General features: G+C 37.6%; 1 protein-coding gene across 2 annotated transcripts; it reads right to left on the minus strand.

Moving 5' to 3' along the window:
- Positions 1–5,167: 5,167 nt before the first annotated feature.
- On the minus strand, positions 5,168–31,794 carry slc6a6b (solute carrier family 6 member 6b). Of its 2 annotated transcripts, none has more exons than XM_073844135.1 (14): positions 31,639–31,794; positions 22,487–22,716; positions 21,495–21,629; positions 20,046–20,280; positions 18,978–19,110; positions 18,067–18,201; positions 17,348–17,451; positions 17,107–17,231; positions 15,099–15,211; positions 14,106–14,243; positions 13,288–13,390; positions 10,950–11,050; positions 8,920–9,090; positions 5,168–8,842 (listed from the first exon to the last, which is right to left on the minus strand). In XM_073844135.1, the coding sequence occupies exons 2-14, from the start codon at positions 22,713–22,715 to the stop codon at positions 8,687–8,689; spliced, it is 1,878 nt and encodes a 625-aa protein (XP_073700236.1). In that variant the 5' UTR covers position 22,716; positions 31,639–31,794; the 3' UTR covers positions 5,168–8,686. The 2 variants fall into 2 exon arrangements, with proteins under 2 accessions (XP_073700236.1, XP_073700235.1); XM_073844134.1 differs by lacking the exon at positions 31,639–31,794 and adding an exon at positions 24,552–24,668.
- Positions 31,795–72,089: the final 40,295 nt, after the last annotated feature.

Consider the following 72,089-nt stretch of genomic DNA (forward strand, 5'->3'; position numbering starts at 1 on the left):
ACATTATTCTACTGGTGAGTTGTCAAGCAGTCATTGATTTAGAAATGCTGTTTTCTTCTCTAAATGTGTTTTTCAGCACCTGAGAAACAGAGAGGGCTATTTTTGAAAGTGAATTGTGGGTGTTAAGCTGTACAACACAAGCATACAGGATCAGTTATGCTCACTATGTGAATTATACAACTTTCAATAGATTCTAAAAGTAATTTTGTGGCGCTCGTGTTGCATAACTAACATTGTGAACATTGTCAACCTTTAGTGAAACGTCAAATATTTTTGTGATTCGTACTTATACAGTTGCAATCAAAATTATTCACCCCCCCCCCCCAGAGACTGCAGTACTTTACAAATGTTTTTTTTGCTCTTTCTGAAGATCCAGGACTAAATTGCAACAGTTTTCTGGCATATTAAAAAGTGATAATGTCAATATATAATTTAATGTTTTTGAGTTATAGGATTTTTTAATAACACAGCTATGTCAAAATTATTCAACCCCTATTCAACATTGCTGTTTTGAGACAGTTATTTTTATGGTCAGGAACAAAATTGTCTTAAAAAATTGCCTTAAGCCTTTACAAACTTATTCAAAATGGGGTGTTACACATAGTATACTCTTAGCCCATGCATGTGCTGATAGGGAGTAGCAAATATGGTAAAGTCAACAAAGCTCACACAAAATCAATAGAGAAGAAATAGTTTGCTATATTAGAAAGTCTAAAACTACATGAAGATTTCTAAGACATTACAAGTCCCTAGAGACACAGTTGGCAGCCGTATTCCTTAGATTAAAGTGTGTTGAACCAGAAAACCTTTGAGGCTGTTGAACAAAAAAGCACAATATCATAAAATGTTTGATCAGATCAACTGAGAAAAACTTGCAATGCACAGCCAAAGACTTGCAAGATGACCCAACGAAAGGACGAAAAATATTTCAATGCTGTGTACAAGAGGAACACTAGACAAGTGTAGTCTTCATGTTGAGGAATCTTGCTGAATACCATTCTTGACCAAGAAGAAAAAAAGGCTGCCTTGAACATGCTAAAGTTCATTTGGATAGACCTGTGGAGTTCTGGAAGATTGTTTTATGGAGTGATGTGTCCAAACTGGAACTTTTTGGGCGTATGGATCAGCAGTATGTCTGGTGCAAAAATGACAAAGCTTATAAGCAGAAGAACACCATCTCCATCGTCAAACATGGAGGTGGGCCAGTCCTGTTATGGGGTTGTTTTACTGTAGCAGGAAGTGGAAAACATGACCATACAAAGGATATCATTGATTTATGAAAGTATAAGACCGTTTTGGCAAACATTGTGATGCCTTTTGTGCAAAGTCTAAAGCTAATAATCAATGGACTTTCCTGCAGGACAAAGTATACGTTCAAATCTACTTAAGCTTGGTTTAGGAATCTGTCATAGAATGTTATAAGTGGCCTGTTCAGTTTCCAGATTTAATTCTCATTGAAAATACATGGTTGAATTTGAAGCAAGCAGTGGCAAAGTAAAAACCAAAGATTATCAGTGATCTGAAAGCTTTTTCAGGGGAGGAATGGCCCAAGATTGCAGCAGAAAGGTGACAGAAGCATCTAAGCACTTCCAGGCAGTGTTTATTGGTGGTTTTAAAGAATAAAAGATTCTACACCAAATTTACTTTCAGAGGTTGAATAATTTTGAACATGAATGTTTAGAGCCAATTCGATTTTTCTTTCATTATTCATCAACTTACGTTCTCAGAATTACTCAAATGTGTATTAATAAACTTTCTTTAATAGTTTACTCATGCCTTTGTTGAATTGTTTTCACAAAATGTTGTTCTCTGCAGCAAAATGTCTTGCAGGTCAAGGGGGTTGAATAATTTTGATTGCAACTGTAAATATATAAGAAGACTGTTCATATGTGAGAAATTCTGATAGCACTTGTGTTGATGTTATACCTGATGTTGAACTGAACAGAGTGTACTTGAGAAGCATGCTGTTGCTATGGTGACCACATGACCGACATGACTTCAGTTCATGAGTGTCTCTGTGGTGCCAGGTAAAAATAAGCTTTCTGACTTTTGCATTGACTTTCATGGATGAGCTACGTTTGTTATTTTACTGTCAGAAATAGAGGTGTTTGTTTATGGAAGATTGAAGAAAAAAAAGTATGAAAAGTATTTTTATATGTTGGATGAGCGGTGAGAATGGATAAATGGATGGATGAATAGATAGATATTTGGATGGATATTCAGCTGGCTGGATATTCAGATGGATACATTTTCAGATGGATGGATATTTAGATGATAGATAGATATTTGGATGGATGGATAAATGGATAAATAATCAGATGGACAGATGGATGGATAGATATTCTGATGGATGGATGGATGTGTCCATTTTCGGATAAATAAATATTTGGATTGATAAATGGATGAATGCATAATTAGATGATGGATACAAATTCGGATAGATGAACAGATAGATATTCAGATTGATGGATAAAATACAGATGTACAGAATGTATGTATGGATGGATATATATTCGAATAAAAGGATGGGTAAATATTCATATGAATAAATACTTGGAATAATGGATGGATAGATATTCAGATAGATGGATAAAAAATAGATATTTGAATAAATATCCAGAGGTATAGATATAAAGATAGATAGATGGATAAATATTCAGATGGATGGATGGATAAATATTCAGATAGATGGATATTTGGAGGGATATATGGATAAATGTTCAGATGGTTAGGTGAATGGGTGGATAGATCAATATTCAGATGATGGATGGATATTCAGCTGAATGTATATTCAAATGGATGGATAAATATTCATAGATATGTTGATGGAGATTGGATTGATTGATGGATGAATGCATATTTAAATGATGGATAAAAATTCAGATGTACAGAATGGATGGATATTCGGATGGATAAATGTTCAGATGGCTAGGTGAATGGATGGATAGATAGATCAATATTCAGATGATGGATGGATTGATATTCAGATGGATGATAGCTGTTTGGATGGATAGATATTCAGACGAATGGATATTCAAATGGATGGATGAATATTCATAGATATGTTGAGGGAGATTGGATTGATTGATGGATGAATGCATATTTAAATGATGGATAAAAATTCAGATGTACAGAATGGATGGATAGATGGATAAATATTCATATGGATGGATGGATGGATGGATATTCGGATGGATAAATTTTCAGATGGCGATGGCTGGGTGAATGGATGGATAGATCAATATTCAGATGGATGGATGGATATTTATATAACTAACAGATATTCAGGTGGATGGGTAAATATTAAGATGGACAGATGTTTGCATGGATGGATAGATGGGTAAATATTCTGATGGATAAATATTTGGATTAATGGATGTATAGATGGATGGATATTCCATATTTGGATAAATATTCAGTTGGATAGATATTCAGATGGATAGATATTTGGATGGATGGATAAATATTTATAGATATATAGATGAATTTATATTTGAATCAACATTTGGATAGACAGATTGGATATTCATGTGGATATATCGCTATTTAAACGGATAGATTTTTGGATGGATGGATGAATATTCAGATAGATGGATATTTGTTTGGATGAATTTATGTATAGAATGATGGATAGATATACAGATTAATATATATTCAAATGGATGGAAAGATATTCATAGATATATGGATGGATATATGTTTGGATGGTCAGATGGATATTCATTTGGATAGATATTTGGATGGATGGAAATTTATATGACTGATAGATGTTCAGGTGGCTGGATGGATATTCTGATGGATAGATAGATGTTTGGATGGATGTATATTCAGATGAATGGACAGATATTCAGATTAATGATATTCAAATGGATGGATAAATATTCATGGATATATATTTAAATGGGCAGATGGATATTATGTTTGACAGATATTTGGATGGATGGATTGATGGGTGAATATTTATATGACTGATAGATATTCAGGTGGATGGGTAAATGTTCAGATGGACAGATAGATGTTTGGATAGATGGATAGATATATAGATGGACAGATGGTAAATATTCTGTGATGGATAAATATTTGGTTTAATGGATGGATATATGGATGGATATTTGAATAAATATATTCAGATGGACAGAAATATGAATTGTAGATGGATAAATATTGAGATGATAGATTTTTGGATGGATGGATGAATATGTATTTCAATCAATATTTGGATGGACAGATTGGATATTTGGACATATATTTTCAGATGGATGGATGATATTCAGATGATGGATAGATAGCTAAATATTCTGACAGAAAAATATTTGGATGGATGGATGGATGGATATTTGAATAAATACTCAGATGGACAGATATGTGGATGGTAGATGAATAAATATTTGGATGAATGGATAAATATATTGGATGGAAATATATTTGGATGGATGTCAGATAGATAGATGGAAGGATGAACATATGGATAGATGGATGGATAAATATGCATACATGTATGGATGGATATATATTTGGATGGATATTCAAATGAATGGATCAATGGATAAATATTCAGATGGATATTAGATGAATGGATATTCAGATGAATGGATGGATACATATTCAGATAGATCTCTCTGCAGTGTTTTTACCAAATATAGTTTGAGCGTCACTGTGGCAGATGAGTTTGACTGAGGCATTTTTGTGGGTGTTGATGTTCTGGCATTTTAACAGGATTGCCACAGGATATTAATCCTGTTTAACATGATGAAAAAAAAAAATCTGTAATTTCAGAGGAATGATTAGAATCACGAGGCGAAACAACTGAAACGATGCCATCCAGAAAAGCCCAGATGAATCTGTCTTTGTTGTCTTGAGATCATTTGTTCCTCTACGAACAAAGTACACAGTCCCATAACAATTAATCATTCCTTCCATTCACCAGCAGTATGCCTGTGTTCTGCATTTTTGTTTGTAGGTAATAGTAAGCAGCCAAAACTTCAATATTTACCGTGGAGAAAGATGCTGAGGTCAGGAAAAACAAAAACAAAACACACACACGGAGAGTTTATACTCTAAATGTAAGCCAAACAAAACATTACCTCATTTTATATAGCTTAACAGAACCAAACACTGGAGAGATCCTAAAATGGCAAAATTAACATTCAACAAAATGTTCACCACAATCAGAAGTTTTTTTTTTTAAAGATAAATGTTTATTAAGAGATAAAAACTTTTTCCATTTTTTTTTTTCTTTTTTTTTTTTTTCTTTTTTTGGGTATACTGTAAAATCTTTATCGATACACTTGCTTTTTTTACTTACAGATATCCTCGAAATAAAAAAATAAAACATTTCTAATCATTACTTTAAAAAGGTTCTCTCTTGCATTTATAAACACTGCCCCCTCTAGCTGTTCTTCAAAAATGGAAGGGTTTAAAGAGACGCGCAACAGCGGGAAACCAGTCTCTGTTATTAAAACACCCTGAGACTGCACAATAATCTCTGTATTGCTATAAAAAAAATTGTGCCTCTTTCAACATTTACATTTACATTTCTGCAATATAGCATCCCAAAGGTACCAAAGTAGAAGCTGTTGAGATCAATTGAGCACCTCCCTTTGCGATTGGCTAGAGTTTTAACTTGGCCAAGTCAAAAAATAAATTCAGTTCCAATAAATTTAATCAATAACATTGGCAAAATCCTTAGATTTCAACTTTACTTTCTAATTAAAAAAAAGAAAAAAAAAAGTACAAATCGTCACAGTAAGATCTGCATTGAGTTTTTGGTGTTAATTCGGCATACCGTGTACGGCAGCTTAAATTGGCCCCTGTTCATTGTTTCTGAAATATTACAACAGCTTAAAAATCATACGTAATTCCACACTTCCAAGTACCAACTTTCTGAAAGACAAGTGAAGACAGGAACAATGCATATCGTTCTAAAAAGTATTGCACATTACAGTTCGCAGCAAGCTTTTTTTTTGTCGATTAACAGTTGTGGATGATCTATTGGTAGTTGCTGAACAGAACAGTCAAATACAGTGATATTTCTGAATACAAAAGGCAAATGTGATTGGAAATAAAAACGAACAGATCTGATACAAATGAAAAACAAACGTACGAAACTATCCTGAATCTACGTGGGTTTTAAAATCAGGCAGCTTCACATTTCGACATCCCAAAATAAAAACGTGTTTGGTGATCGTAATTCAACGAGGGCAACTTTAAGCGCAAACTCAAAATTTCCAAAATTAAAATTTTCCGTTAATTGCGCAAATAGAATAGACATGCCCATTTGCTATTGCAAATAAAACTCAAACTCAAACCGTTTGAGGAAACCGTTTGCCTTAAACCATTTCAGTTTTAAAACCAATAAATATGAGTATTATAAAGTCATCTACCTTAAGTTAAATTAACTTAACTCAATGTAGATGAGTTTCTTGTACTCAAATTTATTGGTTTTAAAACTTAAACCATTTGAGGAAACTGATTGCCTTAAACCATTTGAGTTACTGTAACTTGTCGGTTTTACAGTGATACAAAAGTCGCTCACTGTAAACGCATCTTTTAAAAAAAGAGGGACGAGATGGCTAAGAATTAGTGTGACGCATATTTCCGAAGTTGTGCGCCATTTCCAACTCACAACGTCGGCAAGTTTAAAAAACAGTTAGACTTAGTGACAGTTTGCGCAAAAAATAAAGTTCTGTTATTTACTAACGCTCACGTTGTTCCTTTCTGTTGTAGAACATACACTCAAAAAAATAAGTCATTGGATGAACTCAATTTAATTGAGGGCAGGATTTCCATCCAATAAATATGTGTGACCCCAACTCATAAAAAACAAATTCATGCAATGAAATGTAATTGAGTTGGGCCAACTCAATTTGATCAAATATAGTTTCAATGAAATTGATACGTTTATGAAGTAATTATTTTATGCTTGTTGAACTCAATCTAAAACATTTAACTGGAAAACAAATGACTAGGCAGAAATTCTTCTACACTCAAAAAATGATACATTGGATTTACTTAACTTTAGGCATTAACCAACTTATTAGGCATTAGCCATAAGATAGCTTTGTTACATCCATGGCATACCCTAAGTAGTTGTTTATTTTATTATTAAAACAACTTTAACTTATGTTATCAGGTCCTCAACCCAAGCACATGCTCTATGCATTCACCACAATGGTAACCCCCAAAAACACTACATACCAGAAACTGTTTTAAATACAAACATAAAAGAACATTAAACATTAACAAGTCTCCCAATTTTATCATTTTATAAAAAAAATGCATAAAATAAAATTTTATTTCAACATTTACTCTCCTTATCCAGCCGTGTGCAAAGCATGATGGGAAGGGGAAATCCACTTCCTAGTTACACAAGTAAAATAATTTATGTACTCTCAACTCTACTTAATTGAAATACGTTCTTTCAAAATGAAAATATTGAGTTGAACCAAAACGAAACTGTTTCAAATCAGTTTAACACAATGCAATTGTTTAAATGGGAAACCTAACACAATGGTGTTAAATGAAAAAGATTTTTTTTAATTAACTGTACAGTGCGGCAGAATCATTTTTTTGAGTGTATTAGAAGATTATTTAAGGGATGTTTCAATGCTTTTACTGTATAATGAGGGTACATTTACACGTCAAATTGTGCTAAAAATGGAAGTTCTTCAATTGCGTTTTTCACATAGAGACGACAACATTGTCAAAAAGACTAAAAACGACTAAAAATTTTGTATTTTGCATGCCAAGCCAGTAGTTGGCGATGCTAAACACATAAAGGTTTGTGTTTTCAAGCCCCAAAACGTCGTTGTCATCTTAACAAACGCTGAAATGCGTAAAAACTTTCCGTTTTTAGTTGATACCGATGCTGCGTAAACGTTCCAGTGTTTTGGACCCCATTGACTTTCATTGTAAGGATAAAAACCGTTGAATCATTCTTCATCCGTGTTCCACAGAAAAACGAAAGTCGTACATGTTTGGAACAACATGAGAGTGGGTAAATGACGATTTTCATTTATTTTTTGCTCAAATTATCCATTTTAATGGTGCAATGATATGGAGAATGTAGTGTCCTTAGTGGTATAGTGCATTGAAAACAAGCAGTGGTAACGGCTCGATTCGTCCGGACAACGCAATCTCCAGTCTAAACAGTTTGTTGGGACACACTTAAAGCTCTACAATAATGCATAACGACCACTATCCCAGAAAAGACGACCATTTCACGTTGGGCGACAACGAGGGTGTTTTTTTTTTTTAGATCTTTGTACACCAACGTTACTTTTTTTTACAGAGCCCTTTGTGTTTTTTGAATTTTCGATTCTCTAAAAAATAAACACAGCTTAGTTTGATTTCGATATGTACAAAGTTACAAAAATAGAACGGGCATGATTCTACGTTCAGGATACTGCTTTTTGCAATCTGTTCTCTGTCTAATAACAGCGACAAAATAATAGTAATATAATAGTATTATGATAAAAATATTAAAAATACAGACAGAAAAATGTAACTTCCTCTGTAGAAAAAAAAAACAAAAACAAGGACTCCTAGTGCAGATGCGTAGCAATGTAAACCTGGTCCTACGACTATGTCAAAAGTTACAGAGTATATTTTTTTAATATATGTATATAGAATCACATATATATATGAAATGGAAAAGCAGGTCATTAAATCCTCTCACAGAGAGCGTTCACATCATAGTTTCTACGATGGTGTGGGTGGGCTTCGTCAAGCCTCCGTTCCAGTTGGGGTCCAGCGGCTGCGCCAGCTCATTGCATTTGGGCTGGTAGTCTTTAGGGCAAGAACTGGCTCCTCCCCTCACTGGTGCCGCCACTGCTTTGATCCTCTGGAGGGAAACGTAAAGTGGCGTTATAACTTGTTCATTGGCGGAAAGATTTTTTGTCGTTGGTACGGCTGACTCACCTCGATGAGGGGTCCATCTGATTGAATGATTTTGATCACAACCACCATTGGGATGCAGATCATGGACGCGAGGGCGAGGGTCCAGCCGACTCCAATGGACCAATCCGGGTACTCGTAGACTTTGTTGTATCTCAAGGGTGTGTACTTGACCAATGAGAAGATAAAGCATCCCTGCAGCAGAAGACAAACGAGGGGGTCATCACAGCACACGCAATCCAATGTCCAATACACGAGTGCCATTATCCTTTACTATGCTTGACTTATAATTAATCAAATTGATTTATAATCTAATCAAAATGACAGATGAATGAAAATCGCTTTAGGATGGGAACTCCAGATCATATTAGATATAATAAATAGCATAATAATAATAGTAATAAAAATATTAAAAATAAATTAAAATAATTGAAATAAACCATGCTTATTTATATTTAATAATACATATTATTATTAATGCTAAATAAATATGCATACTTTTACAATTCATATATTATTTTATCATGTATTAAATAAATATAGTTATTTGATATTTATTAATAATAATAATAATAATAATAATAATAATGTTTTATTAAATATAAACAGTTTATTAAAATTATTTTAAAAAATGTAAAATATTTACTGATTGATTTATTTATTTATATATTTAAGAACAATCATATTTTTGCCATTTAATAATAACATTTAGTAGTAGCAGTAATACAGTTCTTTATCATATTAATATTATTATTATTATTATTATTAATATTAATAATTTATTATGTATAAATCTGGATTTCATTTAAATTTTTATATATGAAAAAAATAATACACATTATTATTATTATTATTATTATTACTGTTGTTGTTGGATAAATATAATAAATATCATAGTTCATTCAATATTTATTTAATAATACTGTACATATTGTTTGTTAATAATGATACATGATGATAAAAACATTTGATTTATAATAATAATAATAATAATAATAATAATGTTTTATTAAATATAAACAAACATCAGTTTATTAAAATGATTTTAATAAACACATACTTTTGCTATTTATTTATTTATTTGTTTAATATCACAATCACATTTTTGTATATTGCATATTTAATAATAAAATGCAGTAGTTGTGGTAATAAAACAGTTATTATTTATATTATAAATGTTGATTTATTATTGATTAAAAACAAATAAATAGCATTATTTTAATTTAGTTTATAATTTAATCAATACTACATACTTTTACAGTTTATTTATTACCACGGCTATTTTGTTTTGTTTGTTAATAATGATTCATGATGATGATAAAAAATACCCATTTGTTTTACAATAATATTAGTAATAATAATGCATTGATTAAATAATAAATATAATTGTTTATCATTACTTAATGTAGTTATTGACAATTTAATCAATGTGTACTATTTAATATCAACGCTTAATAACATTCATGTGTCATTTTAATAAAACCGAATAATAATAATGATAATAATAATAACAATGCGATTCACCCTTTATAGAGGTAAAAACTAAGTTCCCAAAATGACTAAACAAGTTAATCCACTGCAAGAGAGCCATTTAATTTAAAGGAATATGAATCTCCTCAGTCTTCACAAGCTATATGGCTTTACACACGGAATGGGATTTTTTTCCTTATAGTCCTATGATGATACACAAAAAAACGACATTCATGATCTCATGGAAACTAATCCTGCACTTGTCCTTAGATCCTTCCATTCATTTTGTTGGCCAGGCAGATGGTCACCCCATCTGGAGCTCTCTTACAGTGAGATGGGAGCAGGATTTTGCAGCAAATCCAAAGCGGAAAAGCAGCATTTACATGTTTAGCCATGGGGGAGGGTAGACAAGCACCAAATCTCAAATTGAACTGTTTAAAATAGTCTTTCATAGGACCTCAATGTGTCATTTTAGGAAGTTCTTTTTAGGAAGTTTTTTATAAACACAGTGTATCTACAAATACGCAAACTACTAATTTAACCTGTTTTAGGGACTCTTTTTTTTTTCACCAAAAAGGACTTACCACACACAGAAAAGGTGTGACTACAGTCCAGCTCCACTTCATCCAGGGATTTGGTCTGTAACCAATCATCTCTTCAATCGCATCATAGAAATTATCAGCGCCTGAGAAGAGAAGGAATGTGTTCAGGTATGAAATTTACAAACATTATGACATGTTACTACAGTGCAGATCGACCAGAACGTTGTTACTGCATTGTTTAAGATGAATTACATTAGCAGCTCATTCATTTGTTTGGGGTTGGCTGGGAAAAATGATTACGAACTGATGTGCTGTAACGTTTTTTTTTTTTTACTGTATTATGCAAACAGTGCAGTATGTTATCAGCAAAATCCCCCATGGCAAAGAATATCAGTGCTTTAACCTGAATCTACCTGCGTGCAAGGTTGAAGCCACCTCAGCAGCAGCTCAGTTAACAAAAGAAGTTGGCATGCACTGACATATTCATGACACATTTAGATTTAGAAATCAAGGTCATGACAGTTGGGAACAAAGACGTTATGTATGCTTTCAGAACTGGGTTAAATCGTACAGCAGAAACCCCGAATTGGGCACTAAATCATTCTAACTGACCCATAGTTTGTAGCAACAAAGAACCACACCTGAGAACATTTCACAATCATTCCTTTCATAACAAAAACATTTAAATGAAATCCTAAGTAAAAAGTTAATATAATTTTAAATAGGGGGTAATATGGTTGCAAGCAAGTAGGTTGCAAAAAAACCTCATATTTCCCATAGATAAAAAAAGTTTCTTAAAATGGCAGTAACAGGGTTGAATGACTTAGCAAAGAGTCAACAGAGTGACATGAGAACATGCTGTAAAAGGGTCCAAATACTTTTTACTTCTTTGGTATAACAATTTTAAAGATCATTAGTAATAGGCAGAAACTCATGGAGTAACAGGGTTGCACATTTAGCCTACATTCATCTGTTACTCAGCAGGGGATTTTAGTTGGGGGTCAAATGTTAAAAAACTCATATTTCCCATAGATTAAAAAAGGTGGATATTTTTTTGTCTTAAAATGGCAGTAACAGGGTTGAATGACTTAGCAAAGAGTCAACAGAGTGACATGAGAACATGCTGTAAAAGGGTCCAAATTCTTTTTAATTCTTTGGTATAACAGTTTTAAAGATCATTAGTAATAGGCAGAAAATCATGGAGTAACAGGGTTGCAGATTTAGCCTACATTCATCTGTTACTCAGCAGGGGAGAGCTAGTTAAGGGTCACATGTTGATTTGTAGTTCTTTAAAAACATATTTCTAATAGACAAAAGATATGTATTTGCTTGGTCTTTTTTTCTTAGAATTTAAATATGACTTAATTCGTCAAGCCATTACACCCTGTTACTAAAATTAATCTGTGACAAAACAGTAAACAGTAATGAAATTGTGCTGTAAATGAGTCCAAATGTCTTTTACTACTTTGGTATAACAGTTTTAAAGATTATTATTAGTAACAGTTACTTTTTGTTGTAAACAGGAAATCATGCAGTAACAGGGATGAACGCAAAATGCAAACTATCAAATCTTGCATTTTTACTGTTAAAAACATAAATGGCTTTATTGTTGTAAAGTATTGGCACATGTGTCAATATGTGTACATTGGTATAACAAATTTAAAGATTATTATTAGTAACAAGCAGAAAATCGTGGAGTAGCAGGGTTGCAGATTTAGCCTAAATTACTCTGTTACTTAGCAGGGGTGAGCTATAAACTCATATTTCCAGTAAACAAAGATACATATTTCCTTGATCTAGTTTTCTTAGATTAATTTTAGTAACAGGGTGGAATGGCTTAACATTCCACAGAATTTGGATTAAACATTCAAATTCTGTGACAAAACTAAGTAAGCAGTAATGAAATTATGCTGTAAATGAGTCCAAATGTCGTCGTCTTATTTTGTATAACTATTCTAAAGAGTATTATTAGTAATACGCAGAAAATCAAGCCGTAACAGGGTTGCAGATTTAGTCTAAATTACTCTGTTACTCAGAAGGGGTGAGCTGTTTAGGAGATCACATGCTGATTTGTAGTTCTTTATAAACTCACATTTCCAATAAACTTTTTTTCTAAGAATAATTTTAGTAACAGGGAGGAATGACTTAACGAATGAATATTGGCACATCAATTTGTACCCTATTTATGAATATCATGCAGTAACAGGGATGAACGCAAAATACAAACTACTAAGTCTTGCATTTTTATTGTTGAAAACATAAAAGTAACAGGGTTTATTGTTGTAAAGTATTGGCGCATCAGTTTGTACCCTATTTGTGAACAGTGCCTGCTCCAGTAAACCATTATGAATAGAAGTTGCATTTTACTACTTATACTCACCATAAACCCAGGCTACAGCAATACATTCAAAGAATGCAACCCATAAAAGGCACACGCCGCTGGCTGCATAGTAGTCAAAGAGTTGAAACACATACATGCCACCCTGAAAAACAGACACGAAAACTATTGGAAAAGCGAGTAGGCTCTGGTACATGCTGTAATTGCAAGGCCGAAACAATAGAGGACTGTTATGAGCGAGGGTTGGCTAAACACTTGACTAGTTTTCTTTTGGTAACACAATGCATTCAGGGGTGACATAAGACATTATGTCACGGAAAAAAATGGGACACTGTGTGGCTCAAGCCACAGAATAGCATTCCCAGTTTATCACTGTTACGGGGGCTTAGCAATCAGAGGCCGAGATTTGAAGGGGGCCAAAAGAATCTTAGATGTGCATTGTCGGACCAGGCCGGATCTCCTAGTATAGCAGTGCGATTCCTCTGTGGAATTCTCATTGCTCGAAGCAGGTCAGGACGTCCATAAAAAGACATGGAACTGGGAGCGATAAGGCACTGCAGGGAGTAGAGGCCTCTTCCTTATGGGACAGAACTTGGGCAGTATATCTGGCATGAGACTGGCGTTCTTGATTACAGGAACTGAGGGTTTGGTTGAGGGCCACATACTATCAAATGACAATGTCACTAAAATCCTAAAAGGAAAACATATGGTGCCTGACCATTCAACTGCATTTGATATGCTCTTTATTTAGCCAGGGGAAACCAGCTGGTTCAATTTGTTGGCAAAGTGGTAAAGACTAGAATTAGTATGAATTTGGATGGGAAATGCTTCATAAAGGTGTATTCGACTGTTGTACTTACTTCGGTGACCATGGTAAGTCCCAACAGGTAGCTCAAAAAACAGACTATAGCTATGAAGATTTCACGCCGGTAACCCTTCCTTAGGAAGGATGGATACAGATCCACTAGGGATGTGATCTGCCCTTCCACTTCGACAAACTGGGAAAACAAAAGAAACACCTTTAGCACAGACCGGTTTCTTGTTTGCTGACTCAAGCTGAAAAGGCAAATATTTAATATTTTGACAGGTTATTATACAGTATACAATGAAAATAAAGAAAGCTTACATAATACTTGTGACATGTTTTGTAATAATAAACCTATTGAATTTGTAGCTTTTCGTTCATGACTATTAGCTTTGAGGCTAGTACACAATAAATAACATTTTAGGAGATACACATTGAAAATGGCCAATTTTGTCAAATAAAAACAGTGAGTATGTCCCGCCCCTAATACAAATAACTGTCATCACTGGCTATTTTAGAAAAATGTGAAGTCCCAGTCCATGTTCTTGTTTTAATAGGAAATAGTTTAGCGCAGCAAAGGAAGTTCAGCCTCAGTTTTATTGGTCCATAAAGTTGTGACATACTGTAGTGAAATTTATCTATTACTGTAAATAGTACTGTACATAGAGCCACCTTTATTATTTTAGAAATTTATTAGTCCAAGCTCCACACCCTGGTTTAGTGGACACTCTGGATGTGGATGGACACTGATTTAGCAAAGTGTTCAATTTCACTCGGACCGGGAAATATGATAGTACAGGACTGCTGTATGGCCGATTAGCTGCCAACAAAGTTTTTTTTTTTTCTCCCTGTTTGTTAGTTACCATGTTTTCTTGTGCACTGTGGCTTGATTTGCTACACTGAAAAAAAATTCATTTGTATGTAAGCTAAGAAATTAGCTTTAGCCATCAACCATTTATTTTTAACGAAGTCCACAGACCTCATAAGTTCTTAGTAAACTAGCTATATTCAAGCTGTTTAGCAAAACAGTTTTTCATCTGATACTCACCTGACTGTCGAGGCCCAACAGCAGAAGCATGATGAAGAAAAGAACTGCCCAAAACGTAGGAAGTGGCATCATACTCACAGCTTTAGGGTAAGCAATGAAGGCCAAGCCAGGACCTATTGTGAAGAGAACAGAGGGGGGTGGGGAAGTGGAGAGAGTACAATTAGCAAGGCTAGCAATTTGCACACTTTGATCTATGCCGATGTGGTGCGTTTCGTCTACGGCACAGACCAAAAGGAGACATGAAAGAAAAATGGAGCGAGAATCTACATGACAAAGCGACCAAGCCAGGCAAAATTACTGCCATGGGTTCGTTACAAGTCCAAGGACTGCTTCAGTGCATCTTCTTCTGAAATTAGCATCTTGAGGTTAGCTTCGAAATCTAGAAAATGTTTCATGAGCGGTGTGATATTTCCGCTACAGGTTACATATTCAACACTACAAAGAACAACCACCAATCTCCACACCTTCATTTGCTAACATTACTAGAACATACAAATGTAGGATTCAATCTTTTCAACAGAGGTTAAATGCAAAAACAATGCACAAAGAATAAATCCACAGAACAAATTGAAACAATGACCAACATAGCATAATGTCCAAGCTCAATAAAATGCACTTTCCGCAGAGTCAGGTTGATGCATCTATAACTGACCGACCCAAATTGACTTCTTTTTTGCAAAAAGCTTCTTCTAGCTCCTTGGTTTTTATATGTTTAGAAATGTATCCAACCAAATCATCCTGAAAGACTCCCTGATAAGGATCCTGTGGCTCCATGCAGCCGCAATTGTGCTGATACACACAGAAGTTCAAGTAAAGTTTAGGTTTGTAAGTTTTATAAACAAAGTGATAAAGATGTATGTTTTGTGCACCTCGCTTGAGCCAGACATACTTAGACCAGAGACTCCACAGTGGAGGGCCAAAGCATGAACAGTGCAAAAGCCTAGACATTTGGAAAAACTGTGGAAAAAGCAGTTGTTACATCAACTGATCTCCTTCACCATGAGACTTACTGATGATGAACCTTAACCACAGATCTTAAGGCAGCATGAAAGACGAAGAGCCATTTTGAGAAACATCTAATATGCACTAGATGGTCAAAAGTATATAGACACCAGAACATCTCACCCAAATGCACTTATTGAACACCTGCTTTCATAACCATGAGCATTAACCGAAAGCTTCCAGTCTTCTGGGAAGGCATTCCAGTAGATATTGTAACAAGGATTTACTCCCATTCAGACACAAATAATGAGTGACTGAAGTCTGGCTCACAGTCAATGTTTTAGTATATCCAGAAGGTGCTCAATGGTGGTCAGATCTGAGCTTCTTCCGCAAGAGTCTCAGTAAACCATTCTGTCTTAAGAAGACTTCATTGCAGGCACCTTCTTGTAAGTAAAAGGTGTAACTGAAATAGCCAAACCCATTAAATAGACAAAAGTGTCAACATACTTTTGGCCATGTAGTGTGTCCAGGGTACAAAGAAGAACCAATAGGAACCGACTTGGTGACCTTAGTCAAATTGCATAGAGTTCTTGAGGACTGAAACCCAAATTCTCCAAAAGCCTGTTGTAAATTGACTCTATCCTGAACTTGGCACAAGATGCTTCTTGATTAGGGTCACAGTGGAAACTGTCTTGAACAGCAGTCAATGCTGTTTCACACAACAGTTGGTTCTTCGCCATTAGTGGACTAGGACTTAATGTTCCCAGTGGCTCCAAGAATGCGTTCTCCGTAAACTTCTACAGTCGATTCCAAGCGAATTCCACTTTCCACACGAGAGACCAGCTACATTTCTAACTCACTTTGGTTTTTATCTGATGAATGACAGTGAAGGTTCCAAATTTGAGGCTTTCCTTTAAGTCCTAGGTCCTGGAACTAGTTTTATTGGCTTCGAATTGTTTACACTCGCCGATTTTTGCCGCTGTTTTGGCTACAGGGTTGACCAAACGTTTTCATGTTGTTATTTGCAGCAGCAGTGCCCACCATCACTGCTGCTTGACCCTCGTACCTGACTCTGCCACATCGGCTATGTCCACCCCTTGCTCTTGTGCCATGAAGCCCAGGACGGAAAATATTGCGAAGCCAGACACAAAACTGGTAGCGCTGTTCAGGCCTCCCAGCAGCAAACAGTCCCTATGTCACACATATGTCATGGAGTTTGTTAATTAACACAAAGGTACCCTACGTTCCCACTTTTCCAGTTCACTGGACTAAGGCCCCCCTCCCGCCCCCGGGACGTTGAAACACACCTGTAGCAGTTGTATTTGTACTTGTTGTAGCTTCCCAGTGACGTCATGGCTCCAAGACAGATGGCGTAGGAGAAGAAAATTTGTGTCCCCGCATCGATCCACACCTAGACACAAGACGCCAAATAATTTTCTGACTGACAACATGAACATGAAACCCAAATATTTGCATGCGTTCAGCCTCTTGCAGGTCCTCCAGAACTGTATACATCATGAAGGACTAATATAAATTGTTTCAAGAACTACATGTCATGTTTAGATTTGTAGCTTTCTGACTGAGGCTATCATGAGCGTTATTTATGTTGACTCTTTTGCATATCTTGGGTTTCTCTCTGTAAACTGTACATCCGAAGTTTATTCTGGTTTAAAGTTGCAAAGGGTCAATGGTGTACATTATGTCGACAAGTGTAAACAGCACTTTTCCTGCTGAAAAGTCCATCTTAGATGGCTGATTTATATTGGTTAGTGCTGATTTAGTAGCAGGTCTACCTGGTGGACTAGCATGTCTGTCTGTTGCAACAAATTGATCAAGGAATCTTGCTGGTTTGGCTAGTTAAGCCCGATGGGGACCAGCATCAAAAACACAACATATGCTAGAAACCAACTATGTTGGTCTTTTCAGCAAGGTTGAAAGCAATAGAGACCAAAGTGGTGTGGAATCAAGTTTTGGCGGGTAGGTGATATTGTCAAGTCTTTTGAAGCAAATTACCATGAAATCTTACCTCTGGATCTCCAAGGCGAGTCACATTTGGATACAGATAAAATTTGATGCCCTCGGCTGCCCCAGGAAGAGTGACACCCCGTACAAGCAGGACAATTAACATGACAAATGGGAATGTTGCCGTGACGTACACAACCTAAGCAGAAAAGCCAAGAACACTGAGGTTAAATTTAATGCTATGTTTGTATGAAAACCTAAAGCAGAAAACTAAAGCAGAGCTTTTTCACATGGTCTTTTAAAAGATTTGTCATACTTTCCAGCATTCTGAGATAGCATTCTGTCAAAACCATTTCCAAAACTAACATGCAATTTACAGCTTAACTTCACTGACAGTTTTATATTGGCTTTAGTGGATACACTTTTTGGTCAGCTGTTTTCCTCCCACCATGTAATGTTTGGCTTGGCTAGAAATGTTTTGACCACAATGTGAAAACTACATCAAAACATTAATTATCTGCAAGTAATTTTAAAAATTTGTAGTTGCATTACAAATACACAGACTATTTGTTTTGTTTTTAGGGTAACATGAGTTTTTATTGCATAAAGAAATCTGCCTTAAAGCAGCTATTGCTAGCATTGCTATATAGCAATCTACTGTGACAGTGTCTTGGCAGGAGCCATGATAAGATTCACAACTGCATGCTCAAGGGGATTATGTGCCCAAGCCAAGAGGAGGTGTCTGTTGATTGATTTTACAGTATCTATTAGGAAGGTGGTGTGTTTTAGGATAGTTACTATTGCTGCTAATAATGAGGGAATGGCTGCTATGTTTATGTTGACAACACTAGCTAAGGTAGCATTCAAACCTCTCTAGCTACTTATAACTCCAATGACATTCTAAGGACTATTATTAGTAGTTCTTAAATTAACTGACTGAAGTTGAAAGAATTAATGTAATGCAACCAAGCTCACCTTCCCAGTGGACTTAACGCCTTTCCAGATGCAGAAGAAACAGATGACCCACACACCAAGCAGACACAGAGCCAGGTCCCATTTAATATGACCCACATGCTCGATACCATCCGAGATGCTGAGGACATTTCGCCTGTGGTGGACAGAATGTTTGCTGGTGAGACACTCTCAAGCCCTTCTGGGTGTTTAAGGAGCTACCATACAAATAATCAGAGAAGTTATTTAATCTGCTATGGCAGATGAGTGGTTATGTACAAATCAGAACAAGAAGCCAGTCATCATTGATCAGGTGTAGCCAACTCGCTCTAGGAGGTGCAGACTTCAGTTCCAACCCTGCACCAAACCTGCCTGTAATTTTCAAGTAACCTTGAACACATTGATTCATTAGCTCAGGAGTGTTTGATTAGGCTTTGAGCTAAACTCTGCAGAGGGTATTCCAGAAAGCAGGTTCTGAGGCATAGCCAGGTAAGCTTAAACTTTCATTTCCGGACATAACTTTCAACGTTTGTAAGCCATAGCAAAAGTAAGTACCTTCTGCTGAACAGGTTATCTTGTTGTTCACCATGAACATACTCTAGGTTTACTCAAACCTGACAGTCATGGTTTTGGAACCAGCACACCAAGAATTTAGGATATGTGGTACGTTATCCCTGCTTTCTGGAATACACATCTGCTGTAGAGTTATAATACGACCAATTAACAAACCCATCCCTGGTCTATGTTTTAAGCATTAGCACTATTGGGACTGCACCTCAGGACTCACTGTTCTAGGGTTTAGTCAAAATAGACCTGAACCAGCTAACCAAAGTCTGCAGGATTACTTTGGGATAAGATTACAGCCAGGAGTGTTGGATCAGAATTGAATCTAAACTTTGCAGGACTGTGGAACTCCTGGATACCCCTAATCCCCATAAGATATTTACAGTGAGAACATCACTAAGAGGGTACAGGACTCTCAGAGAACAACTGTACAGATAAATGAGGCAATGTCTTTGGTTCATAACCCTACAAGTCTAAATGCTGATAGCTAGATTTGGATGGCTTTGTACTTAAGTAATAAGTACTTACTCCCAGAACTCAGTGACGGGGGAAGTGAAGTTAGTGGCGTTTGCAGCTGCCCAGAGTGTCTTGTTCTTGCGGAGGGTATCCTCCACACAATTTTCTGTGTTCCATTTGTTGTTGCAGCTTGCCCAGGGAAGCTCTGGCTGAAAGCACTGGAACAGGTAGTACAAGCCCCAGGCCAGAATCACAATGTAGTAGATGTTCAGCAGAGAAACGATCACTATGGATGCATAGCCGATACCTGTACAAAGAGAGGAATAATTGCATTAAGCCAATGGCACACTGGACTGACTCAGCACATGGTAGTTGTGCAAAGTGTTTGCGATTTGTTATTACAACTTTAATGAATGCAATGAAAGAAGTTGTGCTCCAGTGGAGCATGAGAACAGATAAATAAATGACAAACTTCTATGCAACCTTCTTGTGCATTCTGTATAAACATGGAATAAACTTGTCCAGGGTTGGAGGTAAGTGATGCAAGACATTGGTTCAGAGTATGAACTGTGTAAATCAATGTTGGCCAGGTTGACTGGAAAGCAAAACAGACCAAAGCGGTCACCTCATTCACTGGCAGAGGGAGATGGGTAATTCAGCAGCTTGCATGTGACTGGTAAACTCTGTTTAAATGAGTAATGAACATGAGGTCGGAAGATATTTTTGTATAGATATAGATTTGATATATTTTTGTTATAAAAGAGATATTTTGGTGGAAATCTGTTGTTGTTGTTTTTTTTTTTTTTCAAAGCAGTCATTTAGTTTGGGTTTAAATCCATTTTGGGGGGTTTGCTCTCTGTGGGGCTTGAATCAGCAACATCCTAATCACTAGATCTAGCTTTAGCCACTACACCACACAAGCTGAAGAGATGTCTAGTTATCCAAGCTATTGTTCATAAGCAGCTGCCTTTCTTAGCCAATACATTAATTGACAGCTGCTGATGTGACCTTGTCTCTGATACTAGCCAGGCTGGAAATGAAACTACTACAAGTCCCTAGAGTAGTAAGAAGACAGGCTGCAATTAACAGACTGCTGACATTAAAATACACCAACAGTGACAGAGGCAATTCAACATGTGGCAAAGACATGTTTATCCATGTAGAAACAGTCTCTCGGGGGCTAAAAAGATAGGGTTAACCCTAACTGTTATTTTTGTAAATATTATTGTTATTTTTTTATTTTCTGGCATTAATAGAGATATGTATTTCCTATCAGACACCTAACATGAAACCTGTATGCCTCACACAGGCTATCTTCAGATACAGCTGGTGGTATCTGTGACACACCTCCCACTCTGTGTCCTTATCGAGAGGGTCAGAGTGGTTGGCATGGCCCCATTTGCCCCTGCTGGTAGATACCCTAACTACACCAATTGGCAGCCAAAAGCATCGTTCTCTGTTGTTGGCCATTATATTCCATTTTATTGTCTGGTAAAGGAAATACTAGATCAAGAAACTCACCTGTAAAAATGGGGCAAAGTTTCTCCCAACAGGTTATTCCACCCTCAGAGGTGAACTGACCGAGTGCCACCTCCAGGAAGAACACAGGCAGTCCTCCACCGAACAGGAAAATGAAGTATGGGATGAGAAAAGCACCTATGTGGAGCCAAGAGAAGATTCACTTAATTCGGTCAATTATTTTATCCTGTTAACTTTTGGATTAGTGTTTAACTCATATTCCTCAGAGACTCTTCCAGTACAGTGTCTCATTTTTTTGTACTTCTGTTTTTTTGTTTTTTTTTTGACAATTATATGCTGGTGACTGTTGAAAAATTCCAAAATAAAAATTCTAAGGGTTCTTTTGTAAATATAATATCTTTAATGTGTGTCTGATCCCCAAACTAGCTGTTGATCTGGAAGTGCATTAATAATTAAGCCTTAAAGAGACAGTTGAAAAAAAAATGCTTTACATTTTTCTGTGAAACATAAAAGATTGTTTATAATGTACAATCTTCTCGCTTCCATGTAACCACTGTGGATAGTGGTGTACACTGTGAAACTTCCAGTAAAAACACCATAAAAGTAGTCCATATGACTAAAATAAGTTGTTATTCACTCTCAAATCGTATTTCCGTGTACATTTTATTGAAAATGCATTGTGATCGGTCATGCGACATGAAAATACATGATGCATTTATGATGCATGACATGAGACAAGTTTTCATATGGCTTTGCAAAACTTTATGGTGCCTTTTTAATAAGTTTTTGAAGTTCAATCATTCTCTTGTGGAAAAGGAGCAGCTTCTAAACATCTCGGTGTCTCCTACATAACAAAGACTATCATTTTGGTTTGAAACAACATAAAAGATAACAGATTTTTTTTATTTATTTCTGGGTTAATTTATCCAAATAATGTCCTTTTGAGCAAATTCAAGATATGAGGTCAAGAAATGAAGTTTTTACGACTGTTACATTGGTGGTCAAAGTCCAAAAGTATCAATAAATATACTCACCTCCGCCATTCTTGTAGCAGAGGTAGGGGAATCGCCAAACGTTGCCTAACCCTACAAAGCCCCCGGCGACTGAGAGAAGAAAGTCAAGCTTGCTAGCCCACTTTTCCCTTTGGGGGTGGTTCCCCTCGGCTTCATCCTCCGGCCTCGTGCCTGGGCTCTTTCCCGGGGAGGGTTTCAGAATGTCTTTGTGGAAGTCCTTTAGACACTGAAGTTTCTCCTTCTGGGCCATGCTAAATTAAAAAAAAAAAAAAACAATGTGTTAAAACTCTTGACTGAACCCCAATGGACAAAGAGATCTTTTTTAGTTTTTTAAATCATTAATAATTAGGTCAAACATAAATTGTGCATTTAGAACAGCATGCTTTTTCAGGTGTGAGAAACGTTTACACGAGAAGATAAAATGATGGTTAACGTGATTAAAACTAACGGCACTTTTATGTGGTTTGAACACAGGAAATTGTCATGTACAACACAACTGCAAACAAGTATCATGATACTTGGTGCAATAACTTAGCTATGACTAATAGTACAATAAACCTAGTCTTAAAATGATTAGATTTATTGCTTTCTTTGTTGCATGTGAAGTGTGTCTGTAGTCAACATTAAATGATGCTAACAGAAAACCACATAGCTGTGAGTAAGAAAACACATCAGCATTTCACACCAACTAGTTTAAAGTCAGCATAAATCAAAATGGACCATCTTAATACATTTTCCTTGTCTTATTTTAAACCTATTAACATATATTCAGTCAATATAAATTCATACTTATACTATATACTGTAAAAAAAAATATATATATATATATATATATATATATATTGGCCTTCAGGGACCATTTTCACAATCCATTCACCTCCCAATGGATAAAATACCCGTTTTACTCAGGAATGCATCATATTATAGCCCACAAGGAAACCCAAATGCAATCATGCTCGAATTAAGTCAGATTTAATAAAAACAACTCAATTTATCCACTGCAGTTTTGATGTAGATCTGGTATGTGTTTATCTTGCCCATGTCCCTTTAAGTAACACAGTGTTTATGCTGTCAGGATTCTATTCAAGGATGAAGTAATTATGTCAGGCTTGGCGTCTTCTGTTTCAAAGCACAAGCCAAACTTGCCATGGAGCCCCTAAGACGAATCCCAGAGAGTAAGATACCAAAGTCAGCTCCAACATCCCTACCCGTTCCAGACTCCCTTACAGCTTGGCAACGCTTGAACAAACTGTAGCCCCACTGTGAGGCCGGTTTCTTCAACACAAGCCTGCTTTTTTCCCTGCTCTCAAGGAGACGGAAGAAGTGGGGGGAAAAATCTACGGTGTGTTTGACAATCAATAAATACACGTACATTCTCTTTACCCTAGCTTTACTAAACATACGACTTCATAAACATGCTAACTAATGTGGCGGCATGCCAGGACTGAGAATATAATTTGTAGCAGTTCTCTGAATACCAGTTCAAAGACGTTTGTATGTCTTAAGTTTTAATATAAATTGATCTTCCAGAGGTTTCTAAAGGTCTAATATGTTGAATGATTCTGTTTTTTAACACTAAATAGGGCTAAATATCATGATTCTCTGTTATATTTTCGATTTTAGCACAGGATCATCCACATGGCAATATAAGACCCTTAAAAAGGTCTAAAAAATCAGGAAATTATGTTCATCCTCTTTGGGTAGGTTAAATCTGTGTATTTCAAAGGCTTGGGAGCTCGCTACAACCCAAACACGTTCTGTTACATAACCAGAGAGAAATCCTCCTAGACACTTTCCATTTCTATTCAAAACACTGTGGTGACAAACTTTACTGGCAGAGAGTCAAAGAAAGCAAACAACTGGGTTAAAAAATGCAACTGCCTTGTTCAAGGGATTCAAAAAGCAAAGCCGTTTTTGCCCATAAGTTGGCAATAATTTAACTGACATTTCAGACATTTCTCAGTTTCTATTATCTGGCATGGCAAACACCATCAAAGTCTTTAACTTTATTTCTCAAATTTGGCCCCTTTCTCATTATCCACAAACACAAACATTCCTTCAAATCAACGCACTGTCTTTCACTTACATTTCCTTCATGGCTGAATCCAATTGGTCTATGTTGTTCTCTCAGCAGACACCATACCTCTGACCGCACAGCCCCAATCTCTCCAGGGCTCAGTGTAAGCCGAGGTGACACCACGATCCGCCCACAGACTAAGACAATTAAAAGCAATCAGTAGATTGGTCGTAGCTTCGGAGCAGCGGATAACCTGAGCGACGGTCGGCTCAATGGTAAATTTCCACTCCCCAGAAGCATCCGAGGTCTATCTGAAACTATTTATCTTTGCATGTGTGGCGTCCACTTGTGGCAACCCGAGCCGCAGACACGACAAACAAGAGCATGTGGATGGCAATCCACACCTCTGTTGCATTTCACTTGAACAGCTGATGGTTTCCAGGCTGTTGTCATGCCTCTTGCCATTAATAGCTTTTCCTTTCAAGACAAGTAACTTAGCTTAACATACTTTGATATGTAGTCAAAGCATAGTTGTGTACGTTTTGCAAACTGATTTGAAGACAGAGCACAATATTTGACTGACTGACGAGTCTGACTTAGATTCCGGTCAGTAGTGAAGCAAAGACAAGGCCCAGCGCATTTGCATAGGGCTAAATGTGGCGAGTAACAAAAGGCTATTGTACAACTTGTTTCCCTCAGCCTTTTGCATTTGGCAGCGCAGCCCTGATAAAGGGACAATGGCGATTTGTGCTCACAGGACCATTTCTATGAATTTTGGAACAGGCAATTTGTTCACAAAAACAGAACAAAGGATCTGCTGGCATTTTATGCCATTTTAACGCACGGTATTGGAATGCTGTGAAAATTGTGACACATGACAGCCTACTTTGGAATTCCAGACTAGGTCTGTTCGATTCCCAAGCAGAAACAATAGTCTTGAATCGCAATGAGCTAGTAGACACTCTCAAGTCTTCTTCAGTGGAAGGTGGAGCACCTTCACTCCTGAATCCACAATCACTTGTCTACAAGAAGCTCCCAATTGGAAGTGATTTTTTTCTTCCACATCTATAGGCCACATCGCCTGTGGCCATTAGGGATTTGTTAGGCCATCAACTTCAACTTTGTCATCTCAGCTGAGTGGCAGGAATGGCAGGATTGCTCCATGGTCCCAGCTATCGAGGGAGACTTCAGGTCTGGAGTCGGCACGAGGCACTTGGCTCATTACATAACCATCCCTATTTTAGAACCATGTACATTTCCTGAGTGCTCTCACATTAAATTCCTTCCTTTCTGCACTCGTTCCACCACATAAACGAAGTCCGGAGCGTTAAAAGCGCGCTCTTAGCCGTTTATGTAAACCTCACAATGTAGCAATGATGCATGAAACTGAAGTCATGAACATTAAAATCAAGTGTTGGCAGCAGACTTTGATCCACTTGTACATAATCTATGACGTGATGCATTGTGATCTCATGCACTGCCTAGCCTTAGTGAACCACTGGAAGTTAAGACGTTTGCATTTGCATCATGCTGCAGGGATATGGTCATGGTGGGATGGTTGACGAGGCAGTCCTACTATGGTCCTTAAAAACTTTTTGATGCAAAGGTCTTTTTGCAAGAACCTTTACTAAAATATAATGGCTGCAATGTATTTTGATATCTGATTTTTTTTTTTTTTTACAATGTGAGAAAGACAGTGACGACATCTTGGAATCTTGGAAAATAATTCAGAGTTAAGCAACAGTATAATTGAACAACCTAAGCTAGTGTTTAATAATTAAAGAATACACACTGTTGGCTCTGCATTGTTGCATTGAAGAAACAACATTGTTACATATTGACATTGTTACTACAAAAAGAAGGATTTTTTCGGTTTCAAAAGTACAGTATTGTTTATTATCGTAACAATTAATGTGGTCATAATGACTTTTGAGGTGTTCCGCAATCAAAATACAAGAAACTATTTATCCCCTGGAGGTTTATGCCATAAATCAAGTCAGTTGTTTTGACTTGTCAGTATACAGTAGCCAGACCAGATCGGATTTCTGTCATACATCTCCAGTGTCCACCAAGAACTTTTACCCTTGTATATTTACGATTCCACAAATGTCATGCTTATTCAAGTGGAATATTTGTCGCCAGACCAAAACAACAAGCAGGAAACTGAAGACACATCATTCACTAGGAAATAAATAAATAAATGTGACCCTGGACAACAAAACCAGACATAAGGGTCAATTTTTTTAAATTTAGACATCATCTGAAAGTTGAATAAATAAGCTTTTTTATTGATGTATGGTTGTTATAATAGGACAATATTTTGCCGAGATACAACTTTTTGAAAATCTGGAATCTGAGGTTGCAAAAAAAATATCTAAATATTGAGATTTTAAGTTCTTAACAATGCATATTATTAATAAAAAATTTAGTTTTGACACATTTATGGTAGGAAATTTACAAAATATCTTCATGCAACATGATCATTTATTAATATCCTAATGATTTGCAGCATAGTTAAATAATAACAGTTCAGTACATGGACATGACATACCATGAGTCTCAAACACCATCGTTTCCTCCATCTTATATAAATCTAGTGTTTGCAAAAGACCACCGAAAAATAGGTCAATTCCAACATAACACCGACTGTTACGCAATAGTCCCCGGATTGTTAATAGTTACGCCCCCAACATTTGCATCGCCCAATCATCAGTAACTTCAGCACATCAGTAAAACAAGGCAAGGCACTGAAGGGACACGGTTAGCTTAATGCTAGCGCAAGGCCTGTTACATTGCAGTACAAAAGATTTCACTTACTACATAAACAGAGAGATGACTGCGCTGATGATGGGGAATGACTGAGAAATAACTGCGCTGATGATGGCGAATGATTTACAGATCCCGAGTATCACTGACAAGCAGCTCAACTTGAGTGGTAAGCACTCCCTCTGCATTATAACGTTACACAGAGCACATGTGATCACAGTAATGAGACTAAAATGTCGGCGATTCAAAACGGCAGATTCAACAAACCGCATATTAAAAGCGGCTAGAGCTCCTAATTAGGGGCCAAGCACCGAAGGTGCGATGGCACCTATTGTATCCGTTGGCGTTATTATTATTCTCCTTCCTCTTCCGCCGCAAGTCTATGGCAGCCCATAGAACCGCTTGCGGGAAAGTTGTATAATTTGGCACACGAATAGAGGACAGTCTCAACTTTAACCATAGCAAGTTTGGAGTCTCTATCCCAAACTCTCTAGCGCCACCACTTGTCCAAACTTTCACTTTCTTTTTGCTAATAACTTTTGAACCGTAAGCCATAAAATCAAAATTCAATTTTCTCTGAATCCTTGGGTCATGCCGAGTCGAATGAACACCAAATTTCAAAAATCGTAAGGTTTTGTTTTTTTTCTATAATTAATTGTTTGTAAAACCTACTTTTTCGAACTCTTCCTAGACGGTTTGTCTGATTTTCACCAAAATTGGCTCAGATCATCTTCAGACCATGCAGGCAAAAAGTTATGGAATTCAAGTTGATTGTACAAACCGTTCTCGAATAATGTGCTAATTAATTCTACGAAAAGCGTTCAAAAATAGAAGTGAGACCATATCTCCGCAACGCTTTGGAATATTGAGACCAAACTTGGTGTGTGTTATAACAAGCATGACCTGAGGCTATCTGCAGTGTTTCGTCACAGTGCCACCTAGTGGTCAGGAGATATGAAAGTTGGCTATTCTTGCTTATAACTTCTTAGTGATTTGGCCAAAAATGTCGAAACTCATCCCGTTAGATTCGGAGGAGCATGCCGAGTCGAACCATATCCAATTTTCCCATGTCAGCCATTTTGGGTGTCGGCCATTTTGAATTTAGCTTTAAAATGCTGTATCTTGAGAACGGATTAACGTATCGTTTTGACAATAATTACAAAAATGTTCGGCACCATGCCCTGAATGTACATACAACTTTTGGGGCCAGCGCCACCTTGTGGTCAAAAGTTATAATGAAATTTCGAAAAATGCTAATAACTTCTGAAAAAAATGGCGTATTGTAATAAAAGTGATCTCAAAATATTCCTTGGGTCAGGCCGAGAACATTGATACCAATTATGCCAAAATTGGCCTAACTTCCTGTTCGCCATTTTGATTAATGGAGAAAAAATACTTTTTCGAACTCCTCCTAGACCGTTACTCGGATTTTCACCAAATTTGACTCGGATCATCTTCAGACCATGGCATGCTGACAAAAAGTTATGGATTTCGTGTCGATATTCAAAACCGTTTTCATTTAACGCATCAACAAATTTGCAGGAAAGATGCCAAAGTGCATTGGAAGCTGTATCTCTGCAAAGCTTTGAGATATTTGCACCAAATTTGGTATGTGGCATTACCACCTCACACTGATTACACCACATCAATTTGGTAGCAGCGCCACCTATTGGTCAAGAGTAATAAAGCATTCATTAACCATTAGTTTTAAAATGATCAAAAATGCTAATAACTGTAGATAGCAGTAGCCTATTGTAATGAAACTGATCTCAAAATATTCCTTGGGTCATGCCGACAACATAGATACCAATTATGCCACAGTTGACCAAACTTCCTGTCCACCATTTTGATTTAAGTTGAAAACCTACTTTTTCGAACTAGTCCTAGACCGTTCGTCCGATTTTCACCAAAATTGAGTCAGATCATCTTCAGACTGTGCTGACAAAAAGTTATGGATTTCATGTTGATAGATGGAACCGTTTTTGTACAGCGCCTCTACAAATTTTAGGCTTGATGCCAAAATGACTCTGAGGCTTTATCTCTGCAAAGCTTTGACATAAAGACACCAAACTTTGTGTGTGCCTTTGTCACCTCACACTAAACACACCACATCGATTTGATAACATCGCCACCTGTTGGTCAAATGTAATAAGCCATTAAATCATATCAGTAGGCGTTCTACATAATTTTTCTGTCATTTTGACTAAAATCATCTTAAAATTGCTTCCTTTTACTTATTGTTGCAGTTGGTTTGCTGTTCCTGCCATCCTTAGCTCCTCATTTTGCCCTTTGAGTGCTTGGCCCCGTAATTGCTGCTTGCAGCTATATTTAAATATATATTTTTATCAATGTGCCAGCTGTAGAGATGAGCAGCTCTGTGAAACAGCCAATCAGAGCAGAGCTCATTAATATTCATGAAGCTTCCAAATAAGGCAATAACAGAGCATTTCATTCTAGGGACAAATCCTAGGGTTGTAAATGGACCTGTAAAACCGTTTCTGGAGATTTTTTTGCCCTTTCCTATGCCATATACCTTCTATGTAGATATCAGAGAACAATTTAAAATATTGTTTCAATGCATTCTATGGCACCTTTAAAGTACAGGGACTGCTGTGTGTCTTTAAAAAAAGTAATGTGGTAAAAATGATATTTAAAAGTGAACCGGGTCAGTGAACTGAATTCAGAGCCTATGCTGTTCTGCTATCCATCCTCTTGTTAATTTTGTTGACTTGTGATTTTAAGAAGACTGCACTGAACTGAACTTTTGTATTATTCAGTCTGTTCTATGAAAAAAATGCCTCAAAATCTATATTAAAGAGAAACAACTAGATCAAAAGAAAAGAAAAAAAAACATGCTAGAAGAGTTCAAAGTCTAAAGTGGTAAACTAAATTCTGGGCAGAGCTGTTTGTTGGCAGTCGTGACACAGTATTGCCTGTTAACACGTCTTACTTTTTTATTGACATCAATTTAAAAGCAGCTGATAGGCTCATATTTGCAGTTCTCTTTTATGACACACTGAGATATCTATAGACAACACACTGAATAACTTTTTTTTTTATTTCTCACTAAGAAAATGGCATCAACCCCAAATGCATTCTGGCTGTTACCCTTATCAGTGTGCTAGGTATGCAAGCTGGCATGTGCATAGAAACCTAAACTCTGTAGCCTACCCTGTATTGTGTTTGTTTGAGCAAGGACTGCAAGTGAGCTGCCTGACTTCCGCAAAACCCTATGTAGACTACTAAATGAGGTGAACCTGTTTGCGAGAGACGACTTTACCACTGTCAGTTCACATCTTTTAGGATGCTGCTGGTTCAAACGAAATGCTATTGTAGCCGGTTCGTAGCATCTGGTTGCTTAGAATCAGGTGTGTCAAGTTAAAAGAATCTTGTTTGGAGCCGGTGTACGATGGCGTTTTTAGAAACGCTGACAACACTCCGAGAAGCGGTTTGGTGTATCGAGCGCGTTTAGAAAAGCGAAAAAACACATCATAGACGGGCGCAAGAACGTTTTCTATATAAACGCCGCCTCAGAAGCCTTTTAAACGCCCTTCACGCTGCTTTCAGTTCCATTTCGTTTCGCTTTTGAACGCAAGAACGCGTCCATGTGTGAACCGTCGCCAAAGACGCGTACAAGACAAACGTCGCCAACCAACATCCGATTACTTTTAAGAGGCGCATCCGTATCACAAACTTTCTCAAGATGTTACCGTTTTTCTTAACGCATCCAACAGGTTGTTGACGCGCCGTTGCTGCATCTACAGTCGCATCTGTGCGTAAAATGTTCATTTGTAACGTCAAAACAATTAGTGCTTTATTTCATCCGATTGAGGCTGTTGAGGTGAAAACCTTGTTTTTAAAACCGTCAATGATACATGTTTTCATCGAGGGACGTCAAGCCGTCTATTCTTAACTCCATGCAGTCAGCACTCAGTTATATTTGGAGTGGGAGTGTAGGAAACTCTATGACAAGTGACAGCATCAACACAAACGCATTGAGCTGGAGATCACAGCGGTCTTTGGTACTTATGGACCACGAGTTTAAAAAGCTGTCAAATCATAATAAATCACAAAAACCGAATAAAACTATTATCATAATTATTATATGTATATACAATATTAGTATATTACCAAAGCCTTTCAAATTAGAGGTTTAAAATCATACCATGAGACAGAAAATCTAAAAAAGCTGTTAAAAGTACTTCCTGGATCCCTTTTCAGCATGTATGACAACTTAAAAAAGCTATTGAATTTTAAGTAATGTTCGGGGAAATATTAAAAAAGATTCGAAAAACACTGTAAAATAAGTAAAAAATAAAATAAAACATAAGTAATCTCGCTTCAGTGCATTACACTAAATCCAAAGAGCAAACATGGGAAACAACGTTACCTTTAATGTTTATTTCCTTTAATTCCTTTGAAACGTTCTTGTCCCTTCTGTATTGTGCGGCGGCTCGGTGCTGAATAACAGCGGCAGCGGTAAATTTAGTTTATGAGCTTTTTTTTCTGACCTTTGTCTCTCAACATGGGTGACCATTAGACATCAGTTGTGGAAAAACACCGGCCTGCCTCCCGTCCGCGGCAGCAGCGCGTCTTCTTAAAGCGCCCGCTTCCTGTGTTCAGAAAAGCGCGCCTCCAGCGCGCATCACTGCTGAAGCTCCTCAGCTCGCTCCTCAACTGCGACGCCTCCGGTCAATGTCTGTGAGTGCAGTTAGGTCAATACTTCAGCTTCGATACAATAGGCTTAGTGTTTGAATATAAGAAGCAAACTTAAGTTCAATGAAATATGTTAGGCTACTGTACTTTTTCTATACAGTTGCCAAATTATTCTTGTGATTTATGCCTACAGAGTGATTGCTGTAGCTCATCTGGTAGATCACTTAAGTGTGAGTTCTGCCAAAAGCATGAGTGACATTGATAGGTAAGAGGAACCATCACGGCACCTCAGGCTCTTTGAGCTGGACAGCCTTTACCTGAACCTCAGACGGGAACATCTCTAATTTAATATCAGCTGTCTGAATAAGTGGGACGTTGGTAATTATAAACCTCAAGAGAGTCTCATTAAAGGTGCAAGTCAGATTGAGGCATACAGGAAAAGTACCATGCAGAAAGAGTCAGTTTATGCATTTCAATATTTGATGCAAGGACAGCGTGACCTTGAACCACAAAAACAGTCTTAAGTAACACGGGAATATTTGTAGCAATAGGCAAAAATTCATTGTATGGGTCAAAATTATAAAATTTTCTTTTATGCCAAAAATCATTAGGATTTTAAGTTCATGTTCCATAAAGATATTTTGTAAATGTCCTACCGTAAACACATCAAAACTTAATTTTTGATTTGTAATATGCATTGCTTAGAACTTCACTTTCACAACTTTTTTTTACTGATTTTCTCAATATTTTGATTTTTATTCAAATAGTTGTATTTTGGCCAAATATTGTCATATCATAACAAACCACACATCAATGGAAAGCTTATTTATTCAGCGATTATTCATACATCTGAACTTCCAAAAATTGACTCTCATGACTGGTTTTGTGGTCCAGGGTCACAGATATTAACTTTGTATTAAAGTTGTTCACCCAACAACACACACACTTATCTTTAAGTATTCACAAAATATTATTCATATTTATATAAGGTATTAGTAACATGAGTGTTTTCTTTATTATTATTTTTATTATTATTAATATTAATATTATTATTATTATTATTATTATTATTATTGTTGTTGTTTTCATTTATTGTATCACTATATCAGAGAAACATTGAAAAGTAATAAATTGATGGGATGATGTTTTGTATGAAAAAAAAAAAAAAAAAAAAAAAAGTTGTTCACCCAAAAATGAAAATCTGCTAAAAATGTACTCACCTTCAGGTCATCCAAGACGTAGATGGGTTTAGTTTGTTTCTTCGTCGGAAGAGATTAAGAAAAATGTAGCATTACATCACTTCCTCACCAATGGATGTGAATGGGTGCCGTCAGAATGAGAGTCCAAACAGCTGGTAAAAACATCACAATAATCCACAAGCAAGCCACACCACTCCAGTCCATCAGTTAACATCTTGTGAAGTGAAAAACTGTGTTTTTAAGACATTTTTAACTTCAAATTGGCCCAAAAAAAGTAATCGTAACTGAATCAGGAGAGAAATATGTACAGATCAAACATGGTTTACAAGCAAAAACTGTCTAAAACAGTTCTAAACAAATATGTTGGTGCATTTTGATTGTGAAATTGATTGATTTCGATGTAAGAAAACAACGGGGGGGGGGGGGGGGGGGGGGTTCAACTGTAGGAAACTTTATGGAATATGGACTACATTTTGGTCCATAATCGCCTTAATTATGTATTTGTTTCTTACAAACACGCAGCTTTTCATTTCTCAAGACGTTAACTAATGGACTGGAGTGGATTACTTGTGGATTATTGTGATGTTTTTATCAGCTGTTTGGACTAATTCGGACGGCACCCATTCACTGCAGATGATCCATTGGTGAGCAAGTGATGGAATGCTACATTTCTCCAAATCTGATGAAGAAACAAATTCATCTACATCTTGGATGACCTGACAGTGATTACATTTTCAGAAAATTCAAATTTTTGGATGAACAATCTTATATTTTTCTACCCAGAATTGTGACCCTGGACCACAAAACCAGTCATAAGGTTCAGTTTTTTAAAAAAAAACTGAGAGGTATATATCTTAAAGTTGGATAAATAAGACAATATAAAGCAACTATTAAAACATCTGTAATCTGAGTGTGGGAAAAAAAATCTAAATATTGAGAAAAGTTGTCCAAATTGAGTTCTTAGCAATGCATATTACTGATCAAAAATTAAGTTTTGGTATAATTACGGTAGAGAATTTACAAATACTGTATATTCATGGAACATGATCTTTACTTAATATTCTAATGAATACTGGCCTAAAAGAAAAATTGATCATTTTGACCCATACAATGTAATTTTGGCTTTTGCTACAAATATAGGCATTCCCTTGCTGCTTATGACTGGTTTTGTGGTCTGGGATCACAATTAAAAGCGATATAGTGAATTCAAACGTATTTGTATAGCATTTTTCACTATTAATATAATTCTAAGTAGTTTTAAGGTTGTAAGTTTTAAGTTTAAAAAAATAAAAACATTTATAAGTTAGTGTGTTCGTTCGAAGTAAAATCTGGCTCCTGAAGAAAAGCCATTTGAGAACCATTAATTTCTCATTATCTGAGATGATCGTGGATGTAAATTAAAGTGCCGTTTTATAGTCTATAAAACTTGTAAAACTAAAAATTCACATGATAAATCACAATTTAGCTGCACGGCAAAGCCAAGTGGTTTTAATAAAACATTAAAAATGCACAGCTAAGCCAAGTGGTTTTCATGTTGTTTGTGTACATCTGCTTTTCAGGAGGGGAAAAAAAACACACTAATACAACCCCAAATTGACAGTAAACAACTCAATGGTTGATTTGGTGTTCTGCCTCTGCATGTGCAGACAGTCAGCGAGTCCTGCTGCGGTTGTTGTGATTACGGCTCATGTTTTGGCCCACGTTTACATCAGCTTGACTGAATTAAGATGCTACCCAACCCTGATACGAAGCATTACATTCGCTGTGTATCAAAACAGCGTCTAGCCTCAGAGTAAAGTTTCTGTCATTTTCCACCACTCTTCGCTTGCACCTCACTTCTCTCATTTGATCACAAGATCACTGCTTTCCTTTCACAACTGTGTCACAATGGCAGTCTTGCGGAGCCCATTGCCTCAGGTGATTAAAACCATGCATCAGCTGTCAATCACCTCTAAGTGCATCTACTTGCAATGCAAACCTGTTCTATGAATGTTTTTGCATGGTTTTAGTGCAGTGCAGTGGATCAGGTCCGAAACCCTTTTAGCCAGGTCATTTGGAAGCTTTGGGACATTAACAAAATGGCTGCTATTTTCCTTCAACATGTCTTACATTACACTCTTAAAAAAATAAAGGTGCTTCATGATGCCATAGAAGAACCTTTTTTGGTTAAATGGTTCCATAAATAACCTTTAACATCTGAAGAATCGTCCTGTGTCACAAAAGGTTCTTTGTGGCGAAAGAAGGTTCCTCAGATTATAAAAAGGTAAGAAAGAGACAAACCTTTGACTGAATGGCTCTTTGCGGAAACAAAAATGGTTTTCTATGGCATCGCTGTGAAGAACCATTTAAAGCACCTTTATTTTTAAGACTGTGTGTCAGTTTAGTAACGATAGTTTAGAAAAAGGTAATAAAACATGACAAGAACTCTTGATAATGTCGGATAACTTTGTTAGAAAGGTATGTAATGGATTCCAATCAACCAAAAATTATCCACTATCAATACTTTATCAATACTTTGTTGACCAATTAGCAAGCAATGCTTAATTTCGTTCAGTTTTTGGTGTAAAAAGCAATTAAAGAAAAAACACATAAGCAAAACATGCTCAGGTCAAAGTGTCTGAATAACTTTTGGTCCCAAATTTGATCAGTTTTACTGGTAGGCCACTGTACGAAGAGTTTTTGGGTCACAGTTTACTTTATATTGACATCCTCACTTACGTAAATGCACTATAGTTGAGTTTGTCCGATAAATAACAACTCTGCCATTTTAAGGTTTTGGAATTTGTGGATTAGAAAAATGATCAATTTACAGGCAGGTATTTGGAAAGAATACATTTTATTAAATATTTACATTATTACTTATTATTTTGGACTCAATCCCATAAGCAGACATTGTAAAAACTGTAATTTGAGGAACAATTTCAAGCAAACTGAAAACAGCACACAAAATAAATGTGGGAGATATTAGTATGTGTTGTCTTAATTGATAAAATATAATATTTCTCGAGAAACTTATCATCAATGAACATGACAACATACACTAAATGATAAAATGACTCATATACTGTATACTTTATATACTTCTATAACTGATATGTATTAATATAACACTGTACCTGATCTACTAAAATCACCTTTGCACCATAAAATATACAATAGGCCTACAAATATACATAACAATGGTGTTTTTGGCTATATTTCATAAATACTTAATCAAAATCATAATTTCAACATCAGTTTACTGTCAGTTTCTCGAGAAATATCATATTTTGTCCATTAAGACAACGCATACAAAAATCACACACATTTATTTTGTGATTGTTTTCAGTTTGCTCGAAATTGTTTCTTAAATTGCATTTTTGTTCAGTGTCTGCTTACTAAATTGAGTTTAAAATAATAACTAAAATGTTAATATTTAATAAAATGATTTTTTTTTTTCTAAATACCTTAGATGTGTGGTTTGTTAGGTTGCATTTTATGTAAACTGAAAGTGAACGAGTTTCTCTTTACAGACAATGTCAGGAGAACACAACAGTTTAAGATTGGTTTTACAAATAATTCAAAATGGACCAATTTATGTAAGAATGTTTTTACATAAACTCTATGAACCATAAAAAGTTCAACAAGATAAATAAATAACTGGATTAGATTACACACACACACACACAAATTCGTAAAAAATGTTTACAGTAAAAATGTGTTGAATCCTAAATTATATGGCAAGTCATTATTTTTACTTGCTAAATAAATAAATACATTTAATGAGACAACACGTCATTTTAGTTTGTAATTCATCACAATATATGGTAAGGGCACTTTTAGTTAGCTAATTAGCATACTTAGCAACCTGCAGCATTTTTACATTCTTTACTTATTCAGTTATGAACTTTGACAGTGAAAATCGAACAGACTTAAGAATTGAACAAAGCGAAAAGTCCTGCAGCAGTCGTGAATTGTGTGGAAAGAGGATCTCCGTAGAGCGACAGTGTCTCAAACATGTGAACGCTTGTCTGTTTGGCTAAACTGCTCAGTAGTTTTCCACTGTCTGCAGAGGAAGTTGAAAAGAGGAAGTCAAAGGCTTGTCATCGAACATGTTTACAAGACAGTCCTTTAGCAGTTTCGTTATATCAATTTTTTTTTTTTTTTTTTTTTTTTATCGCCTCGGGCTTTCACACGTTCGCTCTCCGAAGAACCTCTTAACGTTTCGTCGGCTTTTCAGGAGAACGTGAAACAACTCACGTTTGCAGCCAAAGAAAAGACAAGGAAAGAAAAACAACGACAACAAAGGAAACATTTCCTCTTCCAAAAACAATTTTCATTTCCTCTCCGACTGCTTTGTAGAAAGATGAAAGTGTTATGTGATAACAGTATGTGAATAACAGTTACGCCCACTGTTTCCTTACATGTTCCTTCAACAGTAAAGCCATCAGTGTTTTCAAGGCCTGATAATAACTTTCTAGACCATACTGGGGAGGAGAAGCAGGTATGTCTCACACAGGATGCTGCAAAATTCGGAAGTAAAATCTGACCACAATATCGCTGATCTACAGAAACGAAAAGTGAAAAATTTGGTCTCGTTTACAGTGGTGAACGGTGTGAACACTAACCACAGCACAGCTAAAGTGCCATTCGACACTATTGTTGTGTCTTACATCTAAAGTATTTGTCCTTAAATGGTAACATCTTATCTGGCCATCTTTCAAAGTGTAAAACCATTCTTATGTAAATTGCCGCAAAGACGCTGTGATAGTGCAAATTTGGTTTTCAGACATTTCAGTGTCAGTTTACGGAAGAATGATTTGAAGAACAATTTTGTTTAAGATTGAACAATACGACAATTTACACAAAAACCTTTTTAAAGAAAATTTTATAGAATTGATAATTTATATAAGACGTAAAAGCTTTTGCAAAAATTCAGTGCAGCTTCCTTATACAAAAAACGGTTTTATGAAAAAAAATAAGTGCAACTATTTGCGCGAGCATGATTTGTAGGATTTACAATCGATTTAGTATGATTAAGTATGATCCTATAATCAATAATTTACGTAAGATTGATTTGATGAAAAATTCAATGCCCAAGTATTTACACAAAATTATTGGTTTTACCAAAGATTCAATGCAATTATTTATGTAAGCATTATTTTTACTAAAAAACCTAATGCGCAATTTTCGTTGCAATGGTTTTGTGTATGATTCAGTTCAAGTTTATTAAAATTAATGATTTTATAATCAAATCGGCAACGATTTACGTGAGAACGAATTAAAGAACAACTTCATAATCAATTTACGAAAGTCAGCACAACTCTTAACACAAAATTATTGGTTTTACCAAAGATTCAATGCAATTATTTATGTAAGCATTATTTTTACTAAAAAACCTAATGCGCAATTTTCATTGCAATGGTTTTGTGTATGATTCAGTTCAAGTTTATTAAAAATAATGATTTTATAATCAAATCGGCAACGATTTACGTGAGAATGAATTAAAGAACAACTTCATAATCAATTTACGAAAGTCAGCACAACTCTTTACACAAAAAATGTTTTAAAATATTTACTCAAGCAAAAAATTATTTTGCGTTACAATGGTTTAATGAATGACTAATACAACAACTTATGCAAGGATGGTTGTACAAATTAGCAGTTATAAATTATTTTAAGATCAATTTACATGAAAAATTCAATGTGCCTATTTTCACAAAAATGTTTTTTTAAATAAATAAATGATTTGGAATAATTCTATAAAACAACTTACAAAAGAGTGGTTTTATGAAGGACAATTTGCAACACTTTACGCAAGTAAGATTTTTATAAAAAATAAAAATTGTTAACTTAAAAATGGTTTTGCAAATTATTAAAAGCAAAAATTTACGTAACTTTTAAATAAAACAAATCAATACAACTATTAATGCAAATTATTGTATTATTATTTTTATTATTAGATATATTTTTTTAACAAACAATTCAATGCAATAACAGGATTTTTACAAAAAAAGGCATGATTTTGCAGTAGAATGGTTCAGTAAATGATTTAGTTCAACAACTTACAAAAGAATGTTGTTTTTTCCCAAAAAAAAAAAAAAAAAAAAAAAAAAGTTAAAGAGTAATGTTACGTAATTTTGCGTTACGTTTTAATGAATGATTCAATAAAACAACTTACCAAAGAATGGTTTTATGAAGGATACAACACAAGTACGAAAAAAGTAATTTCGCATTATGATGGTTTATGAATTATTTAGAACAAGAATTTAAAGAATGGTTTTACAAATTATTCAAGGCGACAATTTACTTAATTATTTTTTAAAGAACACTTGAGACTGATTTGATGAAAAAAAAAATGCAATAACTTACACAAGATTTTTAATAAAAAGTGGAATTTTGCAGTAGAATGGTTCAGTGAATGATTCAATGCCACAATTTACTTAAGATTAATTTTAAGAACAATTCTATAATCGATCATTTACGTAAGATTGATTTTCAATGCGCAAATATTTACACAAAATTTGTTTACGAAAGATTCAATGCAATTATTTATGTAAGCATTATTTTTTACTAAAAACCTAATGCGCAATTTTAGTTACAATGGTTTTGTGAATGTTTATTAAAAATAATGTTTATTAAAAATAATTTTCACAATCAATTTAGGTAAGAATGATTTAAAGAACACATTTATAATTAATAATTTACGTAATATTGATTTTACTAAAGTCAGTGCTGTTTTCATAAAAAATATTTTCAGAAGAATTCATTGCAAAAATACTCAAGCAAAAACAAATTTTGCATTACAGTTAATACAACTTATGAGAGAATGGTTGTGCAAATGATTTATTGCGATAATTTACTGTATGTAAAAAGGATTTTAAAGATCAATTTTATAATCAGAAATTTACATAGGATTGATTGGATTAAATATTCAATGCAACTATTTTCACAAAATTTCATTTTTTATTTATGCAAAATCAAACAAACAATTTTGCGAAATGTGGAATTTTGTAGTAGAATGGTTCAGTGAATGATTCAATGCAACAACTTTTGAAAGAATGGTTTTGCAACTGATTCAATGCAACAATTTACTTAAGAATTATTTTAAGAACAATTCTATAATCAGTTATTTACATAATATTGACCTGATGAAAAATTAAATCCAACTTTTTTCACAAAAAATGGTTTTGTGATGATTAAATGCAATAATTTATGCAACTGTGTTTACAAAAAGAGAAATGTTGCATAATTTTGTGTTTCAATGACTTTATGAATGATTCAATACAACAACCAAAAGAATAGTTTAATGAAGGATTCAATGAAATCCTTTATGCGAATGTGTTAAATCACATTACAATGGTTTTATGAATGATTTAGTACAAGAAAGTATTGCAAATTAATCAAAGCAACATTTACGTAAGAATTTTCAAAGAGCAATTTTACAATCAAGATTGATTTGAAGAAAAATTCAATACAACTATTTATGCAAAAAATGCTTTTACAAACAATTCAATGAAATAACTTAAACAAGATTTTTTTTTTACTAAAAAGCGTAACTTTGCAGTAGAATGGTTTCTAATCAATATATTTACATCAGATTGATTTGACGAAAAATTCTGTTATTTTCATCCAAAAAAGTTGGATGGATTCAATGCAATCATTCACACAAGTTTGATTTTTACAAAAAAAAACTTAATTACAATGTAATTACAAGAGTTTTATGAATGATTCAGTACAAGAACTTAAAATGGTTTTATTATTTATTCAAGGCAACAATTTACATAAGAATGACTTTAAGAACAGTTGTATAATCAATAATCTACATATGATTTTTACAAAAAATCAACGCAACTATTTACATGCTATTAACAAAATGATTTTATTAGGGATCCAATACAATTTAAAAAAGCATGATTTTCACACACACACACACACACACACACACACACACACACACACACACACACACACACACACATAATCATTTAGCATTACAATGGTTTCATGAAGAATTCGGTGCAACTATTTAAAGTGCAAACTATTTCGGTGCAATGCAACCGTTTATGTTTTTAACAAGCAACTCTATCTCATTATGCTTTAGATGCCAATATCCAACATGTACATCCAAGGTTGCATCAAAACAACCCTAATATTGCTGGTGCATTTCATAAACTGCATTAAATATACATTTGAACATTTTACTGGTGTAAATGAACTGTCAGCAGAAAAACAGGATATGGGTGGCCCTGTCATTTCATGGTTTGACTAACAGATTAATGTTTTATTGAGTAATTTATGGATGTCATTGGCCAAGATAGGACACAAGAGAGGAAGTCAACATGAACCGAAATGACTCTTAAAATAAGGAAGTCAGAGAAGATCTACAGTACAAAAGCGCTCTGTTTAAAGCACACTTTTTTTGATGACCGTAAACAAGGAACACATTTTGACTTGTAGACAACTTTATCCTTGACCCGGGTACGGCAGCCGTCGGACAAATCCTTTATTTACCAGAGGTGCTTGACTTGAGCGAGTGTTCACAACGCAGGCTTATGACACTTTTGTTGTATTTTTCCGTACAGTATGTTGCATCAATGACCTACCGTAACCTATGACGAAATTGTCTGTACTGTTGTAATGTCTGTTATTTTCCATGATTCACCAAAGACAGACACCTGTTTAAAGGAGCAGTCCAACCAAAATCTAAAATATGCACTAAAATAAACAGCTTGATCATTTTGTGAAACGTCTCCTTTTGAGTTTTACAGAAATGTAAGCTCATATAGGTTTGGAATGACATAAAGGTGAGTGAATGATAGCCCAGTGTTTATTTGGGGGTGAACTAACCCTGTAGCTCTTGCCATTGATACAACAGAGCACTGTTTAGGGACAATACAAAATCATAGAGGTTTCAAAGTAGTGCTACACACCTGCAGGGGCTCAAGTTTCTGTTTAATACGACGGAGCGCAACATTCAGTGTTCCCAGTCCCACATGCAAACGATCACAAACGAGTCCTTGACCTTGGGCCCTACGTCAGGCCTGAAAAGGCACTCAGGCTTTTGGATGTAATCCTCTTTGCTGCTCACATGCAAACATTGTCAGACTGTCTCCTTTATGCTCTGGTTCATCCCTATACAGAACAAGTCAACCAATGTCAATCCAAACCGCGTTTCCACAACATCCCAGTGTCCTGCTTTAATTAGAGCAGATCTAGGGTCACACAAGCAGACTTACTTATCGGAGACTTAAGAACATAAATGAAAAACCTGAAATGCTAAGCATTAATAAAATGTGGAGGATAATATTTATTAAAAACATACTAACTTGTTTGTTTCTTTGCTACATCTGTTTAAAACTGCCAAACACTGCAAAAAAAAAAAAAAGTGTCAAAATACAATTTCAAAGTGTGCATTTAGGCTACATAACATGCTAGCTATGAAATTAGCCTTAGCAAGACAACAGAGTTAGCTGTTATGCTACATACCAGCTTATTAGCTTTTTTGTTACATAGCTCGTTTGGTATAAGTACAAATATATACAATTTTATTAAGGTTATGTAACATGCTATGAAATTAGCCTTAGCTAACAGACTAGCTTATTAGCATTTTGTTACATGAAGGTCTCTTTAAAACTGTCGAAATACTACAAAAAGTGTGAAAATACAATTAGATTGTGTATTTAAGCTACATATAATGCTAGATATGAATTAGCCTGAGCAAGACAAGGGAGTTGGCCATGAAATATCAACTTTTGCTACATAAAGGCCACCTCAATAAGTTAGTAAGTTAGCATGCTAGCTATGAAATTAACCTTTGCGAGACAATCGGGTTACCAAGATATTGTTTTTTGTTACTGAAGGTCACTTTAAAATGGTCAAAACACTACAAAGTGTGAAAATATAATTTAACTGTGGGTATTTAAGCTACATAACATGTTAGCTATGAAATTAGCTTTAGCTAAAATACCAACTTGGTTTTGTTACAACTACAGAACGTATAAAAATACAGATTATTGTGTGTGTTTAGCATGCTAGCTATGAAATTAGCCTTAGCAAGACAAGGGAGTTGGCCACTAAATGCCAGCTTTTGCTACATGAAAGTCACCTTAACAAGTTAGCATGCTAGCTATGAAATTAACCTTTGCAAAACAAGAGACCATTAAATGCCAATGTATAGTATTTCATTACTGAAGGTCACTTTAAAATTGTCAAACTACTACAAAAAAGAATTAACATATAATTTATGTGTGTCTATTTAGGCTACATAGTTATGGAATTAGCCTTAGCTAAAATACAAGCTTATTAGCTTTTTGTTAGATTAGGTTCTTTTTTAAACTACCAAAATACTACAAAAAGTATGAAAATACAACTTAATTGTGTGTATTTAGCATGCTAGCTATGAAATTAGCCTTAACAAGACAAGGGAGTCCACCATTTTTGCTGTCAAAATTCTGCAAACGTGAAAATATAATTGTATTTAGACATATGCTAGCTATAAAATTAGCCTTAGACATCATACCAGCTTCTTTAGCAACAAATTAGCCTTAGCAAGACAAGGGAATTGACCACAAAATACCAACTATTTGCTACATGAAGACACCTGTCAAAATACTACAAAGATTTAAGCTAACATGCTAGCTTATTAGCTTTTTGTTACATGAAGTTCTCTTTAAAAAGCAAACAAAAAATACTAAAAAGCATGAACATATAATTTAATTGTGTATTTAGGTTACATAGCATGCTAGCTATGAAATACGCCTTATAAGCAGCTTCTAAACTTTTGCTACATGAAGGTTTATTTAAAATTGTCAAAATACTACAAAAAGTATGAAAATACAATTTAATTGTGTTTATTTAGCATGTTAGCTATAAAATTAGCCTTAGAAAGACAAGGGAGTCCATTATTATCAACTTAGATTTTTGTTGTCAAAAAATACTGCGGACGTCTGAAAAAAAATAATTGTGTATTTAGGCTACATAACATGCTAGCTATAAAATTAGCCTAAGCAAGTCAAGGAAGTCCACCATTTCAAACGGTCTGTTGTCAAAATACTGCAAAAAGTTGAAAATGTAATTGTCTGTATTTAGACTACATAACATGCTAGCAATGTAATTAGCCTTAGCAAGACAAGACAGTTATCAATTTATTAGCTGTTTGTTGCATAAATGTATCTATAAAACTGTCAAAATGCTACAAGTGTGTCAAAATGTATATTTAGGTCACAAAACATGCTTACTATAACATTAGCCTTAGCAAGACAAGTTATTCTTCCATTTTATTCGGCCAAATGTAATTTCCTCTAGCAAAATTTCAACTACAGAATATGTGAAATGACATGACAATGTTTCAGAAAAATGACAAAAACTAATTCTCCTGATGTTTGTACACTGTTAGCGGACATATTAGTAATCCTGCTGAAAAAAACAGCTAATACCAGCCTTGGCTGGTTGGCTGGTCTTAGCTGGTTTAAGCTGGAAGTGGCTGGTTTTAGCTGGTCTCCCAGCCTGGCTAGGCTGGTCAGGCTGGTTTTAGCTGGTGGTTTCCCAGCCTGACCAGCTAAGACAGCTTGACCAGCCTGGCCAGGCTGGAAAAGTGGACAAAATCCTTCTAAAACCAGCCTGCCTTCCAGCTATGACCAGCTAAAACCAGCCAACCAGTCTAAGCTGGTTTTAGCTGTTTTTTTTCACCAGGGAAGAGTTTTAAAGTGTATTTTCACAGGACAAAAAGCACCCCCCCCCCCAAAAGACAATTACTCTAAGTTTCCGTATGCTCTATAATCAAAGTTAAACATGTTGTTTCTCAGTTAAACAAACAGCTTAGCTGATAATGACTGAGCCATCACAATCCAAAACAACATGTGCGTGTATGAAATGTCTCCAGTTACCTAAGGCAATCCTGCATAAACAAATACACACAAAGAAAAAGAACAGAAATGGCAGCCAACCAAATCCAAAGGATATCCCATGCTTCCAAGGTCAGTTAATACCACAGTAGAGATAAGAGAACATTTAGGGATGTAGCATCTAAACAAGAGTTAGCATGCTGTCACATGTCTCATTTGACTGCTAAATAATGTTTGTATGACTTGAGGAATGGACTTGTTTGTTCTTTGCTTGCTCTTCTGCTCCTAGTCTGTTCGAATGTGCCCTGTTTAATCCTATATAAGCGAGGCAAATGCTGTCACGTGATTTGTAAGTAGGCTATCTGGCTCGGACAAAAGGGAATTAAAACAGAAGTAAAACTTCCCAGTAAGGGACTGGCTTTGAAAACAATGCACGATTAGCGCTATAATTAGCATTCTGCTGGAAAATGTGACCACAGGTGTGACACGCTTGATAGCGAACTGTGGTTTTGAAAAATTAGCTGACCATTTAATTTAAATACCATTTGCCAAGGTCTGTGTCTGAAACTGCACCCTTGCACTATTTGAGGGAACAGCCATTTAAACTAACATATGCAACACATAAAGCACTTTAATAACAAGTGTACTACCAATATACATTCAAAAATGTCCTATCCACATCACATGTGCAATTAAACACATGGCAATTTACGACTAGTTCCCAAGCTTCAACAATTAACGTTTTGACAGTCCAATCACGTGTCGCCCTGATAATGTGTTTGACATTGCATGGGAAATCACCTGCTTTTTATTCCCGCTGCTTCTAGAAGAACAAGAAGTTCAAAGTTCACAGACTGAGTCGTTGTCTGAGAGAGTGCTATGTTTGGCTGATAAATCCACTTAAGGATTTCCTTTCCTCCACTGCCGTACATAGACAATCACGTTATTATGTGTCTCCAGTGATCTCATACAGAGCCAAACTTGACCCCTTTTAAAGGAACAGTTCACCCGAAAATGGATTTTAGAAGAAAACAACACATTAAGATATTAACTACATTAAAAGTTATTTTTAGCAACAGTCTAAAATTTACACCAACCCAAATGTTACAAAAGATGTGGCATTGTAATGGTTAACATATTAGCTGTTAAGGTTCAGTCTTGGTAGGGAACTAACACGTCACTGACCTCACCACCCTGCTGTATTGCAATGGTGACTTTTATGCAAGCCTGTCACTTTAAGAACCACCCAGGAGTCTCTATAATTAGTGTACTGTATTATTATGGTCTGCTAAATTACATCTCAGAGTCGCCATTAAACTAATTTCTTCCTAAGAAATTGCTTTTAGCATTACCACATATCAATATCTGTCATACACAAGATTTATTTATTGCAGTTTCAAACATGTAGCTCTAGACCGTTTGATATTCCAATAGAATGATTAACACATTACAGTTTCTGATATTACCAAACATTCCTGCTGGAAAAAGACTAACACACACACAACAAACTGCTAAAACCAGCCTAAGCTGGTTGGGTGGTTTTAGCTGCTTAAACCAGCTAATAACCAGCATAAACCAGCAAAGGGCCATCTTAGATCAGCATACCAGCATCAAAACCTTCCTAACCAGCATATGCTAGTCTTTTTAACAGGGTCAGTGAATTATTTTGGATAGTTTAAACCTATTTATTTACATCTTTCAATTTAAGTCTTGTTTAACCCTGCTGAATTAAAAAAAAAAAAAAAAAAAAAATCTCTAAAACCAGCCTAAGCTGATTAGCTGGTCTTAGCTGGTTTTAGATGGAAGTAGCTGGTTTTAGCTGGCCTTCCAGCCTGACCAGTTAATACCCTTCTAAAACCAGCCTGCTGTCCAGCTTAAGCCAGCTATGACCAGGCTGGACAACCAGCTAAAACCAGCCAACCAGCTTAGGCTGGTCTTAGCTGGTTCTGTGCACAACGCCATGCTACAATGCTGATATACCACAAGCTATCTGTTATGTGGTTGCTAATGTGTTCTGAGGGGTTTTTATTTCATTGTTATCCAGTTTCTAGCATGTTCTGGATGGGCTAGTAAAAATCACCTAACAGCTAAGTCAAAAATTAGTCCACCACCAAGTCGCCCTGCTGAAAAGACCAGCTAAAACCAGCCTAAGCTTGTTGACTGATCTTAGCTGGTTTAACCTGGAAGTAGCTGGTTTTAGCTGGTTATCCAGCCTGGCCAAGCTGGTTTTAGCTGGTTGATCAGCTGGTTGATTAGCATGACCAGCTAAAGAAGAGGTCAAAATCCCTCTAAAACCAACGTGAAACCTGCTATTACCCATCTTAGGCTGTGTTTTGCGTTTTTTTTTTTTTTTTTTTTTTTTTTCAGCAGTGCTTTAATATTTTGGTTGTTAAATATGCCTTGGATCACTCCTCCATTACATTGCAAAGACACTTATGTGTTTTTACACAATTCAGTGAGTTTTTTGACAATTTAAACCTTTTTTATTTACAATCCCCAATGTAAGTAGTGCTTGCTTGTGCAAATCTCAATGTTATGATGCTAAGATACTTGCAAGCAAATTGTCTACCTCATTGTTAGCAGGTTCCTAGAATGTTCTAGATGGGCTAGTAAACAATCATCTAGTAGCCAAGTCAAAAATAAGTCCCCCACCAAGCCACCCTGTTAAAAAAACAGCTAAAACCTAAGCCTAAGCTTGTTTGCTGGTTTTAGCTGTTCTTCCAGCCTGGTTTAATTGGTTGATCAGCTGGTCTTCCAGCTTGACCAGCTAAAGACCACAATTAAGTTGCCCTAAGCTTGTTAGCTGGTCTTACCTGGTTTAAGCTGGTCTCCCAGCCTGAGGAAGTTAAAGAAGTGGTCAAAACCCTTTTAAAACCAGCCTTTTAAAACTTGCAGACCATCTATAAACATGAGCCAACCAGCACAGGCTTGTTTTAGATGTGTTTTTAGTAGGGTTATTATAATTCTGTCTCTAAATATGCCCCAGATTACTTCTCCAATAAAATTCTTTGTTTTTTTTTTATGTGGAAATCAATCAGCAGAAGTAAGTGTGTTGTAGGTGTGGACTGAATGATTTTGTTAGAACATCACTGCCTACTGCACCATGATCCAATGGAGGCACCAATCTATCATGGATACCATAGTGGCCCAACTCCCTGTGGCCCAATCCAATTGGCAGTTTACCAAGAGCCAGGTAAAGCAGTGGAATAAAAAGCACATTATTCACTGCATGATGCTATATGCGTGTTAGCTCTTCAAATGAGCATTTGTTTGTCTCTTGAGGAAATCATTTTCCTAAAATCACAGTAGAATGACCAAATGAAAGCAGAAACATGTGAACACATACTGCATGCATCACCATTGTAGGTTTAGAGTTTGAGTGCCCTTTGGTAAGGTAAGTTTGAGAACGACATGAGGGTGAGTAATTTAAGACAGAATTTTCATTTTGTGGTGAACTATCCCTTCAAGGGATTACAAATGACAGACATTGCATTGACAATTGAATTGTAACCAATATGAAAATGATTGACCACAGTTTAAAAACTCATATCAAATGCATTTGTGTCTTAGAGGCAGATAGTTTGCTTTACAATCTGAGGTTTTGGCACACTTTTCATGCTACATACAACACAAATAATAATACACTAGCAGTAGTTATTGTACATTTAATAAAATGCAAATGTGATGACTGTTTTCTCCAGTTGAAAGTTTAGAGCATTCATGCATGTATGACCTGTGACCTGACTGTTTTGGCTCTTGCACATGTTGGCCAATTAATTTCCATGTAGTTTTTCATGATTACTGGATAAGGATTTTAAGTATTACTCAGTTGGGCGAACTTCCAAGGAACCTTAGGAAACCAATGTTTGGAAAACAACTTTTATATGATTATAGAGTAAAGTCTAAAATGGTCAGACCACTAGTAAAAATAAATAACAAGAGTGAAAATGTTAACTAAAAAAAGTAATAATATGCATTTGATAATTTCTGAGCATTTGGCTTGACTTCTGCAGCATTTAAGACAAACTCTACAAATGCAAAACGTGATCATGTCCAACAAGATTTGAGAAGAGCATCTGACATTGTGCAGGTCATTGTCACAAATTTGTTTACATTTGACTAGTTTTTGGTCTTCTCTGTACGTATAAGTGTACACAAATCTCCAGTAAAACCGCCCATAGTACACAAGCAGTCACAACCATCTAGCCGATGAAATACTTCTGAGAAGAAAAGCAAAATGCATATTTAATTTAGAAATGATCTATGAGATTTCCATGTATGGATCTTTTTAAAGTGATATGTTTTAAGGTTTTCCATGATCATAGGTTATCTTTTAGAGTGGATGTGATGATGAATGGGAGTAATAAAGAATCAAATCATGGCAACTGTCCACTCAGTATGACGGTCATGTTTAGGGCCTGATGTACGTGCAGTATGTGATCTAACGGGTGGCTGTAAGTGGAAAGGGCTTGACAGGTGACGGGGCCGCCTGCTGTCATTTAGGGTAACATAGCTGACATACTTTTACGTGTGAGCAGCAGTAAATAAAGTTAAGAATGTCATCAGATGCCATTGCTGTCTTCAAACGAGTGGAATCCTATCTGTAGAACATCACAGAAAACCAATCCACAAAAAATCTACTAGGTTAACACGGGACACAATGTAACAGTTTACAATATTTTTGATTACAGTTGTATATTAGTTTTAGAACAACAGATTATAGTTAGATATAACAGACTGACATACTGACGGATAAAATGAAATATATGGATACTTAAATCTTAGATAAGTATAATTAATATATCTTAAAAAAAATCTGTCTATCCATCCTCCATTTGTCTGTGTTATATGTTTATTTGCTAGTTTATCCATCCATCCTGTCTATCTGTGTCTTGCTATCCATCCATCTGTGCATCTGTGCATCGGTCCATTCATCCATCCAAGCATCCATCCATCATCCATCCATCCATCTATGTCTGTCAGTCCGTCCGTCCGTCCGTCCGTCCGTCCGTCCATCCATCCATCCTTCTGTCCATCTGTCTGTCTCTGCAATTGTCCGTCCGTCCATCAATCCAGTCTGTCTGTCCACAGTCCATTCATCCATCCATCTGTCCATTCATCCATCTATCTGTCTATGTCTGTCTGTCTGTCTGTCCGTCCATCCATCCAGTCTGTCCGTCCATCCATCCAGTTTGTCCGTCCAGTCCATTCATCCGTCCATCCGTCCATTTATCCATCTATCTGTATGTCCATCTGTCCATTCATCCATCTATCTGTCTATGTCTGTCCATCCATCCATCCATCAGTCCATCCATCTATCCGTCTCTTTAATTGTCCATCCATCCATCTATCCAATCCGTCCGTCCACAGTCCATTCATCCGTCCGTCTGTCCGTCCGTCCATTTTGTCCATCTATCAGTATGTCCGTCTGTCCATTCATCCATCTATCTGTCTATGTCTGTCTGTCCGTCATTTATCCATCCATCCATCCATCCATCCATCTGTCTCTTCAATTGTCTGTCCATCCATCCAGTCCATCCGTCCACAGTCCTTCTATCAATCCAGTCCGTCCGTCCACAGTCCATTCATCCATCCGTCTCTCCAACCTCACCAATCTATTAGTATGTCCACCTATTCATCCATTCATCCATTCATCCATCCATTTCTCATCTATCCATCCATTCATCTATTAGCCTATACATTTATCCCTCAGTCCATCAGTCTGTCCATCCATCCATCCATCCATCCATCAGTCAGTCTGATAGTCCATCTGTCAATCAATCTATCTGCCTGCCAATCCATCTGTCTATTCATTCATCCATTCATCCATTTCTCATCTATCCATCCATTCATCTATTAGCCTATCCATTTATCCCTCAGTCCATCAGTCCATCCATCTATTCATCCATCCATCAGTCAGTCTGATAGTCCATCTGTCCATCAATCTATCTGCCTGCCAATCCATTCGTCTACCCATTCATCCAGCTATCTGTCTATCATCCATCAGTCCGTCCGACCCTCCATCCATCAGTAAGTCTGACAGTCCGCCTGTCTGTCCATCCATCCATCTGCCTGTCAATCAATCCATCTATCTGTATGTCTGTCTGTCCATCCGTCCATCTTTCTGTCCATCTGTCTATCCATCTGTCTCTTCAACCTCACCAATCCATCTGTCCATCCATCCATTCATCTATTAGTCTGTCCACCTATCCATCCATCCATCAGTCTCATCTATCCATCCATTCATCTATCAGTCCATCCATCCATCACTCAGTCTGACAGTCTTATCTGTCCGTCCATCCATCCATCTGCCTGTCAATCCATCCATCTATCCATTCATCCAGCTATCTGTCTGTATGTCTGTCCATCCCTCCGTCCATCCATCCTTCATTATGTCTGTCTATCCGCCTGTCTCTCCAATAATCCGTCCATTCATCCATGTGCATCAGTCCATTCATCCATTCGTCTGTCCATCCATCCACCTGTTGATCCATTCATCCATATATCTCTCTGTATGTCTGTCTGTCCATTCATCCATCCTTTTGTCCATTCATCCATCTATCTGTCTGTGTGTCTGTCTATCAGTCCATTCATCTGCCCATCCCTCCATACATACATCCGTCTCTCCATCCATTAATCTATTCAAACAAATCAGTCTTTCTTTGTCTGTCCATCCACCCATCCATCCATCTCTCTAACCGTCCGTCCATCCGTCTATCCATTCATCCATTTATCTGTGTATTTCTATTACTCCATCAGTCCACCAGTCCATCTATTCACCCATCATTGTGTCCATCTATCAGTCTCTCTCTCTCTCTTTCTGTCCATCCGTCCATCCATCAGTCTATCCAACAATCCATCAGTCCATCTATCCATTCATCGGTCTATGTTTCTATCTATCTGTTTATGCATCGACCAATATTTATCTATAATTTTTAAGGTATATTCATCATATTTAAGGCCTGTGGCATTGCTCCAATATTCAGTCAAAAGAAGTTCCCAACTTTTTTCAGAAACAAATGTGTCACAGGGCATCACCACACGTTAATCCTCTCCGCTATCAAATTCAATTTCATGTAACATTTAATTTTTTTATTTATTTGTGTATTTTTGGACTCCAGTAGCTTAAACTAGATTATGATTCAGCAGAATGAAAGAAAAGCCGGGATTGTCATACAGGGGCCAGAGAGGAGAAAGCACAATTTAACAGAAGGCCGGTGAACAGGCCTACGGCAGCACACGTGCCCCTGCATAACCAGTTACATAATGCACTGACCCACTGCAGCTCGCGGCATACCTCCAACAGATGATACATGCCTTAACATGCATGAACACATTTGCTGGATCTGTCAGCAAATGCATCTCATGAAATTTAATGGGATTTCTATACTGAAAGATCAGCGTGAAATGATTCACTGAGCAGGTCTATCAGGGTCAAGCACCAAAACATTGAGCATTTCCATGTAAGGGCTAAATTGCGACATGGTGGTTATGTTTTAATGCTGCTGCTGTCTGATGTTCTCCCTGGTGTCTCTGGCTTGCAAATCAGTCTGTGAATCAGCAACTCTCCATGCAAATTAATACAAATTGCAGCAGTGTGCGCTCTTGGTAGGGTCTCTAGTGTTACATATTAATTTGGCTGGACTGAATAGTTAGTTCATTGATTCTGTTTATACTTTTGATTCTTGATGGTGTGAGTGTTGCTGTTGAAACAAGATTTAAAAAACAACACATTTTCACTGTCACAGTTAATAAAGGTCTGATCTACAGCTTTTTGTTTTGTTTTCTGCAAGGCTGTGCTCATTGTAAATTATACACAATTCTTGATATGTTTTATCATCAAAGTACTAATTAGTTACAATACTTTCTCCTGTCATTGTGTAATGTGCAAAGACAGCTATAAGCACTTCTGGGTCTTGTTGTTTCACCTGAAAAGTGTAAACACTGTTTTAACATCCTGATTAGCCTGGTGACACATTAACCAATCCTGTGAGTTTGGGGGTGTGGCTGTCCATTTGCCTGACCAATAGAAAACAGGTAGATTGTTTTGGAGACCTGCTTGGTGACATTAAGTTACAGACTAAAATGACAAAAAAATCAGTGGAATCTCCTTTCATGTTTTTGATATGACATATATTTGTAGGCCAACCTGTAAGTTTGGATCACTCTGGTTCCCTCAAACAAAACACAATAGATTTTTTACATTGGCTTTTGGATTATAGCAGAAAATAAGCTCTGTGACCAACAAAAGTTTTATTCATCATGATGATATTCACATATGAACATATCTTTTATGGATTTTGAAGCTTACAGTAAATACACATGACTTCAACACATGACTTTAACATCACCATCATTAACTCTATCCCTGCCAGCATTTTTTTTTTATTCCAGCCAACGCCAGGATTTTTGATCATTTTCACATTTTTTTTTTATTCTAGCTTTTTAATCAACACTTGTTTGTGGGTAGGTTTCATTAAAAAAGCAACATTTTGAACAAAAAGATGAGAATTTTTTTTTCACCTCCAAAGTTTGCATAGTCCCATACCACTTCCAGTCGATATTTTATTTGATGAATGCATTATTTTATATGCATGTGCTCGATCACTCGTTTCTGCTTCTTCTTCATCGTGTTTAAATCAAGAGATTCAGTATTCCTTTAGAACATGTGTAATAGGGCCTTCTATCGTAAAACAGTGAAAACGTCTCGGTTACGTATTGTAACCCTCGTTCCTTGAAGTAGGGAACGGTGTCACGGTACATGCATCTGTTGTGTTTTCCTTGTCATGTGATTATGTGTTTGTCTGTGTTGTTACGTCATGCTCATCAGCGCGGCTGCCAATCAGTCCCCCACAGGTGTTTCACATTATCCCCGGCTATTTATACTCATCTCATTTTTACCTCCTCTGTCGATAGTTCATTCTGGATTCGGATCACTGTGGATTGTCTTGGTTGTCTCGTCACCTTGGATGTGTATTTCGTCGTCGTTGTTTGTATCTGGATTGTTCATCACTGGATCTTCACGCCACGTCTACACCAGCCATCGAGCCCCTGCGTCACCCAGCCGAGAGTCATCACTGCACCGGAGTATTTGTTCACTATGTTTGTCTTCAAATAAACGTTTGTCTTATCACTGCATTTGCTTCCTCCACTCATTATTATCGTCACAGAACTATCGACCACAATGGAAGCAGCAGGATCCACCCCACTCACCCCGGAGGCTTGTTTGTTGTCCTGCATCTCTCGGCTGGATACCCAGGAGAAGAGCTCGGCGGATACGGGATCGGCCGTTCGAGCTCTCGTGACGCAGGTGTCCGAGCTGACCCAACGCATACAACAGATGCAACTTCCCGCTGCGCCGCCCACGCCGCCCGCTCTGGCTACCCTTCCTGGACCATCTGGGGTTTTTCAACAGCCGGAGCCCCGCCTTCCCCCACCAGAGCTGTACAGCGGTGAGCCGAACTATTGCCGGGCTTTCCTCACTAGATGTTCTATGCATTTTTCCCTTCAACCACGCACTTTTCCTAGTGAGGAAAGCAAGGTGGCGTTCGCGCTCACCCTGTTAATGGGGAAGGCGGCCCTTTGGGGCACGGCGGTGTGGGAAAATCAAGACCCGTGTTGTGCCTCGTTCTCGGCACTCTCCGCCGAGATGAGAAGGGTGTTTGACCGCGCGGCCACCGGGAGGGAGGCTGCGCGGAGACTGACGGACCTCAGACAGAGGGAGGGGCCCGTGTCCGATTATTCCATCGAGTTTCGCACCTTGGCGGCAGAGTGTCGATGGAACGAGGAGGCGCAGTGGGACATGTTCCTGCATGGGCTGGCTGACCGCGTACAACAGGAGATCTACGCCCTGGATTTACCCGCAGATCTCAACGGCCTGATCGATCTGGCACTGCGGGTGGACGCTCGACTCTCCCGAGCCGAGCGGCGGTGGTTACCCGCTCGGCTTCCCCCTGGGGAGGGATTACCATCTCGAGCCAGCGGCAGAGACGCGGTCAGCCCCGCCGACGATCACGAGCCCAGGCAGGTGGGTCGGGCTCGGCTTACTCGGGAGGAGAGGGAGAGGCGGAGATCCCAAGGCCTCTGCCTGTACTGTGGGGCGGCGGGGCATTTTGCCGTTAGCTGCCCGGTTAAAGGGGCTAGCCCGGCAGTAAAAGTAAGGGCTACTGTCGGGTGGGATCTCCGCTACCAAGACCTCGGCCAGTTCTACCTCCACCCTCCTTCCGGTTAGGCTCAGATGGCATCATCACGACACCATCTGCACTGCACTGCTGGATTCAGGGGCAGAGGGTAACTTTATGGATTTTTCGTTTGCACGTCTTCACCATGTTCCCCTCCTTCCCCTCAGCAGTTCCATCGCCGTCCACGCACTCAATGGTCAGAACCTCCCCACCATCACCACCATCACGGAACCTGTTACTCTCACGGTATCCGGCAACCACCGTGAGAGTATTTCATTCTACATCTTGGACTCCCCTCATGCACCTGTGGTTTTAGGACACCCCTGGCTCATCAAACACAACCCACGGATTGATTGGCAGCTGAAGTCGGTGTCAGGATGGAGCATTAAGTGTCATGAGTCTTGTCTTGTGTCTGCTTGTCCAACTGTGTCTGATTCTGTGTTGCAGGAAAGGGCAACAGATCTGTGTAACGTGCCCGCGGAGTACCTCGACCTGAAGGAAGTGTTCAGTAAGTCTAGGGCTGCTTCTCTCCCTCCTCATCGTCCCTATGACTGTGCTATAGACTTACTGCCAGGTACGTCTCCGCCTAAGGGCAAATTATATTCACTTTCGGTTCCAGAAAGAGAGGCTATGGAGAAATACATTTCTGATTCTCTAGCAGCCGGGTTCATTCGACCCTCCTCTTCACCAGCGGGGGCGGGGTTCTTTTTTGTGGGGAAGAAAGACGGGTCTCTGCGACCTTGTATTGATTACCGGGGACTGAACAATATCACGGTAAAAAATACCTACCCTTTGTCGTTGATATCTTCAGCTTTCGAGAGGTTGCAGGGAGCGTCTGTCTTCACGAAATTGGATTTAAGAAATGCTTATCATTTGGTCCGCATTAGGAGGGGAGATGAATGGAAGACCGCCTTTAATACCCCCAGGGGGCACTTTGAATACTTGGTCATGCCCTTCGGCTTGTCCAACTCCCCAGGGGTCTTTCAGGCACTCGTCAATGATGTGTTGAGAGACATGGTTGATCAGTTCATATATGTCTACCTGGACGACATATTGATTTTTTCTTCTTCTCTCCAGGAACACGTTCAACACGTCAGACGAGTGCTTCAGAGGCTGTTAGAGAATGGGCTTTTTGTCAAGGCGGAGAAATGCGATTTTCATGCACAGTCTGTTCCTTTTCTAGGTTACATCGTGTCGGCCGAGGGGATGCGCATGGATCCCGAGAAGATCAAGGCTGTGGTGGATTGGCCAAGCCCAGATTCCCGTAAGGCCCTGCAGAGGTTCCTGGGCTTCGCCAATTTTTACCAGCGTTTTATTCGCAATTTCAGCCAACTAGCCGCGCCTCTGACTGCTTTGACCTCCCCCAGAACGACGTTCAGGTGGTCAGACGCAGCGGAAGCTGCGTTTGCCAACCTCAAGGGCCGCTTTGTTTCAGCCCCCATTCTAGTCACCCCTGATCCATCACGTCAGTTCGTGGTGGAGGTCGACGCGTCAGAGGTGGGGGTAGGTGCGGTGCTTTCCCAGCACTCACCCTCGGACAACAAGATGTATCCTTGCGCGTATTTTTCACATCGTATGTCGTCAGCTGAATCAAATTATGATATTGGTAATAGAGAGCTGTTGGCAGTCAAACTTGCATTGGAAGAATGGCGTCACTGGTTGGAAGGGTCGGGGGTACCTTTTACCGTTTGGACTGACCATAAGAATCTAGAATACATTAGAACTGCCAAACGACTGAACTCTAGGCAGGCTAGGTGGGCACTTTTTTTCGGACGTTTTGACTTTACTCTTTCGTACCGCCCGGGTTCAAAAAATGTCAAACCTGATTCTTTATCTCGTATTTTTGACCACTCCGATCGCCCGTCCACTCCCGAGAGTATTTTTCCCGAGACACTTATTGTCTCTACTCTCAATTGGGAGGTCGAATCGAAGGTTAAGACAGCCTTACATGGGGTAACGCCTCCGGTCGGTTGCCCACCTAACCGTTTGTTTGTGCCAGAGGGTTTACGGTCCGAAGTTATCCAGTGGGGACATTGTTCCAATGTGGCGTGTCATCCAGGGGTTAGTCGCACCTTACATTTGGTCAAACAAAGATTTTGGTGGCCACGTATGGCTCGTGATGTCCGCAGTTTTATTTTGGCTTGCTCAGTTTGTGCCACTGGTAAGACTTCTAACAGACCCCCAGACGGGCTCCTACAACCGCTGCCAATCCCTTCGAGACCCTGGTCCCACATCGCGCTAGATTTTGTCACCGCCCTCCCACCCTCTCAGGGTAACACGGTAGTTTTGACCGTGGTGGACCGGTTCTCGAAGGCGGTTCATTTCATTCCCTTGCCCAAATTACCCTCAGCCAAGGAGACAGCGTTGGCAGTCATGGACCACGTCTTCCGGTTACATGGCCTCCCGACAGACGTGGTCTCCGACAGAGGACCCCAGTTTGTGTCCAAATTTTGGCGAGAGTTTTGTAAGCTTCTGGGGGCTACTGTTAGTCTCTCTTCGAGGTTCCATCCTCAAAGCAATGGTCAAACTGAGAGAGCCAACCAAGATTTGGAGAGAACGTTACGATGTATGGTCGCCAGAAATCCTGCCTCTTGGAGCCAACAGCTTTCGATGGTGGAGTACGCCCACAATTCATTACCAGTATCATCTACGGGCCTATCTCCATTTGAATGTAGTATAGGGTACCAGCCACCAATTTTTCCCAGTCTGGAATCCGAAGTCGCGGTCCCCTCCGCCCACGCCTTTGTCCAGAGGTGCCATCGCACTTGGACCAGAGCCCGCGAGACTCTGGTCCAAGTGGGAGCACGCACCAAGGCTAAAGCCGATCGCCACCGGTCTAAGCCTCCCGTATACGTCGTCGGTTCTAAAGTGTGGCTTTCTACCAAGGACATTCCTCTGCGTTCCGTCTCGAATAAGCTTGCTCCCAAATTTATTGGCCCATTTCCTGTCACCAAGATCATTAGTCCGGTGGCAGTCCGCCTCAAACTTCCTCCAGTGTACAGGAGAATTCATCCCGTGTTTCATGTGTCCAAGATTAAACCCGTTTTTTTTGCACGAATTAATCCGCCAGTTCCGGTTCCCCCACCGCCGCGACTCGTAGACGGGGAACCAACCTATTCGGTCAATCGTATTCTGGACTCTAGACGGAGGGGACGCGGATTTCAGTACTTGGTGGACTGGGAAGGTTACGGTCCGGAGGAGAGAAGTTGGGTGCCTGCCAGAGACATCCTGGATCACTCTCTTATTGATGAATTTAATCAACAGGTCAAGGAGGCTGGGAACGTCAGGGGACGTTCCTAGAGGAGGGGGTACTGTCACGGTACATGCATCTGTTGTGTTTTCCTTGTCATGTGATTATGTGTTTGTCTGTGTTGTTACGTCATGCTCATCAGCACGGCTGCCAATCAGTCCCCCACAGGTGTTTCACATTATCCCCGGCTATTTATACTCATCTCATTTTTACCTCCTCTGTCGATAGTTCATTCTGGATTCGGATCACTGTGGATTGTCTTGGTTGTCTCGTCACCTTGGATGTGTATTTCGTCGTCGTTGTTTGTATCTGGATTGTTCATCACTGGATCTTCACGCCACGTCTACACCAGCCATCGAGCCCCTGCGTCACCCAGCCGAGAGTCATCACTGCACCGGAGTATTTGTTCACTATGTTTGTCTTCAAATAAACGTTTGTCTTATCACTGCATTTGCTTCCTCCACTCATTATTATCGTCACAAACGGAGACATCACGTCGGAGACCAACGAATTGGGATATCGCTTAGAGATACCAATCCTCTTCGTGTGTAAACTAAACGAGCCAATGCACATTGGCATGCATGATTGCATCCAGCTGTCGCTGATCACAGCGTGAGCATAAATAGGCAGCCGGTGCAATGCATAGACAGGTTTTCGCTGAGGAGCCGAGCCGGGCCGGCCGCAAAGCAGTGGTACAGCAGCTGAGGTGACGGGACGTGACGTTTCCGTTCCCTCCTTCAGGGAACGAGGGTTACTATACGTAACCGAGACATTCCCTCACAGTCGGTCTCTTCGACGTCACATCGGAGACCGACGAATTGGAATCCCTAGCAAAGCGCCGCAGCTGCTGCCCCCTCCAGTGTCTTGAGCAAGCCTCCTGGCCTCCAATTTGAGAGAGCTCGCAACCTGAGCGGGCAGGGCACGCCCTGAGCTTGGTAAGCCAGGGCGATGGCATCCACTATCCAGTGTGCCATCCTCTGCTTGGAGACGGCATTCCCCTTCTGCCGTCCTCCGTGACAAATAAAGAGCTGGTCTAAGGTCCTGAAGCTTTGCGTTTGGTCGACGTAGCATCTTAATGCTCGGACTGGAAAAAGCAAAGCTAGGGCTGGGTCTGCCTCCTCCGGGGGCAGCGCTTGCAGGCTCACCACCTGATCCCTGAAGGGAGTAGTGGGAACCTTGGGCACGTAGCAAGGCCTGGGCCTCAGGGTTACCTGGGAATCTGCCGGCTCGAACTGAAGGCACGAATTGTCGACCGAAAACGCCTGCAGGTCCCCTACCCTACCCTCTTGATGGAGGCCAGTGCAAGCAGGAGCAGAGTCTTCATTAAGAGATACTTCAGCTTGACTGACTGCAAAGGCTCAAAGGGGACCCGCTGTAGTGCTTTGAGCACCAGAGACAGGTCCCAAGAGGGTACGGAGGGGGGCCTAGGAGGATTTAACCTTCTCGCTCCCCTAAGAAACCTGATGACCAGGTTGTGCTTACCCACCGACCTTCCTTCGATGGGGTCATGGTTTGCAGAGATGGCGGCTACATAGAACTTAAGGGTGGAGGGAGACAGCCTGTGCTCCAACCCTTGCTGCAAAAAGGAGAGCACGACTCCGACCGGGCATCTTCAGGGGTCCTCATTTGTTAGAGAAAGCCCACTCGACGAACAAGTTCCACTTCAAGGCATAAGCTTGTCTCGTGGATACAGCTCTCGCCGAAGTGATGGTGTCTACCACTCCTTGGGGTAGATCACCTAGAACCTCCGCGTCCTGTCCAGGGACCAGACATGTAGTTTCCAGAGGTCTGGACACGGGTGCCACAGGATACCCCGTCTCTAAGTCAGTAGATCTTTCCTCAGAGGAATCCGCCAGGGAGGGGCTGTCACGAGGAGCATTAGTTCTGGAAACCAGGTCCGAGTGGGCCAGTAAGGCGCCACTAGCAGGACCTGCTCCTCGTCCTCCCTGACTTTGCACAGTGTTTGTGCGAGAAAGCTCACTGGGGGAAAGGCCCAAGCGGGTGAGGTGTGCCAACACCAGGTCCCTGTGTTCGCATAACTGCTCTCGAGTCTGTGGAGAACAAGGGCCGCCTCCGCGACTTTCGTGAAGACACAGGGCGAGAGGGACAGCCCGAAGGGCAGGACCTTGCACTGATATGCTCTGCCTTCGAACGCAAACCGCAGAAATGATCTGTGGCGCGGAAGGATCGAAACATGAAAGTACGCGTCCGTCAGGTTGATAGCTGCAAACCAATCCTGGGGACGGACACATCTGAGGATGTGTTTCTGCGTGAGCATCTTGAAAGATAGCTTGTGAAGAGCTCGATGTAAGACGCGCAGGTCCAGGATCGGTCGTAACGCACCGCCTTTCTTGGGTACTATGAAGTAAGGGCTGTAGAACCCTGTCTTCATATCGGCTGGAGGGACCGGCCCTATTGCTTCCTTTGCCAGCAAGGCCGTTCAGACGTCTCTGTACCGGTCCAAAGCGGGGTCTGTGTGTCTGTGTGTAGTGTGTGCAAGACATTTACCTGCGTTCTGGCAGCTGGTGCGTGAGTAGTCCGTTTTATAGCACTCTCCAACTGCCCAGTGCCGACTGCTGGCGAGAGAGGAGAGGGGATGAGGCCCAGGGTTGACATCGTGCGACATCCGCTGTCCCCTCTGGGGAACCAGAGATAGAGGAAATTGCTCTTTTGTTGAAAATTTGGGTGTCACTGGCCATAAGGCCAATGACGGGGAAAAAAGAAACAAAAGATTCTCCACCCGACCCTCCTATCGGGGGAGGGAGTGGTGCGTTCACCACCTCCCGAAGAGCAGCTTCCTCCATCTCTGGGTCGCCCGTCTCAGAGACGCTTGTTATTGCGTTTCCCACTGGTCTTGGTGGGAGCTTGGACGGGCGGGGCGGAAGCAGGGGGCCGCCCTCGGCGACAAGCAGGCTGAGGTGCCGCCGGCGGCCGGGTGGAGGCAGCAGCAGGAGCACGCTGGGGCAGGATGTGACTGATGGCCTCAGTCTGCTTCTGTGCGGCAGAAAACTGCTGGGCAAAGTTTTCCACCGCGTCGCCGAAGAGGCCGGTCTGGGACACGGGGGCATTTAGAAACATGATCTTATCGGCTTCCCTCATGTTGACCAGACACAGCCAGAGATGGCGCTCCTGGACCACCATCATGGACATCACACGACCCAGAGACCGCACGGTCACCTTCGTCGCTCGTAGTGCAAGGTCCGTCGCGATGCGAAGTTCACGTAGAACTTCTGGGTCATGCCCACCCTCGTACAGGTCCTTCAGTGCCTGGGCCTGATGGACCTGTAACAACGCCATAGCGTGTAGGGCTGAGCCAGAAAGCCCCACAAGCAGTGTAGGCACTGCCGATCAGAGCCGACGAGTGCCTACAGGCCCGGGAGGGGAGCAACGGGTTGCCCCGCCAAGTGGAAGCGGCGCAGGGAAACAGTTGCATCGCCACCGCACTCTCCACCGGCGGGACAGCCGTGTACTCCCGCGCTGGTCCACCATCAAGGGTGGTGAGGGAGGATGCGAGTAAATGAGTTTACCTGTATTTAGTAAACCTGTCCCATTTTTCAAGACAAGTAGAACCTGTAAAACAATTACATGGTGGTATTACGGATGTATTTAATGTTACTGAATAAAACGTGCAATTATCTCAGGATTGTGTTCAACCACAAACCTTATTACAGGCTTTTAAATGGATAGTTTAGCCAGAAATGAAAATTACCCTATGATTTACTTACCCTTAAGCCATGCTAGGTGTATATGCCTTTCATCTTTCAGATGAATACAATCGGAGTTATGTTAAAGAATGTCTTGGCGCTTCCAAGCTTTATAATGGGTGTTGAGATTTTGAAAACCAAAAAAGGTGTATCCACCCATCATAAAAAGTGCTCCACATGGCTCCAGGGGGTTAATAAAGGCCTTCTGAAGTAAATCAATGCATTTGCATAAGAAAAATGTCCACATTTATAAACTGTAATCTCTCCTCTCTTAAAAATAAAGGTGCTTCACAATGCCATGGGAGAACCTTTTTTGTTTACATGGTTCCATAAAGAACCTTTAACATCTGAAGAACCTTTCTGTTTCACAAAATGTTCTTTGTGGCAAAAGAAGGTTCTTCAGATATTTAAAAGGTTAGAAAGAGATGGTTCTTTAAAGAACCTTTGACTGAATGGTTCTTTGTAGAACCAAAAATGGTTCTTCTATGGCAACCTTTTAAAGCATCTTTATTTTTAAGTGTAGCTTCCACTAACTGTTGTAAGCTCCGGTAAGAATATGCTAGTCTCTCGAGAACCACTTTTTGTTTACAGCGAAGGAAAACCACATGAAGAAGTGAACAGTTTTAGCTATAGTCTACAATTTATTAGTCTTAAAATAGTGCCTGAAATACTACTCTTTCATGAATATGCATACTTCAGTTAGCGGAAGCTAGAGATTACGATTTATAAAGTTTTCCATATAGATATTTTTCCTACACAAACATCAATCAATCAATTCACTTCAGAAGGCCTTTATTAACCACCCAAAGCTGTGTGGAGTGCTTTTTATGATGGATGGAGGCACTTTATTGAACTTCAAAACCTTAACACCCATTCACTGCCATTATAAAGCTTGAAAGAGCCAGGACTTTTGTTAATGTAACTCCAACTGTATTCGTGTAAAATAAGAAAGTCATATACACTTAGGATGGCTTGAGGATGAGTAAATCATAGGGTAATTTTATTTTTTGAGTGAACTGTCCCTTTAACTAAAAAGACATTCAAAAAAAACATTGACTTCTGGAGGATGGAAACAGAAATGTACAAGTAACCACTTTTCCTTGTTTTTGTAATACACTTGAACAGGCACTAGGGGAACTTTACTCCCAATATACATGTAAGACAAATCTGATTTAGTTAAAGGACATAACCTAATCAGTTTAATGATTTGAAATTCCTCTCATGCTTCATCAGAGGACTAATTGACTTAAAAAAAAAAACATTCTGGAACATTCTGGACAATCAAACAAGCCACTGGGCACTTGCCCCAGCCGTCTGTCCAATTATCAGCTCAAATTAGTGCTAAACAGGTCACTGGAAGGTTTAACGAAGTGCCCCATTGCTCATTATAAGCTATTTTTCTTTTTCCCCTGTAGAATTAATAAGCACAGAAACTTTGTATAACTATGATCCTTAATAACCTCATTGTGGAAAACATTTAGACCATATTTAAAAGCTCTAGAGCAAAGCTATTGGTTCAACAGTTAAACAAATTAAATTTCATTGCACCTTTATGCACAGCAATAAAGTCCCTTCAGGTAACAGCATCTGTCAAATGTGTAAATATAAACGCTTCTCACACAAACTAGCAGTTGTCGGCGTGTGACATTTTCATGGGTTCGGTTTACACCGCTCTTAAGTCTCTGCTATTTTTAGCGTGTTATTTTTAGTCTAACAACACTATAAAAGAACAAAAGATCTTTATAGATTTGAGGAACGCTTTTAGGACTTAGCAGTGTTTTCATAAGCCTTTTTTCATTTGCTGCTAATTGCAGGCCTATCCATTATGCAAGGGCCTCAGCTGTCCTACAAAAATCTAACAATTTGCATCAATTCCTTTTGGAGCGTCCATTATTCGAGACGGATTGCTGCCTTAAGTCAACATTTGTACAATCCAATGGTTGATTTTTGGAAAGGCAGCGCTAGCGCTAGCGGTTTTCGCACAATACATTCCAGGCATTATTGTGGACAGAGCGCATGAACTGGAGAAGACTAACATTTCTGCTGACAGATGCTGGCTCCGTAGTCTCATAGCGAGGTCCAAGTCTTTTGGCAAGCGGCCTCACATTCAGAACCTGTTGATAGCTGAATGGAATTTCCAGGTTGTTGGTTTTCCTTTTGATGCTAAATATAAATGTTCTTCTTGGTAAAACTACCTTGCGGACGGGTCATATTTTAGGGCCAATAAATGTGAGGGCTCAAAATAGCCCTGTTTGTGCCTTTATTTCTCCTCAGCGTGAAATTAAACTTTGCATGCATGCCTACCATAAAATGAAATTATTAGAGTTGGCACGGCTTGGCTTTCTCCTGTGGGAGGGTTTTTGAGAAATAAAACATGCTCTTGTTCTTCTCTATTCTGTAGAACGGGATCTGGAGGCCTGTTTTTGTAGGAAAAATCGTTGCATTCTTACATTTCTGTCAAGTGAAGGTTTCCTTGCATATCTTTATAACAGTTCTTATTTAATTTAGGACTCCTTTAGTTTCTTCTGCATCAGCTGAAGCCAAAAAATCCCATAAAGTCACCAATGTAATTTGCTCATTAAATAACCCTTTTTTTTTTTTTTTTCAAAAACAAAGTTCTCTTGTGGTATTTACTCGGCATTAAAACTTTCTTTCTTCGGGTCAGTAACATACTTTTTCTCAAAAGTTTCAAGCTTATACACATGATACTAGTCCTGATACTAGTATGAAATCTTGAAACCATAGCAGATTGGCATAACGTTTTAAAATAATTTCAAATGAATGAATAAATGAATCAATCAATAATTAATATGTAAGCAGTATATAAACTAAACCGATTCATTTATTAAAATTTCAAAAAGTCATACTGTGTAACAAACAAACAAATCACCACTGACAAAATGTATTTAATTATTATTATTCATATTTCGATATTTTTTGTTGGCCAAATCAAACTAATGTAACAAACAAAATACCATATTAATATTAACAAAATTGATTTACTTATTAATCTTTCAGGATGTTTGTGGGACAAATCAGTCATGTGGTACAAACAAACAAACATATTAATATGCACTGTCTTTTAACAAAATTGATTCACATATGACTTTAAGGGTCAAATTAAAGTCATGTGGGTCAAATTAAAGTCATGTGGTGCAAAACAAACAAACCACTTCAACAAATGAATTTATTCTTAAACATGCATTTAAATAAATATTAATAAACAGTATGTTAACAAAATTTACTTATATTTCAAGATGTTTGTGAGCAAAATCACGTGGTCATGGTGTAACAAATAAACAAACACCACTGACAATGTATTTACATATCATTATAATTTTGTTTATGATTTTTGTTGGCCAAATCAAATTTATGCCATTCAACAAACAATGCAGCATGCATTAAGATTTCAAAGATTTTTGTTGGTAAAATCAAAGTCATGTGATGCAAAACAAAAAACAAATTATATCAATAAATATTGAAATATTAATAAACAGTATATAACATGTTGCCACAACACAGTAGAAATGAGAACGGAGGCAGATGTGAAGTGAAAAACCAAACAGGAGATTTATTGTCAGACTTGCAAAATGACAGTGCAGAGAGGTATAGATCAATGCTGGATCTGTAAGTTTGTTGTTGGATATGAATGAATCAGAAGTCCAAGGTTAAAGATATGAACAGGATCATAGAGAATCAGAGTAACAGCAGGTCTGTGGAGCATGGAGAGGTGAGGAGTCTGTATCATCAGTGTGAACGGTAGACCAGACAAATGAGTACTGTGTGAGGGAGTCTATTTATAGGGGTGTGGCTGATTGTGCACAGGTGATCAGTATTCTGGTGATTGAGAGTGGGTGTGTGTGGATCCTGGTGATGTGGCAGGTGAAGGTGGCTGTGGTGAATGCCTGACAGATGTATTCACTTATTAATATTTCAAGACTCTTGTGGGCAAAATCAAAGTAATGTGGTGCAACAAACAAACTAATTAGGCAGTATATATTAACAAAATTGATGTACGTGGGAGTTTTTTGTGGGCCAAATCAAAGTCATGTGGTGCAACACAACCAACCAACAAAAAACCAAACAAACAAACAAATTAGGCAGTATATATTAACAAAATTGATGTACAGGGGAGTTTTTTTTTTTTTCAAAGTCATGTGGTGCAACACAACCGACTAACCTACAAACATACACATAAATTAGGCAGAATATATCAACAAAATTGATGCACATAGGATTTTTTTTTTTTTTTTTTTTTTTTTTTTGTGGGCCAAATCAAAGTCATGTGGTGCAACAACCAACTAACCAACCAACCTACAAATAAACAAACAAACATAAATTAGGCAGTATATATGAACAAAACTGATTTGGCCCACAAAAAACTCCCTTGTGCATCAATTTGTTCATATACACTGTCTAATTTATGTTGGTTTGTTTGTTTGTAGGTTGGTTGGTTAATTGGTTGTGATGCACCACATGACTTTGATTTGGCCTACAAAAAACTCCCTTCTGCATAAAAGTCATGTGGTGCAACACAACCAACCTACAAACAAACAAACAAACAAACAAACAAAAATTAGGCAGGATATATATGAACAAAATTGATGCAAAAGGGAGTTTTTTGTGGGCCAAATCAAAGTCATGTGGTGCAACACAACCAACAAACCACCATACAAACAAACAAAAATAAATTAGGCAGTATATATTAATAAATTTGATGCACAAGGAAGTTTTTTTTGTGGGCCAAATCAAAGTCATGTGGTGCAACAACCAACCAACCAACTGTCACAAGGACGGTCGGAGATGAGTGGATCCATTTGCAGCATTTATTAATACAGGCAAACAAACACAAAGGGGCAGGCAGAAAGCGTAGTCAAACACAGGCAGAATGGTCGGGGCAGGCAGCGAGAATCAAACACAAGAGGGAGTCCAGGAATCAAAAACACGGGAAATCAAACACGGGAAAGAAACGCTCAGAATGTAGCCGGGGCAATACAAGACTTCGCAAAGTGGCTGTGTGTGTGAGAAGCTTATAAGCAGTCAGTGTGATGAGGAACAGATGTGTGCAGCAATCAGTGCAGTGGGTCACGAGGAGCAGATGTGAGCAGTGATTGGTGCAGTGGCTTGTGGGGGATGAAGTCCATGATGTGTAGTGCAAGAGTTTGTGATGGCAGGACGACGGAGGCTCAAATCATGACACCAACAAACAAAACAAACAAACTAATTAGGCAGTATATATTAACAAAACTGATGCACAAGGGAATTTTTTGTGGGCCAAATCAAAGTAATGTGGTGCAACAAACAAACTAATTAGGCAGTATATAATAACACAATTGATGTACATGGGAGTTTTTTGTGGGCCAAATCAAAGTCATGTGGTGCAACACAACCAACCAACCAAAAACCAAACAAACAAACAAATTAGGCTGTATATATTAACAAAATTGATGTACAGGGGAGTTTTTTTTTTTTTTTTCAAAGTCATGTGGTGCAACACAACCGACTAACCTACAAACAAACACATAAATTAGGCAGAATATATCAACAAAATTGATGCACATATGATTATTATTATTATTTTATTTTATTTTTTTTGTGGGCCAAATCAAAGTCATGTGGTGCAACAACCAACTAACCAACCAACCTACAAATAAACAAACAAACATAAATTAGGCAGTATATATGAACAAAACTGATTTGGCCCACACAAAAAAAACTCCCTTGTGCATCAATTTGTTCATATATACACTGTATAATTTATGTTGGTTTGTTTGTTTGTAGGTTGGTTAATTGGTTGTGATGCACCACACTTTGATTTGGCCTACAAAAAACTCCCTTCTGCATAAAAGTCATGTGGTGCAACACAACCAACCTACAAACAAACAAAAATTAGGCAGTATATATATATGAACAAAATTGATGCAAAAGGGAGTTTTTTGTGGGCCAAATCAAAGTCATTTGGTGCAACACAACCAACAAACCAACATACAAACAAACAAAAAGAAAATTAGGCAGTATATATTAATCAATTTGATTCACAAAGAAGGTTTTTTGTGGGCCAAATCAAAGTCATGTGGTGCGACACAACCAACCAACAAACAAACAAACAAATAAATTAGGCAATATATATCAACAAAATTGATGCACAAGGGAGATTTTTTGTGGGCCAAATCAAAGTCATGTGGTGCAACACAACCAACTAACCAACCAACCAACCTACAAACAAACAAACAAACATAAATTAGGCAGTATATATTAACAAAATTGATGCACAAGGGAGTTTTTGTGGGCCAAATCAAAGTCATGTGGTGTAACACAGCCAACTAACCAACCAACAACAAACAAACACATAAATTAGGCAGTATATATTAACAAAATTGATGCACAAGGGAGTTTTTTTGTGGGCCAAATCAAAGTCATGTGGTGCAACACAACCAACTAACCAACCTACAACAAACAAACACATATTTGGATAGTATATATATTAACAAAATTGATGCACAATTTTTTGTAAATCATTTCAGTAAGTCCTCTGGGCCTCTTCGGTCATTTTTGACCGAAAAATTTTATGTTTTGAATTTTTAAAAATCGTAGCTTCATCAGAATGAGATGACACTTGGTGACTTTTGTTGCATTAGCTATGTGAGTACAAAAAAAAATCAGTGACATGATTCGGATATGTTAAAGGGTCAAAAAAAAAAATAGTCACACTTGGCTCCTTCGCGGTCAAAAATGACCGACATAGGAAATGAATGGGAAATACGAAAAAATGTGATAATTCAGATAATCTTTTGGTAATACAAGCTACAAATGAGCAACTGTGCTGAAAAGAAGTGTTCAGCAAGCAAGGACTGACACTCTAAAATAACAAAAGTACAGAACTGACACACACACGCACACACACGCGCGCACACACACACACAGACACACAGAAATAAGCAGAAAAATGCAAAACCTGATATTTATCCAATCAAAAAAAATATCTAAACCTTGCCAAAATTTATCTTTTAGAATGTCTGAATATATTTCTAAATGCAAAGCCTAATAAAATGAAGAAACAGTAAAAAGAAAAAAAACAATAGGAATCCCAAAGCCCCTGTATATATGTATATAGGGAGATACAGGAGTTTACATGGCATTACACAAGTTTTTATTTTTTATGCCACTAGATGGTGCAATTTTCACTTTAAAAAAATGGATTTTAAATGCTTTTACTCTATTTTAATGTGAAATGTTGTATTTATTGAAAAATAATAAATACATAATTAATTAAAAAATATAATATAAAATATAATTCTACTGGGAAAAATTGCTCATTAAAACTGTATAAATATTGCATAGATTCATAAAAGATGCTCAAAATTCTAAATAATAATTACAAAATATTATTGAACAAAAATATATTTAATTGATTTTCCTGAAGAAAAAAAAAAGTTACTTTTTAAGGCTTCGGTCACTTTTGACCGCGAGGGAGCCAAGTGTGACCCCTTAATGAGGAGGCCCAGAGGGTTAAAATACCTAATAATTAGACCTTCTTGAAAATTTCTCTCTTTGCATTCCTCAAAAGTCAAACAGGTTTCTACCAACATGAGGATCAGTACATGACGTCAAAATGTTCATTTTCAAGAGAACAAATGCTTCAGTCTGTGGTTTGGTAGTTGGTTGAAGGTTTTGCATGACCCAAATAAGAGATGGGACGAAATGCAAACAATTTAACTAAACTATACAAGAAACCTGACAAACAGACACTCAAAGATCTCCGCAGTTCATTGCACAATGCAAACTCAGTCCTGGTGAAGTACTTCATACTAACTCCCAGACTGCCAATCATCATTCAGTCAAAAATGGCTTCAGAAAAATCCCACATTTACCTCAAGATTACACACTCAAGTCAAAGCACTACTGACCCACATCTGTAATCTGTTATGCACCGATAAATGCTAATGTTTTGACACAGTTCAATTGCTGTATTGACCCCCTTCCCTTATTTGGCTTATTTGAGCGAAACCAATTGAAAACTACAAGTTTAGGCCACAATAAATTTTGAGTTTGGGATATTTTAAACCCCAAAAACACAAACCATTGGTCATAGCTTTATTAGCAAACACAGAATCTGTAAAAAGCTTTCCTTTTATATACCACCGCTATCATGTGACCTATTTTGAGTGCACTTCCCTCAGATAAGGGCCCTCGCTGAGTTATCCGAGTGTGTTCTTATCGGCTCAGTTGCCTTTTACAGTGCTAATCTGTAAAGTTTGCTGTCCTCCATTGTGTGAGTGCTTCACAAGCCCCTGGGAGCTCATGCTGGTCACGTATCTCTGGACGAAGAGACCATGACCTCTGGTCACGCCACGGGACACTTATAAGGTGAGACTGTGTGACGGCTAGTGTAACCTGCTGCTGGTGACGTATAGGGAAGTGATTTCAGCTGGCCAAAAAGAAGGGAACTGAAAGAATGAGTTAGGAAAAATCCCAAATGAGTTCTTAGTAAGGCTATGAGATCAGACATAAAATATTGCATAAAATCTTGTACTCGTTTCAGAGATATATGATGCATTAATGTGTAATTTGGACACAACCACAAGACATGTGGAAATTCCTTTTGCTAGTTTTAACATTTCCAACCTACTCCACATACACAATATACATTATGCTACAAGGAAAAAAACAACAACATTTAAAAAACTCAAATATATTTAAGTATATAAAGTATATAAGTATTTTAATAAATCTTCCAAAATTAAATACACATATATTGTTTATAATATTTATTTAAATTATAAATGTAATTTATTTATACATGTATTAAATTAAATACACTTAATAAATTATAAATATTAATAATTTAACATTATATGATATTATCTTAATAATGTTAAGTAACTAATTAACTTTTATTATTAAAAAAGAGAAGAATGAACAGTAAACATTTAAACTATTTATACATTGAGTAAATTAATATTATTAAAATATTAATTTAACAACAATCTTCACAAATTTTAAATGGTATTACATTACATAACAATTAAACTAAATTATAAGTATTACTAAGTTATAAACATTATTAAATAGTAATTATTAAACTGTTAATAAAATAATAATAACATCTGTAACTAAATTGTAATAAATTGTAATTACTGAAATACTAACGATAAGAATAAATATAATATTTTTAATGGTTAAGATGATGATAATGATAATAAGAAAAATGTAATTGATTACATTGTAATTATAATGTTGTTAATAATAATAATAATAATAATAATAATAATAATAATAATAATAAAACTGTATTCATTAAACAATAACTATAATAATAGAAATAAACAATAATTAAAATAATACTACTAATAATAATAACAACATTCATAACTAAATTGTAAATAATAATAATAATAATAATAATAATAACATTGTAATTATTAAAACACTAATTATAATAATAGGAATACATTATAATTAAAAATAATAATAAAACAACAACAACATCTGTAACTAAATTGTAAATAATAATAATAATAATAATAATAATAATAATAATAAAACTGTATTCATTAAAACACTAATTATAATAATAGAAATACACTATAATAATTAAAATAATAATACTATTAATAATAACAACTTCTGTAACTAAATTGTAAATAATAATAATAATAATGATAATAATAATAAACATTGTAATTATTAAAACACTAATTATAGTAATAGGAACACATTATAATTAATAAAATAATAAACAACAACAACAATAACATCTGTAACTAAATTGTAAATAATAATAATAATAATAACATTGTAATTATTAAAACACTAATTATAATAATAGGAACACATTATAATTAATAAAATAAACAACAACAACAACAACAACAACAATAACATCTGTAACTAAATTGTAAATAATAATAATAATAATAATAACATTGTAATTATTAAAACATTAATTATAATAATAGGAACACATTATAATTAATAAAGCAATAAAACAACAACAACATCTGTAACTGAATTGTAAATAATAAT

The sequence above is a fragment of the Garra rufa genome, chromosome 7 (assembly GCF_049309525.1).
Source record: "Garra rufa chromosome 7, GarRuf1.0, whole genome shotgun sequence".
NCBI classification, from domain to species: Eukaryota; Metazoa; Chordata; class Actinopteri; order Cypriniformes; family Cyprinidae; genus Garra; species Garra rufa.

Bases quoted from the DNA above. Each gene is read 5' to 3' on its own strand.
- slc6a6b (XM_073844134.1), bottom strand. The intron at 21,630-22,486 runs GTGAGTATATTT...GGCTCCACATAG, and splicing joins CTGCTACAAGAATGGCGGAG to GTGCTTTTCTCATCCCATAC. The intron at 15,212-17,106 runs GTACGAGGGTCA...TCTTCACAATAG, and splicing joins AGCCGATGTGGCAGAGTCAG to GTCCTGGCTTGGCCTTCATT.